The 60,948-nt window shown below is 48.3% G+C and overlaps 2 protein-coding genes, 1 long non-coding RNA gene and 4 pseudogenes across 4 annotated transcripts; 5 read left to right on the top strand and 2 right to left on the bottom strand.

Moving 5' to 3' along the window:
• The first annotated feature begins 1,441 nt into the window (after window positions 1-1,441).
• LOC117190668 lies at window positions 1,442-7,383 on the top strand. Its single transcript, XR_004473784.1, has 2 exons — window positions 1,442-1,631; window positions 7,072-7,383. It is a non-coding gene; the product is annotated as an uncharacterized LOC117190668 (long non-coding RNA).
• Window positions 1,791-3,407, top strand: LOC117190667. Its single transcript, XM_033395731.1, has 2 exons — window positions 1,791-3,104; window positions 3,175-3,407. Exons 1-2 carry the CDS (start codon window positions 2,022-2,024, stop codon window positions 3,202-3,204), a joined length of 1,113 nt encoding a protein of 370 aa, XP_033251622.1. The 5' UTR covers window positions 1,791-2,021; the 3' UTR covers window positions 3,205-3,407.
• A 4,104-nt stretch (window positions 7,384-11,487) lies between the features above and the next one.
• Window positions 11,488-12,781, top strand: LOC117191556 (annotated as a pseudogene).
• A 5,047-nt stretch (window positions 12,782-17,828) lies between these two features.
• LOC117190215 lies at window positions 17,829-19,688 on the top strand (annotated as a pseudogene).
• A 499-nt stretch (window positions 19,689-20,187) lies between these two features.
• Window positions 20,188-23,906, bottom strand: LOC117190213 (annotated as a pseudogene).
• Window positions 23,907-25,673: 1,767 nt separating this feature from the next.
• Window positions 25,674-27,533, top strand: LOC117190214 (annotated as a pseudogene).
• Window positions 27,534-27,557: 24 nt separating this feature from the next.
• LOC117190212 (mucin-5AC-like) lies at window positions 27,558-31,977 on the bottom strand. 2 transcript variants are annotated; one of them, XM_033395266.1, is made up of 4 exons: window positions 29,623-31,977; window positions 29,385-29,558; window positions 29,033-29,331; window positions 27,558-28,976 (listed from the first exon to the last, which is right to left on the bottom strand). In XM_033395266.1, the coding sequence occupies exons 1-4, from the start codon at window positions 31,888-31,890 to the stop codon at window positions 28,112-28,114; spliced, it is 3,606 nt and encodes a 1,201-aa protein (XP_033251157.1). In that variant the 5' UTR covers window positions 31,891-31,977; the 3' UTR covers window positions 27,558-28,111. The 2 variants fall into 2 exon arrangements, with proteins under 2 accessions (XP_033251157.1, XP_033251158.1); XM_033395267.1 differs by having other exon boundaries at window positions 29,033-29,328.
• Between the last annotated feature and the right edge of the window lie 28,971 nt (window positions 31,978-60,948).

Genomic DNA, 60,948 nt, shown 5'->3' with positions numbered 1-60,948 from the left:
TATATTCTTGATCAGCATCAATAGCCGTGTCGATTGAGCCCAGTCTGTCTGTCCGTCTGTCCGTCTGTCCGTCCCGTTCAGCGCCTAGTGCTCAAAGACTATAGGAGCTAGAGCAACGATGTTTTGGATCCAGACTTCTGTGATATGTCACTGCTACAAAAATATTTCAAAACTTTTCCCGGCCCACTTCCGCCCACACAAAGGACGAAAATCTGTGGCATCCCCATTTTTAAAGATACGATAAAACCAAAAACGCAGAATCGTAGATGATGACTATATGTTCTAGAGTGTAAAATCTCAACCAGATCGTATAATTATTATAGCCAGAATCAAGAAAACAATTTCATTCTTTCTCGCTCTGTCTCTCTCTAACACACAGGTTTCATGGTCTGTTTTGCCAATTGCAAAATATGAGTTCAAGGATCTCAGAACCTATAAGAGCCATAGCAAACAAATTTGGTATCCACACTCCTGTGATATCGGACCTTGACCGTTTCGTGTCCAAATTTCGCCACACCCCCTTCCGCACCCGCAAAGGACGAAAATCTGGGGCATCCACAAATCTCAGAGACTATTAAGGCTAGAGTAACCAAATTTGGTATCCGCACTTCTGTTAGATCTCACTATAAAACGTATATCTCAGAATTTCGCCCCACCCCCTTCCGCCCCCACAAAGAACGAAAATCTGTTGCATCCACAATATTGCACATTCGAGAAAACTCAAAACGCAGAATCATAGATAGTGACTATATCTATCAGATTGCTGAATCTGGATCAGATCGGATCATTTTTGTAGCCAAAAGCAAGATATAAATTTGCAGTGGCTACGCAGCGCCCGACGTCACGCTCAGACTGATTTTCTGTCTCTCTCGCACGCACTCTTTGTCGTGTCGTTTAATATTAGCGGCGTCTGCCGGAGAAGAGCCATACTGACTAAGTATCGGGTATAAATGTAGAGTTGCGGTGTCCGCAGCAACTCACAACGTTCCCCCTCGTTTGTTAGTATTTTTGTGTTAGTTCTTTTATATAAACCTAGATTATTAATTAATAATGTTCAAGAAGATAAATAAGAAAATATAATGGATATCAAATGGAAAATTTGAAAAGAGTCATGGGTGAATAGAAAACGGTAGTTGGGTGGGACGAGAGCGAAAAGAAGAGCGGGAATATGAATATGAAAAGGGAGCGAATTCAAAAGGTGGCGCTCATGGAAGGGTGGGACCCTGCTAGGGATAACGAAACCAACTATCCCCGCTGACGAAAGTGCCAACGAGGACAAGTCTGTCTAATAAATTAGATTTGTTTTTTTTGTATGTTTTTTTTTTGTTTTTTTGTTTTGTTCAATCCGTCCCCTGGCTTATCGGGTCGGAAACACGCCTGACTTCCCCGTGAGCTAGCTGGGAACGATAGGCCAGGGTGGCAAAGAGGCGGATAACATAACAAATGGCGCCCAAAGGTAATAGAAGGGATCGATTTTAAACGCGAGTCTTAAAGACCCGGTGTAAAATGGAACCCTGGTAGAACGAAACTCAGCCGGTCCGCGAGCCGGGAATAAATTCTAGCCGTCGTAGCCGCTGAGAGGAGTAGAAGAGAGGAAAATGGACATGGTAGTTATGTATCGGAGGTAGAAGGTGTAGCAAGGTAATAATTAGTGAGGCATTCAACTAGTATTTAAAATAGCATACAGCGCGCATTGGTATTTACCGCACCATCGATACACTCGGTGGGAAATACCAATAGTGAGTTATCGGATAAGAAACATGGAGAAGAGAGTGAGAGCACTTTGTAAATGGCGATTGTGAGAGACGGACGCGCAGCTAATAAAAAAGAGTTACATTAAATCACCGGGTTTGTGTTTTTATACCTATACAGTTCACTCACGCACCGATATTGGTCACTACAATTCCCGGATTAGACGGCCTACAATTTCAGAAGTGGGATACGATCAATCGCCGCCAGTGAAAAATAGCGAAAATTTTTATCATCTCGTCCGTCGAAGACGCCATCGCTGAAAAAAAAACATGTCGGACTTGGTCGGCGCGGAGGAGTTCTCGGCCGCCCGGCTGCGCGAATGGCTGGAGTCCCTCAATCTACCAAAAGGTGGAAGCAAAGCTGCCATGGCAGCGAGACTTAACGAAATACCAGTAGAGCTGCGGGGACAGGGACCACCGGCAGCCGAAACATGCGAGAACGAGAGGGAAGATGAGGCGGCCGCAGATCAAGACTCGACGAAGAGCGAACGCAAAGAGAAGAACGAAAAAGCACCGCAAGCGCCTGGGCACAACAACAACCATGGCGAATATCGAGCAGAGGTTGAAATGTTAAAACTGCAAATCGTGCTGCTGAAGCTGCAGAGCGAGAGGGAGAAGGAAGGGAGAGGAGAGAACACAACACCAGCCGCCAGCAATGACGCTGGCGTCATGTTGCTAAATGCCGCCAAAGACATGTTGCCAACATATCATGGCAACATTTCTGGAAACAACGATGACGTCACAACTTGGATCGCGCAGTTTAAGGCCGTCGCAAAAGTGAACAAACTGAAGGATGAGAAGCTACTAATGCTGCTAATGTCGAAGCTTAAGGACAAAGCATTGGTGTGGCTGCATTCGAGTCCGGAGCACATGTCGCTGCCAATCGATCAATTGTTGAACGTCATGGAAGACACTTTCCATCCCAAGGAAAGCAAACTGTTGCTCCGTCGCAAGTTCGAGTCCCGTTCATGGGCACGTGGCGAGGAGTTCTCGATGTACTTCAACGCCAAAGTGTCGCTGGCATCCCGCATAGTCATTGACGACGAGGAGTTTATTGACGGAGTCATCGAAGGTATCCCAGATGTAGGCCTGCGTAGGCAAGCCCACATGCAGTGCTTTGGCGCTCCATATCAACTACTCAAGGCGTTCGAGAAGATCATGCTGCCAAAGAAGTACGGTTCAACTGTAGGGGCAAACACTGGAGCCTCGCCAACACCCATTCGCTGCTACAACTGCAACTCTTTGGGCCACGTGGCAGGGGAGTGCCGCAAGCCCAAGCGCGAAAGAGGAGCGTGCTACGGATGCGGCAGCATGAGTCACCAGGTGTCACACTGTGACGAAAAGAAGTACAAGGTACATAACGATTATATATACAAATTTAATATATACATTAGCAATTACAATAACAAATGCTTGTCCTTAAATTGCCTCATCGACTCAGGGAGCCCAATAAGTTTTATGAAGTTATCGTGTCTAGAGCACCAGTCGGAAAATAACCTAAATAAAGTGGAAGAGCGCTCACGATTAAGTTCGAACGAAATCAAAGAAGATGATTTAAGTTTATATAAGTTTAACAAAGACAAGAAAAACAGAGAAATTGAATTTATTTTGAATAAAAATGCGGATTACGCTTATGTTGGACTAAATAATAGCAAACTTAACATCTTTGGTAAAATACCCAGTTTTGTAATTATTAACAAAAATCGAATCAACTTTGAATTACTAGTAGTGGCAGACGAGTCGATGGGCTATGAGGCTGTGTTAGGTAGGGATTTTATGAATTTATGCAAATTTAAAATTGTAAGTGACATTTGCAAGGAGAAGGAGAGTGAGACAAAAAACGAGTGTGAAATAAAAAATGAGTGTTTAGAAAAAAATGAGTGTTTAGAAGAAAATGAGTGTTTAGGAGAAAATGAGTGTTTAGAAGAAAATGAGTGTTTAGGAGAAAATGAGTGTTTAGAAGAAAATGAGTGTTTAGGAGAAAATGAGTGTTTAGAAAAAAATGAGTGGAAAATAGAGAATGAGTGTTTAGGAGAATATGAATGTGAAGTTAAAGATGAGGGTGATAAAGAGAATAAGCATGAAGTAGAAAGTGGAGGCAAGGTAGAAAATGAGTGTTCTGCAATGGTTGAGTGTCTGGAAGACAGCGATACCTGCGAGAGCGTAAAAACCAATTTCAACGAACTACCAAGCCAGTATCCAGACAAAGAAAACGACTGGGAGTTGAAAGTAGGGACAGATTGTAGCCAAGAACTCGCAGGACGACTTAAATACATGTTTAGGACAGCGTATGTAAACGCAGAAAGACCAAACTTACCACAAACCAAGTGGGAAATGAAGTTGAATTTCGAACACGAAAAACCGTTTCATTGCCCACCTAGAAGACTGTCGTATAGCGAAAAAGCCCAAGTACAGAAAATGATAGACGAATACACAGAAAAAGGTTACATCAGAACCAGTGAGTCAGAATACGTTTCGCCTATAGTACTGGTAAAAAAGAATTCGGGAGAGTTGAGACTGTGCGTCGATTATCGCACACTTAATAAAGGTATGATAAAGGACAATTACCCAACACCTCTGATAGACGACCTACTAGATAAACTGTCAGGGAAAAGACTTTTCACCAAGTTAGACCTGAAGAATGGATACTTCCACGTATTTATGCATAAAGATTCAGTTAAATACACATCGTTCACGACCCCCATGGGACAATACGAATGGTTGAGGATGCCGTTCGGGTTACGAAATGCATCGGCGGTGTTTCAAAGATTCACAAACAACATTTTTGCAGATATGGTAAAGGAAGACAAAGTTATAATATACATGGACGATATTATGGTAGCAACAAAAGATAGTGATAGTCACATGGAAATTTTACAAGAAGTGATGAGACGATTGGTAGAGAATAAACTTGAATTAAGGATTGATAAATGCGAATTCTTACAGTCAGAAGTTAAGTACCTGGGCTATTCCATATCGGGTAACGGAATTAAACCAGATACGAAGGGATTACAGGCAGTAAAAGGGTTCCCAGTCCCCACGAAAACGAACGAAGTGCAGAGTTTCTTAGGGTTATGTTCTTACTTTAGACGGTTCGTAAAAGATTTTTCTACGAAAGCTAAGCCCCTTTATGATTTGGTCAAAAAAGACAGGAAGTTTGAATTCGGTATCGTAGAACTAGAATGTTTCGAACAACTCAAAAGTAATTTGTTGGAAGCACCGATCTTGGCACTTTACAATCCCAGAGATCCGACAGAAGTACATTGCGATGCAAGTTCGTTAGGTTTCGGGTCAATTCTAATGCAGAAGAAGGGTGATGGCAGAATGCACCCGGTGTTTTATTTCTCCAAGCGGACAACAATTACCGAAGCAAAATACCACAGCTTTGAACTGGAGACACTAGCGATAATTTATGCACTACAACGGTTTAGAGTATACGTGCAAGGCATACCCTTCAAAATAGTGACAGACTGCAACGCGCTAACTATGACTCTAAACAAGAAAGAACTCAATCCACGCATTGCCCGCTGGGCGTTAGAGTTACAAAATTATGACTACAAGTTAGAACACAGGTCAGGAAGTAGAATGCAACACGTAGATGCGCTAAGCAGAGCCGTTCAGATACTCACGGTAGACACAAACACCTTTGAAGAAAATTTAATTATATGCCAAAACAGAGATAACAAACTGATGGAGCTGAGAGAAACGTTACAGAAATCAGAACACAAACATTATGAGATGAGAAACGGAATAATATACAGGAAAAAAGATAACAATACTATCCTATTCTGCGTACCCGAGGAAATGGAAGGCCACGTACTCTATAAGTACCACGATGAACTAGGGCACGTCGGTATAGACAAGATGACCGACGCTATATCGAAAAGCTACTGGATCTCAAACGTAAGGTATAAAGCCAAGCGACACATTGAAAACTGTATAAAATGCATAGCGTACTCAGCAAAACACGGAAAAGAGGAAGGGTTTTTACACAACATACCAAAAGGGTCAGGACCATTCGAGGTAGTACATATCGACCATTTCGGGCCAGTCGACAAAGGCAGGGCCAACAAACATGTTTTAGTAGTAATAGACGCGTTCACCAAATTCGTAAGACTTTATACGACCAAAACCACTAGCACAAAGGAAGCAGTAATTGCAATGAAAGATTATTTCCGAGCTTACAGTAGACCCAGATGCATTGTGTCAGACAGAGGAAGCTGTTTCACGTCAAAAGAGTTTGAAGAATTCTTAGAACAGAGCAATGTTAAACACGTAAAGATAGCAACAGGGTCGCCACAGGCCAACGGGCAGGTAGAAAGGGTGAACAGAAGTTTGGGACCCATGATTGCAAAGCTTGTTGACCCGGAAAAAGGATTACATTGGGATATGGTAGTGGAAACAGTAGAACACGCGATGAACAACACAATTCAAAGAACAATTAATGAACACCCGAGCAGAATGTTGTTTGGGGTCGTACAAAAAGGAAAGGTTTCAGATTTACTAAAAGATCATCTAGACGAACTAACCGAACAGCGGGCAACAAGGGATATAGAAAAGATTAGAGCAGTAGCAGGCACTCATCAGGAAAAAATACAGTCTTATAACAAACAAGCAACAAATTCAAAGCGAAGGGAGCCACACGTGTACGTAGATAATGATCTAGTTATGGTGAGAAATTTCGACACTCATACAGGGGTGGCTAAAAAGCTTATCCCGAAGTTCAAAGGACCTTATAAGATATCAAAGGTGTTAAAAAATGATAGGTATTTGCTAGAAGATGTAGAGGGGTTTCAACAATCAAGGATCCCGTATAAAGGAGTTTGGGCGGTGGCAAATATGAAGCGGTGGATTGAAAATGGTAATAATGCAAATGTCACAGGGAATCAAAATGAAGAAAATGATTGTAACACGTAAACTTAGAATATTAAGAGTAAACCACACCCAACTGTAATAAATCAACCTATCTAGAAACTAAATTAAATGTAAGGAGTTCAGGAGCACTCCGGTCAGGATGGCCGAATTGTAGCAAGGTAATAATTAGTGAGGCATTCAACTAGTATTTAAAATAGCATACAGCGCGCATTGGTATTTACCGCACCATCGATACACTCGGTGGGAAATACCAATAGTGAGTTATCGGATAAGAAACATGGAGAAGAGAGTGAGAGCACTTTGTAAATGGCGATTGTGAGAGACGGACGCGCAGCTAATAAAAAAGAGTTACATTAAATCACCGGGTTTGTGTTTTTATACCTATACAGTTCACTCACGCACCGATATTGGTCACTACAATTCCCGGATTAGACGGCCTACAAAGGGAAGGAAGTGTGTGTCCCGAGTTGTGGTCCAGGTATTACCAGGTGGTAGTAGCCTCGTTGTCCGACTCGTGGAGCTCGCTGTCTGGATCTGAAAAGAGGAAGAGGTGCCGGAGGATCTGTCGAGTCGTGGTCCGGGCTATGTCCAGAGGCATTAACGTCGTTGTCCGATTCTGGGGGATCCCCGGTGATCCGAGGGAGGAAACAGGGAAAGGGAGTTGGCACTCAGAAAAAGTAAGCGAAGGTAAATAGCAAGGGGAAAAGAAGGGGGTCCGCTCACCTGCAAAACAATTAATGCAGTTGTCTCTCGTCCCACCAAACAAATTAAAGGTGAATTTTTGTCTGAAGCAGTTTGGGAATTATATGTTTTTTTGTTAGTGATTTAGCAGACTATTGGAAAGCCGAAGCAAGAAAACCCAAAGGGAAATCATTTTTTTTGAGGACTGACGATCCTCGCTAGCATTGTTTGGAAACAATTTTAGATGTAGGCATTAGGCAAGTCATCGGAAAAAGAGTTTTTGTTTGGGAGAGGAAGTATTTAGTTACTTAGTGTTGCATTTAATTAGGCGATTAATTGTAGATGTAGGTGTTTATTTATTTGATTGAATCAGTTTGGATATTTAGATTTATCAATTTATTGATTTAAATTAACCGATTTATGTATTTAAATTTATTTATTTGGTTATCTAAACATGGAATTAATTATTCGCTTATTTATTTATTGCACTATTTATTTATTTGTTTTCTCGTTACGATTGATGGTATTGAGGATTTATTAGCCAGGAACTAGGTGTTTAGTTGAGTAGGGTAGTCAGATAATAAACAATCCAATTTATTTATCACCAATATAGTTAAGTAAATAGGGATTAGACGAAGGAAAGAAGTACGTTAGGAAAATTGGTTGATTAGTGACTCGGAGATTTTTAAAGGGTCGGGAAAGACAAGGCGTAGCCCAGAGGCACAGCGCAGGTACCAGCCGTACAACATGCCGACGACTCGGTCCCAGGACGGTAAAGCCGGCAGTAGGCCGGAAGGGCCGTCGCAAGTGGCGGAAAACGTACATGCTGGGTTGTACCAGGAGGACCCAGAGGCCGGAGCGGTAGGAGGTCAACAGCGAACCCGTAAGGACCTGGTGTTACCGTCCGAGTTAAGCTCAGCCGTGAACGCAGCGTTAGCCCAAGCACAGGAGACCTACCGAGTGTCGCTCGGGCAGCAAATGGAAGCGCTGAGATCGTCAATGCAAGCGGACATGCTAGAGTTCATGCGAGAGATCAACGCTGTGGTGGGTTCGTTAAAAGCGGAGCGAACGGCGAGTGATGCGAATGGAAGGAATCGGGGATCAAATGCAACCAGTCTGGGAGGAGGTCAACAGGAAGCCCCCGCGAACCAGCAAGCACATCCAACGCACTTGTTCGTGGACAACCGAACATTGGAGGCCGATCAGAGGACCCAAGCCGATCAGAGACCCGTGGAGGAGTGGCTGTTCAACGGGATGGGCGCAGGAGCAAACCCTAACAGGAATCGACCGAGTTTCGGAGAGGCTAGGCAGGAGCAAGTGCAGATACGAAGATGGGGACTTAGCTTCAACGGCGATCCAAAGGGGATGCCCGTGGCGGAATTCATATTCCGGGTGGAGCATCTACAGACGTCGTACCAGGTACCGTGGGCGGAGGTGTTGAAAGCCTTTCACACATTGGTCAGTGGCCACGCAAGGGATTGGTACTGGATGCATGTTCGGACGGTAGGAATGCCGGACTGGCCGAATCTGAGATATGGTCTCCGGCAGCAGTTTCAAGTTCGTCGGACAGAGTATGAGCTGGAGACGTTGCAAGGCTCACGTATTGGGTTGTTTCACGCAAAGGATCTGAAGCAGTAGCCCAGGCATCTCAGTCGATGGAGCCAGAGTCTCTCAATCTCAGGGTGTGGGCGATGGCCTACGTTTGGGGCCCCTTAATTAAAAAAGCCCGCCTGCTTGGCACTCCCGTTTCGGCGGAGTAATCCTGGAAACGGTAGTGTGGTGCTATGGGCGGTTTTGGAGAGAGCCGATAGGTATCAGGGCTGGAGAAGAAAGAGACAGCGGCATCTATAGTGGATCCTGGAAAGCAGTGGCAGAGTTGCGTGGGAGAAAAGGAAACGGGGCGAGGAAGAAGAAAAAAAAAGTTTCCAGTGGAGAATAGCGGAGGCCGCACGTGACCTGAAAGAAAAATTGGAGATCGTGGAGATAACGATCCCACCAAGACATCAGCGGCAGGCATCAACATCAGCAGAAGCGGCGGACATCGGCAGCAGCATCCCGGGACTGGCCAGGCCGGAAAACTGGTGCGAGAACCGTCAGCGGAGCACCGGCACCAAGGAACCGTCAGCGGAGCACCGACTGGAGACACGTTTCTGTCCCCAAACACCAACCACCCCCGGGGAAAGGATCCGGACTTCAAAGCAGAAATACACACACACGATTCACACACACCCACCTTCATCCACACACCTCCACACACAACCCACGCATCTATACCCTCATTCATAACACATCACATAACATCACCACATTTCACACATCTACACCCGTCCGACCCACAATTATACAAAATATCACGATCATAAAAAAAAAACGAGGGGGAACGTTGTGAGTTGCTGCGGACACCGCAACTCTACGGTTATACCCGATACTAAGTCAGTATGGCTCTCCTCCGGCAGACGCCGCTAATATTAAACGACACGACAAAGAGTGCGTGCGAGAGAGACAGAAAATCAGTCTGAGCGTGACGTCGTGCGCTGCGTAGCCACTGCAAATTGATTTGTTCCTATTGGCTATAAAAATTATCTGATCTAAACCAGATTCAGCAGTCTGATAGATATGGTCATTATCTATGATTCTGCGTTTTTAGTTTTCTCGAATGTGCAATATTGTGGATGCAACAGATTTTCGTCCTTTGTGTGGGCGGAAGGGGGTGGGGCGAAATTTTGAGATACACGTTTTATAGTAAGATACCAAATTTGGTTACTCTAGCCTTAATAGTCTCTGAGATTTTTGAATATCCCCAGATTTTCGTCCTTTGCGGGGGCGGAAGGGGGTGTGGCGAAATTTTGAAACATACTCGTCTCGGTCCGATATCTTAGGTGTGTGGATACCAAATTTGGTTGCTCTAGCTTTTGTAGTCTCTGAGATCTAGGCGCTAATGTTTTACTCTAAGCAAAGCCGCCTATGCTACGTGTGTGTTAGAGAGAGACAGGGCGAGAAAAAATGAAATTGTTTTCTTGATGCTGGCTATAATAATAATACGATCCAATTCAAATTCCGCAGTCTTAAAGATATGGTCATTCTCTACAATTCTACGTTTTTGGTTTTCTCATATCTTTAAAATTGGATCCAAAACATCGTTGCTCTAGCTCTTATAGTCTTTGAGCACTAGGCGCTGAAGGGGACGGACAGACGGACGGACGGACGGACGGACGGACGGACAGACAGACAGGGCTAAATCGACTCGGCTATTGATGCTGATCAAGAACATATATACTTTATGGGGTCGGAAACGATTCCTTCTGGACGTTACACACATCCACTTTTACCACAAATCTAATATACCCCAATACTCATTTTGAGTATCGGGTATAAAAACACCACGATTAAACGTAAACATCAGCAAGCATCAGGAAGCAACAATCTATATCAAAGGGGTCTGCCAGTTCGGCCGAAATAGGGTTTATTTTTTTTGCAAGTATTTTTGTGTTAGTTCTTTAATATAAACCTAGATTATTAATTAATAATGTTCAAGAAGATAAATAAGAAAATATAATGGATATAAAATGAAAATTTGAAAAGAGTCATGAGTGAATAGAAAACGGTAGTTGGGTGGGACGAGAGCGAGAAAAAGAGCGGGACCCTGAATATGAAAAGGGAGCGAATTCAAAAGGTGGCGCTCATGGAAGGGTGGGACCCTGCTAGGGATAACGAAACCAACTATCCCCGCTGACGAAATTGCCAACGAGGACAAGTCTGTCCTATAAATTAGATTTGTTTTTTTTGTATGTTTTTTTTTGTTTTTTTGTTTTGTTCAATCCGTCCCCTGGCTTATCGGGTCGGAAACACCCCTGACTTCCCCGTGAGCTAGCTGGGAACGATAGGCCAGGGTGGCAAAGAGGCGGATCATAACAAGATATCGTTGGTTTTTGTATGCAAAGATGAAGGATAGGATGAACATAAAAGTTATTACTATTATAATTATTATTTGTATAATTTTTCGCGGTTGTTATCCAAATTTAAATAAAGGGGGCTTAAGGGGGCCAAGTATATTTATCAGTGGTTATCAGCAGTTTTATTTACATATTAGACGCTCTTGTGGGCGTCTTCACTTTTCCTCCCTCCATCACTAGCATAGCATCTATTAACTTGGGTACGTGGATAGAATTGGACCCGCAATATGGTACTCGGCTTCTCCCCTTGCTGCAGTCGGACTGGCTACCAGCAAATAGGGAACACAGGCAAGTGTTTGCCGTCCCCTTTGTTTGAATCTGTTTTCTCTTACGTTGCACATATTTTCAGGGCCGCGATTCGGAGTGCGACATCTGCAATGCATTCTGGTCTTCTTTGGCCTGGCCGTGGCCTATTCCTCGTTAACCTCTCCGTGGCGATTGTGGCCATGACGGATCGCAATGCCAGCAACCCGGACATTCCAGTAGGCATAGCCATGCATTAGATGCTCATTCGATATTATACATAATCCATTATTTTGATTTGCAGGAGTTCGAGTGGAACGAGAGCGTCAAGTCCTACCTGCTGAGCAGCTTCTTTTGGGGTTACGTCGTCACCCAGGTACCAGGTGGCTATCTCTCGGCCATCTATGGTGCCAAGTATATGCTCTTTTTTGGAGTGCTTGTATGTTCCTGCCTCGCCCTGCTGACGCCCTTTTGCGCCATTGCGGGTGGCTGGAAGACCGTAGTCGTTCTGCGTGCTATTCAGGGTCTCTGCCAGGGCGTCATTTTCCCCTCAACGCACACGTTCCTCTCGAAATGGGCGCCAACCAAAGAGCGCGGCCGACTGGTAGGCTATTGTTACTCGGGCTCACAGTTCGGTACGGTGGTAATGCTCTCGGGGAGCGGTTATATTGCGTCTTCTTCGCTGGGCTGGCCCAGCATCTTCTATGTTCCTGGCTGTGTGGGCATTTTGTGGTCGGGTGTGTGGTACTTCTACTGCTCAAGCACTCCGGCATCCATCGATAACGCCGGCTGAGCGTCGCTACATCGAATCGTCTAACCAGGCACGCCGTCCATCGGATGTAGGACGCGAGATGACGCCACGTCCGCACACGCCCTGGCGACGCATTCTTACCTCAAGACCGTTTCTGGTGCTCGTGCTGGCTCATTGTGCCAACAACTGGGGCTTCTGGACGCTGCTCACAAAGATTCCCACATTTATGAAGAGCGTCCTGGGCATGGACATCAAGAGCAACGGCCCGCTGTCGGCTCTACCCTACTTCGCCATGAAGTAGGCTGCTCACGTGCATGTTCATTTGGCTGTCGGATGCAATGAAGCAACGTGGCACAGTCATTCCAGTGGGTTTCTCCCGGAAGTTCTTCAATACGCTGGGCATGTGGCTGCCCATGCTTGCTCTGATCGGTCTGGGCTACATCACCGAGGGCGAGTCCAATGTCCGTCTGGCCATTAGCTTGCTCACCACGGCAGTCGCTACCAATTCGCAGAATCGTAGAGGATGACTATATGTTCTAGAGTGTAAAATCTCAACCAGATCGTATAATTATTATAGCCAGAATCAAGAAAACAATTTCATTCTTTCTCGCTCTGTCTCTCTCTAACACACAGGTTTCATGGTCTGTTTTGCCAATTGCAAAATAAGAGTTCAAGGATCTCAGAACCTATAAGAGCCATAGCAAACAAATTTGGTATCCACACTCCTGTGATATCGGACCTTGACCGTTTCGTGTTCAAATTTCGCCACACCCCCTTCCGCCCCCGCAAAGGACGAAAATTTGGGGCATCCACAAATCTCAGAGACTATTAAGGATAGAGTAACCAAATTTGGTATCCGCACTTCTGTTAGATCTCACGCCTGACTTCCCCGTGGGCTAGCTGGGAACGATAGGCCAGGGTGGCAAAGAGGCGGATAACATAACAAATGGCGCCCAAAGGTAATAGAAGGGATCGATTTTAAACGCGAGTCTTAAAGACCCGGTGTAAAATGGAACCCTGGTAGAACGAAACTCAGCCGGTCCGCGAGCCAGGAATAAATCCTAGCCGTCGTAGCCGCTGAGAGGAGTAGAAGAGAGGAAAATGGACATGGTAGTTATGTATCGGAGGTAGAAGGGAAGGAAGTGTGTGTCCCGAGTTGTGGTCCAGGTATTACCAGGTGGTAGTAGCCTCGTTGTCCGACTCGTGGAGCGCGCTGTCTGGATCTGAAAAGAGGAAGAGGTGCCGGAGGATCTGTCGAGTCGTCGTCCGGGCTATGTCCAGAGGCATTAACGTCGTTGTCCGATTCTGGGGGATCCCCGGTGATCCGAGGGAGGAAACAGGGAAAGGGAGTTGGCACTCAGAAAAAGTAAGCGAAGGTAAATAGCAAGGGGAAAAGAAGGGGGTCCGCTCACCTGCAAAACAATTAATGCAGTTGTCTCTCGTCCCACCAAACAAATTAAAGGTGAATTTTTGTCTGAAGCAGTTTGGGAATTATATGTTTTTTTTGTTAGTGATTTAGCAGACTATTGGAAAGCCGAAGCAAGAAAACCCAATGGGAAATCATTTTTTTTGAGGACTGACGATCCTCGCTAGCATTGTTTGGAAACAATTTTAGATGTAGGCATTAGGCAAGTCATCGGAAAAAGAGTTTTTGTTTGGGAGAGGAAGTATTTAGTTACTTAGTGTTGCATTTAATTAGGCGATTAATTGTAGATGTAGGTGTTTATTTATTTGATTGAATCAGTTTGGATATTTAGATTTATCAATTTATTGATTTAAATTAACCGATTTATGTATTTAAATTTATTTATTTGGTTATCTAAACATGGAATTAATTATTCGCTTATTTATTTATTACACTATTTATTTATTTGTTTTCTCGTTACGATTGATGGTATTGAGGATTTATTAGCCAGGAACTAGGTGTTTAGTTGAGTAGGTTAGTCAGATAATAAACAACCCAATTTATTTATCACCAAGATAGTTAAGTAAATAGGGAATAGACGAAGGAAAGGAGTACGTTAGGAAAATTGGTTGATTAGTGACTCGGAGATTTTTAAAGGGTCGGGAAAGACAAGGCGTAGCCCAGAGGCACAGCGCAGGTACCAGCCGTACAACATGCGGACGACTCGGTCCCAGGACGGTAAAGCCGGCAGTAGGCCGGAAGGGCCGTCGCAAGTGGCGGAAAACGTACATGCTGGGTTGTACCAGGAGGACCCAGAGGCCGGAGCGGTAGGAGGTCAACAGCGAACCCGTAAGGACCTGGTGTTACCGTCCGAGTTAAGCTCAGCCGTGAACGCAGCGTTAGCCCAAGCACAGGAGACCTACCGAGTGTCGCTCGGGCAGCAAATGGAAGCGCTGAGATCGTCAATGCAAGCGGACATGCTAGAGTTCATGCGAGAGATCAACGCTGTGGTGGGTTCGTTAAAAGCGGAGCGAACGGCGAGTGATGCGAATGGAAGGAATCGGGGATCAAATGCAACCAGTCTGGGAGGAGGTCAACAGGAAGCCCCCGCGAACCAGCAAGCACATCCAACGCACTTGTTCGTGGACAACCGAACATTGGAGGCCGATCAGAGGACCCAAGCCGATCAGAGACCCGTGGAGGAGTGGCTGTTCAACGGGATGGGCGCAGGAGCAAACCCTAACAGGAATCGACCGAGTTTCGGAGAGGCTAGGCAGGAGCAAGTGCAGATACGAAGATGGGGACTTAGCTTCGACGGCGATCCAAAGGGGATGCCCGTGGCGGAATTCATATTCCGGGTGGAGCATCTACAGACGTCGTACCAGGTACCGTGGGCGGAGGTGTTGAAAGCCTTTCACACATTGGTCAGTGGCCACGCAAGGGATTGGTACTGGATGCATGTTCGGACGGTAGGAATGCCGGACTGGCCGAATCTGAGATATGGTCTCCGGCAGCAGTTTCAAGTTCGTCGGACAGAGTATGAGCTGGAGACGTTGCAAGGCTCACGTATTGGGTTGTTTCACGCAAAGGATCTGAAGCAGTAGCCCAGGCATCTCAGTCGATGGAGCCAGAGTCTCTCAATCTCAGGGTGTGGGCGATGGCCTACGTTTGGGGCCCCTTAATTAAAAAAGCCCGCCTGCTTGGCACTCCCGTTTCGGCGGAGTAATCCTGGAAACGGTAGTGTGGTGTTATGGGCGGTTTTGGAGAGAGCCGATAGGTATCAGGGCTGGAGAAGAAAGAGACAGCGGCATCTATAGTGGATCCTGGAAAGCAGTGGCAGAGTTGCGTGGGAGAAAAGGAAACGGGGCGAGGAAGAAGAAAAAAAAAGTTTCCAGTGGAGAATAGCGGAGGCCGCACGTGGCCTGAAAGAAAAATTGGAGATCGTGGAGATAACGATCCCACCAAGACATCAGCGGCAGGCATCAACATCAGCAGAAGCGGCGGACATCGGCAGCAGCATCCCGGTACTGGCCAGGCCGGAAAACTGGTGCGAGAACCGTCAGCGGAGCACCGGCACCAAGGAACCGTCAGCGGAGCACCGGCACCAAGGAACCGTCAGCGGAGCACCGACTGGAGACACGTTTCTGTCCCCAAACACCAACCACCCCGGGGAAAGGATCCGGACTTCAAAGCAGAAATACACACACACGATTCACACACACCCACCTTCATCCACACACCTCCACACACAACCCACGCATCTATACCCTCATTCATAACACATCACATAACATCACCACATTTCACACATCTACACCCGTCCGACCCACAATTATACAAAATATCACGATCATAAAAAAAAAACGAGGGGGAACGTTGTGAGTTGCTGCGGACACCGCAACTCTACGGTTATACCCGATACTAAGTCAGTATGGCTCTCCTCCGGCAGACGCCGCTAATATTAAACGACACGACAAAGAGTGCGTGCGAGAGAGACAGAAAATCAGTCTGAGCGTGACGTCGGGCGCTGCGTAGCCACTGCAAATTGATTTGTTCCTATTGGCTATAAAAATTATCTGATCTAAACCAGATTCAGCAGTCTGATAGATATGGTCATTATCTATGATTCTGCGTTTTTAGTTTTCTCGAATGTGCAATATTGTGGATGCAACAGATTTTCGTCCTTTGTGTGGGCGGAAGGGGGTGGGGCGAAATTTTGAGATACACGTTTTATAGTAAGATACCAAATTTGGTTACTCTAGCCTTAATAGTCTCTGAGATTTTTGAATATCCCCAGATTTTCGTCCTTTGCGGGGGCGGAAGGGGGTGTGGCGAAATTTTGAAACATACTCGTCTCGGTCCGATATCTTAGGTGTGTGGATACCAAATTTGGTTGCTCTAGCTTTTGTAGCCTCTGAGATCTAGGCGCTAATGTTTTACTCTAAGCAAAGCCGCCTATGCTACGTGTGTGTTAGAGAGAGACAGGGCGAGAAAAAATGAAATTGTTTTCTTGATGCTGGCTATAATAATAATACAATCCAATTCAAATTCCGCAGTCTTAAAGATATGGTCATTCTCTACAATTCTACGTTTTTGGTTTTCTCATATCTTTAAAATTGGATCCAAAACATCGTTGCTCTAGCTCTTATAGTCTTTGAGCACTAAGCGCTGAAGGGGACGGACAGACGGACGGACGGACGGACGGACGGACAGACAGACAGGGCTCAATCGACTCGGCTATTGATGCTGATCAAGAATATATATACTTTATGGGGTCGGAAACGATTCCTTCTGGACGTTACTCACATCCACTTTTACCACAAATCTAATATACCCCAATACTCATTTTGAGTATCGGGTATAAAAACACCACGATTAAACGTAAACATCAGCAAGCATCAGGAAGCAACAATCTCTATCAAAGGGGTCTGCCAGTTCGGCCGAAATAGGGTTTATTTTTTTTGCAAGTATTTTTGTGTTAGTTCTTTTATATAAACCTAGATTATTAATTAATAATGTTCAAGAAGATAAATAAGAAAATATAATGGATATAAAATGAAAATTTGAAAAGAGTCATGAGTGAATAGAAAACGGTAGTTGGGTGGGACGAGAGCGAGAAGAAGAGCGGGACCCTGAATATGAAAAGGGAGCGAATTCAAAAGGTGGCGCTCATGGAAGGGTGGGACCCTGCTAGGGATAACGAAACCAACTATCCCCGCTGACGAAATTGCCAACGAGGACAAGTCTGTCCTATAAATTAGATTTGTTTTTTTTGTATGTTTTTTTTTGTTTTTTTGTTTTGTTCAATCCGTCCCCTGGCTTATCGGGTCGGAAACACCCCTGACTTCCCCGTGAGCTAGCTGGGAACGATAGGCCAGGGTGGCAAAGAGGCGGATCATAACAAGATATCGTTGGTTCTTGTATGCAAAGATGAAGGATAGGATGAACATAAAAGTTATTACTATTATAATTATTATTTGTATAATTTTTCGCGGTTGTTATCCAAATTTAAATAAAGGGGGCTTAAGGGGGCCAAGTATATTTATCAGTGGTTATCAGCAGTTTTATTTACATATTAGACGCTCTTGTGGGCGTCTTCACTTTTCCTCCCTCCATCACTAGCATAGCATCTATTAACTTGGGTACGTGGATAGAATTGGACCCGCAATATGGTACTCGGCTTCTCCCCTTGCTGCAGTCGGACTGGCTACCAGCAAATAGGGAACACAGGCAAGTGTTTGCCGTCCCCTTTGTTTGAATCTGTTTTCTCTTACGTTGCACATATTTTCAGGGCCGCGATTCGGAGTGCGACATCTGCAATGCATTCTGGTCTTCTTTGGCCTGGCCGTGGCCTATTCCTTGCGCGTTAACCTCTCCGTGGCGATTGTGGCCATGACGGATCGCAATGCCAGCAACCCGGACATTCCTGTAGGCATAGCCATGCATTAGATGCTCATTCGATATTATACATAATCCATTATTTTGATTTGCAGGAGTTCGAGTGGAACGAGAGCGTCAAGTCCTACCTGCTGAGCAGCTTCTTTTGGGGTTACGTCGTCACCCAGGTACCAGGTGGCTACTTCTCGGCCATCTATGGTGCCAAGTATATGCTCTTTTTTGGAGTGCTTGTATGTTCCTGCCTCGCCCTGCTGACGCCCTTTTGCGCCATTGCGGGTGGCTGGAAGACCGTAGTCGCTCTGCGTGCTATTCAGGGTCTCTGCCAGGGCGTCATTTTCCCCTCAACGCACACGTTCCTCTCGAAATGGGCGCCAACCGAAGAGCGCGGCCGACTGGTAGGCTATTGTTACTCGGGCTCACAGTTCGGTACGGTGGTAATGCTCTCGGGGAGCGGTTATATTGCGTCTTCTTCGCTGGGCTGGCCCAGCATCTTCTATGTTCCTGGCTGTGTGGGCATTTTGTGGTCGGGTGTGTGGTACTTCTACTGCTCAAGCACTCCGGCATCCATCGATAACGCCGGCTGAGCGTCGCTACATCGAATCGTCTAACCAGGCACGCCGTCCATCGGATGTAGGATGCGAGATGACGCCACGTCCTCACACGCCCTGGCGACGCATTCTTACCTCAAGACCGTTTCTGGTGCTCGTGCTGGCTCATTGTGCCAACAACTGGGGCTTCTGGACGCTGCTCACAGAGATTCCCACATTTATGAAGAGCGTCCTGGGCATGGACATCAAGAGCAACGGCCCGCTGTCGGCTCTACCCTACTTCGCCATGAAGTAGGCTGCTCACGTGCATGTTCATTTGGCTGTCGGATGCAATGAAGCAACGTGGCACAGTCATTCCAGTGGGTTTCTCCCGGAAGTTCTTCAATACGCTGGGCATGTGGCTGCCCATGCTTGCTCTGATCGGTCTGGGCTACATCACCGAGGGCGAGTCCAATGTCCGTCTGGCCATTAGCTTGCTCACCACGGCAGTCGCTACCAATTCGGCTACATATTTAGGCTTCCACGTCAATCACATCGATCTATCGCCCAACTTTGCTGGTACTCTGATGGGCATCACGAACTGTGCAGCCAACTTTATGAGCATTCTGGCGCCGCTGAATGTGGGATTGATTGTCTGGGATGAGCTGAGTGGCTGGTACTTTTGCATTTATTAGATTTCACATGTGCAAATGTCATATCTCTCTTTCAGACGAATCCCGCGCAATGTCGAATCGTTTTCTTCTTCACCGCTTTCGTTTACTTTATGGGTAATCTGCTCTTCATGGTCTTCGGTCGGACCGGTGTCCAAGAATGGAACACTCCAACAACTAGAACGCCAACGGCCACGTCTACTGAAGAGGGAGAAGCCTTTGATGGGGATCGGGCGCCGCTTATCGAGGCTTAAAAGCGAAGATGGGTCGAGCACGGAGTTGGGGATTGGTTGTAAATTGTGAAACTTTTGTACCTTAAAGGGGAAGTGCATTCCATGGAATTGATTGATCGCAATTAGCATCGTACTACTAGCTATACACATGACTATATTATATACACAAGGATATACTCTATTTATGTACAGAACATATACAAGTCCTAACAAATATCTCGCTTAGATTTTCGTTGTTTTATTTTATTGGTATCTGTATTTGTATTTGTTAGTACACAATATTGTATGGTACAAGACTTCGCTAGCTCTAAGATCTATGTACTAAATTCTCTAAACGGGAATACGATATATCCGGGAAACATTCCTTTGACAACACTCGCAATGATGAGCAGAATAAGCTTATAGAAATTCTTTGATAGGAATATATAATATCATTCCAAAGCGTCTTCAGCTAAATATTTATCTTATCCAAGAACTTCTACAGCCTTCGAACCAGTCCTAGTCACTGCGAATGGGCATAGGGTGAATCCATCCATCAAACCCTCGATCTGCTTGTCCTTATGAACATATTTGTATTTAAAGCTAGTTAATTACATCTGGATACGGCTTGTGCGTTTCTGCGGGCTGAGGATGAGGAGCTGTGCTGACTAGCGCCGCCCCTTAAGGTGGCGGCCGCCTGTACACCCTCACTCGCCCCGGCCCCAGGCTTTACCTGTGCGTATTCCGTTTGCCCTTATGTACATGCACTCCTCCATGCTCTGCCGGAGGAATGCTCAGCTCAGTGCAGTTTGTGGTTGGCGGGCAGATCCTCGGACCTTATGCAGCGTCCGCGATAGCAGATCTCTGTCTCAGAGGGGACTTTGCCATGAGGTCCTTGTGGAAGTTATCTTTGCTACCCTCCGAAGCACCTTCTGTTGCTGTGGTGGTGGTGGCTGTCAGCTCATCGTCCGCTGGTGAGAGAGTGGTTTTGTCCGTGGACGTGGCTGGAGTAGTGCTGCGCTTGATGCTCGTGTACTCCTGGCGACGCTTACCCACGGCAGCCAGGGCAGCGCTCACCGTCTTGTCCTCGCTCTCTTCGATGGCAAACATAACGTGCAGCTGCTTCTTCACCTCTGTGAAGATGCTGGGCTTCGTCTCCAGGTCGCCATCCCCATCCACATCCACATCCGCCGCGGTATCCTTGCGTCGCGTGGCACTCTCCAGCGTCTCCATCGGCAGCGTCGATGCCATTGTTGCCTCCTCCAAGGCTCTGGCGGTGGTCACCTCATACTCCTCTGGTGTCGTGGGCGAGGCAGCCGTGGTGGGGACTATCGTTTCTGCTGTCTCAGCCTCGGTGTCTGCTGGTGTCAGCGGGGTGGTGGTCTTCGGCTTCTGCTCCTCCTTCTCGCTGGCCGCCTGCAGGGCATTGTAGAGCTGAGGTCCCAGATTCTGGGACTCGGCCGTCTCGAAGTTTTCGCCATTTTCCGATCCACTAGTCACGCGGCTCTTCTTCCACTTGCCACGCCTATTGAGCCTGCCAATGGTGCTGCTGGTGTTGGGTGACTCTGTGGCCAGTTCCTCGGGCACCTTGCCCATCACTTCCTCGAGCAGTTCAGCAAAGGATTTCTCTGGTCTGTAAGGAAATGGAATAAGTAACTGTATGGCATCCATATGACATTGAAATCTCACTTCAGGTTCGGAGTCTTTAGAGTGGTGGTGCGTTGCACCGCTGATCCACCTAGATCCGCAGCTACGTTGAACTCGTACTTCTCGGGCTGCGCTGTGGGTCCCACAGTCACGATCTCTGGCTCGTTCTCGAAGTTGTGCGCCTCTGTCTTGTACTTGGGATTCAGTGGCTTAAAACTGTTGGTGTTGGCATTGGCATTGTTGTTGCTGTTGGAAGTCTCCGAGGATGGCGACCACAGGGACTCTTGGCCCTCCAGCTGGAATGGCTGCTTGTAGCGACGCCGCTGGGTGATGGTTGTCTGCTAGAGATTCAATCTTAGATTTGACGCTAAAATGGAAAGCATATCTCACTCACCTCCTTTTCTTTGGGCTCTTGATTGTAGCGGCTCAGCTTCCGGAGATTTGTCCTCTGGGTTGCTGCTTCCTGGACTTCCTCTTCGGGGGCCGCAGTGGAGGAGGCAGGGTGTCCTGGACGACGCTGACGTTGTCGCACCTTGACCACACGACGAGGCGGCAGGCGAGTTCGAATCTGAAAATAGCAGCACAGACATAGAGAGAATTCTTCTGGAGAAATCTTGTTACGAATTTCTTACGGAAGGACGCTCCTCCGAGGGCGTGGTGCTGGTCATTGGCGGCTCTGTTGTGGTGGTAGTCCTCACCCTGGGATAGTTCCGGCGCACGAACGGCGAGCGACGTGTTGTGGTCGTGGCCGCTGACTCAGTGGTTGTCGTGGTGCTGGTCGTAGTTGTCGAGGGCGTTGTGGTAGCCAGCGTGGTGATAATGGGACTCACCTCATTGCGAACAATGGCCTCGGTGGGTGTGAGATCCTCCTGATTGGGGAAGTAGCCGGGCCCGTAGTTGTCCTTGGAGAACTCCTGGTAATGCTGGGCAATCTGCATGGGCTCCAGCAGGCTGGACGGGAATCCCGAACCCTGAACGCTGGCGCTGTCGATGCTGTTGCTCGGCGTCACCGTGTACACCTGCTGTGACTCCGATGCCGGGCCCTCGGTGGTGGCTTGAAAGTCATATGAACTGGGAATGGCGGTGGGGCTTGTGGGTCGGCGCGAGGGGGCTGAGGAGGAGCCCTTGAACACCGGATAGTTCTGCTTGAGCACGTCACGTTGGTAGTCGAGATCCTGGTCTTCGCGTTGGCCGTTCTTTGATCCCTTTCTGGTCTTCACCTTCAGCGACTGGCGCTCCTCGGTGGTGGGCCTGTAGCGGATGCGATTTGGATTCCGTATGAGGGGATTCCGGGCGCTGGTTGGACGCCGGGTGGGGATTTGTGCAGAGTCGTCTCCCTGGTATCCGCCGCCCGTGGTGGAGGCGGTTCCGGCTGCAGTGCCTCGGTTTCCGTATGGTTGACGGATGCGATGCGGCACCTTTCCGCTTGACTCGGACTCGGAGTAGGACACGGAGGAGGTGGTCACTACCTTGGAAACGGCTGGCTTGCGAGTGCGCAGCAGGGGACGGCGGGTGGGTCGCGTTTCCGCCTCGGGTTCGCTCTGTGGCGTGATGGTTGTTCCTGGCTGGAGCTTGTCTTTCTCCTGGAGATTATTGACCAATCCGGGAATGTCGGGCGTCAAGGCCGGCAGCTCCGACGGTACATGGTAGGGGTTCGGCTCGTAATCCACGTTGCTGTTATCCAGAATCTCGTTCTGCACTTGGTTAAAGCTGGGCCTGTGATTCAGCGGCGCCTGCGCCTGCTCTTGGTTTACTTGGTAGCCCACATCCGAGGTGGTCACCGGCACTGCTGCGGGCGTATAGATGTTCACGCGATGCTTGCTCTTGACCCTCTGCGTCGTAGGCACCTCGTAGTCGGGTGCGCTGGGCGTGTACTGAACCTGTTCGAAGGCGGGCGGAATCGTAGTGAGCGGACGCTGGCGGAAGTCATCTTGCTGCCGGAAGTACTGCTTCATGCGATGCTCTTCTTCCACTGTGGTGGCCGTCGGCGGTCGCGTGGTCAGACGGGGCTGCTGTTCCTGGACGACGGGCTGCAGGTGCTCGGGATACAGGTGGCCACTGGAGCCAGGGAATTCCACCTGCGGCCGGGTGCTGTACGTAAAGAGGGGCTGGGTGGGCGCCGCCTCTGTGGAAGTCGTTGAGGTTGTGGTCGAGGTTGTGCTGGTGGATGTGGAGCTGGTAGTGGTGGGCTTGCTGCTTAGCGACTTAAAGAAGTCATCGCCTCCGATCTGATTGAGCGTGTCGAAGGGGTTCTGCGTCTTGGTGGGTGGACGGTAGATGGGCTGCTGCTGCTGCTGATGATGCTGATGCTCCACCTGAACGTTCTGGGGTCGCTTCTTCTTGTGGCGCTCCTGCTTGGCGGGAATCTTCGGAGAACTCACCTCCTGGATGCCGTCCTGCACGTAATAGTAGCTGAACTTGTTTCCGCGTACAGGTGCACCCGATGCACCCTGTGACTGCGACTGCAACGAGGCCTGTGCCTGTGCCTCTGTTGTGGTATCGAAGGGATTCCGCGTGCTGCTCACGGTTGCATAGGGACGCTGCTGACGCTGTGGCGGTGCCTGAGTCTGCACCGAAACAGAGCCCTTGGCGCGATTGACCACAATGGAACCCACATGCGGCTCGGGCAGGAGGATCTTGTTGAATCCATTCGGTGTACGATAGCTGAGCGGTGCCACAAAGAAGGAGATATCGCTTACGTCGCGGGTCTGCGCCAGCTGCGACAAATACGGAAGATCAAACTTCACATAGCCATCGGGAATGGGCATTCCTGCGGGTCCCACAAAGATCTCCGATCGGTTATACCCGATACTAAGTCAGTATGGCTCTCCTCCGGCAGACGCCGCTAATATTAAACGACACGACAAAGAGTGCGTGCGAGAGAGACAGAAAATCAGTCTGAGCGTGACGTCGGGCGCTGCGTAGCCACTGCAAATTGATTTGTTCCTATTGGCTATAAAAATTATCTGATCTAAACCAGATTCAGCAGTCTTATAGATATGGTCATTATCTATGATTCTGCGTTTTTAGTTTTCTCGAATGTGCAATATTGTGAATGCAACAGATTTTCGTCCTTTGTGTGGGCGGAAGGGGGTGGGGCGAAATTTTGAGATACACGTTTTATAGTAAGATACCAAATTTGGTTACTCTAGCCTTAATAGTCTCTGAGATTTTTGAATATCCCCAGATTTTCGTCCTTTGCGGGGGCGGAAGGGGGTGTGGCGAAATTTTGAAACATACTCGTCTCGGTCCGATATCTTAGGTGTGTGGATACCAAATTTGGTTGCTCTAGCTTTTGTAGTCTCTGAGATCTAGGCGCTAATGTTTTACTCTAAGCAAAGCCGCCTATGCTACGTGTGTGTTAGAGAGAGACAGGGCGAGAAAAAATGAAATTGTTTTCTTGATGCTGGCTATAATAATAATACAATCCAATTCAAATTCCGCAGTCTTAAAGATATGGTCATTCTCTACAATTCTACGTTTTTGGTTTTCTCATATCTTTAAAATTGGATCCAAAACATCGTTGCTCTAGCTCTTATAGTCTTTGAGCACTAAGCGCTGAAGGGGACGGACAGACGGACGGACGGACGGACGGACGGACAGACAGACAGGGCTCAATCGACTCGGCTATTGATGCTGATCAAGAATATATATACTTTATGGGGTCGGAAACGATTCCTTCTGGACGTTACTCACATCCACTTTTACCACAAATCTAATATACCCCAATACTCATTTTGAGTATCGGGTATAAAAACACCACGATTAAACGTAAACATCAGCAAGCATCAGGAAGCAACAATCTCTATCAAAGGGGTCTGCCAGTTCGGCCGAAATAGGGTTTATTTTTTTTGCAAGTATTTTTGTGTTAGTTCTTTTATATAAACCTAGATTATTAATTAATAATGTTCAAGAAGATAAATAAGAAAATATAATGGATATAAAATGAAAATTTGAAAAGAGTCATGAGTGAATAGAAAACGGTAGTTGGGTGGGACGAGAGCGAGAAGAAGAGCGGGACCCTGAATATGAAAAGGGAGCGAATTCAAAAGGTGGCGCTCATGGAAGGGTGGGACGCTGCTAGGGATAACGAAACCAACTATCCCCGCTGACGAAATTGCCAACGAGGACAAGTCTGTCCTATAAATTAGATTTGTTTTTTTTGTACGTTTTTTTTTGTTTTTTTGTTTTGTTCAATCCGTCCCCTGGCTTATCGGGTCGGAAACACCCCTGACTTCCCCGTGAGCTAGCTGGGAACGATAGGCCAGGGTGGCAAAGAGGCGGATCATAACAAGATATCGTTGGTTTTTGTATGCAAAGATGAAGGATAGGATGAACATAAAAGTTATTACTATTATAATTATTATTTGTATAATTTTTCGCGGTTGTTATCCAAATTTAAATAAAGGGGGCTTAAGGGGGCCAAGTATATTTATCAGTGGTTATCAGCAGCTTTATTTACATATTAGACGCTCTTGTGGGCGTCTTCACTTTTCCTCCCTCCATCACTAGCATAGCATCTATTAACTTGGGTACGTGGATAGAATTGGACCCGCAATATGGTACTCGGCTTCTCCCCTTGCTGCAGTCGGACTGGCTACCAGCAAATAGGGAACACAGGCAAGTGTTTGCCGTCCCCTTTGTTTGAATCTGTTTTCTCTTACGTTGCACATATTTTCAGGGCCGCGATTCGGAGTGCGACATCTGCAATGCATTCTGGTCTTCTTTGGCCTGGCCGTGGCCTATTCCTTGCGCGTTAACCTCTCCGTGGCGATTGTGGCCATGACGGATCGCAATGCCAGCAACCCGGACATTCCTGTAGGCATAGCCATGCATTAGATGCTCATTCGATATTATACATAATCCATTATTTTGATTTGCAGGAGTTCGAGTGGAACGAGAGCGTCAAGTCCTACCTGCTGAGCAGCTTCTTTTGGGGTTACGTCGTCACCCAGGTACCAGGTGGCTATCTCTCGGCCATCTATGGTGCCAAGTATATGCTCTTTTTTGGAGTGCTTGTATGTTCCTGCCTCGCCCTGCTGACGCCCTTTTGCGCCATTGCGGGTGGCTGGAAGACCGTAGTCGCTCTGCGTGCTATTCAGGGTCTCTGCCAGGGCGTCATTTTCCCCTCAACGCACACGTTCCTCTCGAAATGGGCGCCAACCGAAGAGCGCGGCCGACTGGTAGGCTATTGTTACTCGGGCTCACAGTTCGGTACGGTGGTAATGCTCTCGGGGAGCGGTTATATTGCGTCTTCTTCGCTGGGCTGGCCCAGCATCTTCTATGTTCCTGGCTGTGTGGGCATTTTGTGGTCGGGTGTGTGGTACTTCTACTGCTCAAGCACTCCGGCATCCATCGATAACGCCGGCTGAGCGTCGCTACATCGAATCGTCTAACCAGGCACGCCGTCCATCGGATGTAGGACGCGAGATGACGCCACGTCCTCACACGCCCTGGCGACGCATTCTTACCTCAAGACCGTTTCTGGTGCTCGTGCTGGCTCATTGTGCCAACAACTGGGGCTTCTGGACGCTGCTCACAGAGATTCCCACATTTATGAAGAGCGTCCTGGGCATGGACATCAAGAGCAACGGCCCGCTGTCGGCTCTACCCTACTTCGCCATGAAGTAGGCTGCTCACGTGCATGTTCATTTGGCTGTCGGATGCAATGAAGAAACGTGGCACAGTCATTCCAGTGGGTTTCTCCCGGAAGTTCTTCAATACGCTGGGCATGTGGCTGCCCATGCTTGCTCTGATCGGTCTGGGCTACATCACCGAGGGCGAGTCCAATGTCCGTCTAGCCATTAGCTTGCTCACCACGGCAGTCGCTACCAATTCGGCTACATATTTAGGCTTCCACGTCAATCACATCGATCTATCGCCCAACTTTGCTGGTACTCTGATGGGCATCACGAACTGTGCAGCCAACTTTATGAGCATTCTGGCGCCGCTGAATGTGGGATTGATTGTCTGGGATGAGCTGAGTGGCTGGGACTTTTGCATTTATTAGATTTCACATGTGCAAATGTCATATCTCTCTTTCAGACGAATCCCGCGCAATGTCGAATCGTTTTCTTCTTCACCGCTTTCGTTTACTTTATGGGTAATCTGCTCTTCATGGTCTTCGGTCGGACCGGTGTCCAAGAATGGAACACTCCAACAACTAGAACGCCAACGGCCACGTCTACTGAAGAGGGAGAAGCCTTTGATGGGGATCGGGCGCCGCTTATCGAGGCTTAAAAGCGAAGATGGGTCGAGCACGGAGTTGGGGATTGGTTGTAAATTGTGAAACTTTTGTACCTTAAAGGGGAAGTGCATTCCATGGAATTGATTGATCGCAATTAGCATCGTACTACTAGCTATACACATGACTATATTATATACACAAGGATATACTCTATTTATGTACAGAACATATACAAGTCCTAATAAATATCTCGCTTAGATTTTCGTTGTTTTATTTTATTGGTATCTGTATTTGTATTTGTTAGTACACAATATTGTATGGTACAAGACTTCGCTAACTCTAAGATCTATGTACTAAATTCTCTAAACGGGAATACGATATATCCGGGAAACATTCCTTTGACAACACTCGCAAGGATGAGCAGAATAAGCTTATAGAAATTCTTTGATAGGAATATATAATATCATTCCAAAGCGTCTTCAGCTAAATATTTATCTTATCCAAGAACTTCTACAGCCTTCGAACCAGTCCTAGTCACTGCGAATGGGCATAGGGTGAATCCATCCATCAAACCCTCGATCTGCTTGTCCTTATGAACATATTTGTATTTAAAGCTAGTTAATTACATCTGGATACGGCTTGTGCGTTTCTGCGGGCTGAGGATGAGGAGCTGTGCTGACTAGCGCCGCCCCTTAAGGTGGCGGCCGCCTGTCCACCCTCACTCGCCCCGGCCCCAGGCTTTACCTGTGCGTATTCCGTTTGCCCTTATGTACATGTACTCCTCCATGCTCTGCCGGAGGAATGCTCAGCTCAGTGCAGTTTGTGGTTGGCGGGCAGATCCTCGGACCTTATGCAGCGTCCGCGATAGCAGATCTCTGTCTCAGAGGGGACTTTGCTCGATGTGGATGTGGCATAAACCACATGCTCCATGAGGTCCTTGTGGAAGTTATCTTTGCTACCCTCCGAAGCACCTTCTGCTGCTGTGGTGGTGGTGGCTGTCAGCTCATCGTCCGCTGGTGAGAGAGTGGTTTTGTCCGTGGACGTGGCTGGAGTAGTGCTGCGCTTGATGCTCGTGTACTCCTGGCGACGCTTACCCACGGCAGCCAGGGCAGCGCTCACCGTCTTGTCCTCGCTCTCTTCGATGGCAAACATAACGTGCAGCTGCTTCTTCACCTCTGTGAAGATGCTGGGCTTCGTCTCCAGGTCGCCATCCCCATCCACATCCACATCCGCCGCGGTATCCTTGCGTCGCGTGGCACTCTCCAGCGTCTCCATCGGCAGCGTCGATGCCATTGTTGCCTCCTCCAAGGCTCTGGCGGTGGTCACCTCATACTCCTCTGGTGTCGTGGGCGAGGCAGCCGTGGTGGGGACTATCGTTTCTGCTGTCTCAGCCTCGGTGGCTGCTGGTGTCAGCGGGGTGGTGGTCTTCGGCTTCTGCTCCTCCTTCTCGCTGGCCGCCTGCAGGGCATTGTAGAGCTGAGGTCCCAGATTCTGGGACTCGGCCGTCTCGAAGTTTTCGCCATTTTCCGATCCACTAGTCACGCGGCTCTTCTTCCACTTGCCACGCCTATTGAGCCTGCCAATGGTGCTGCTGGTGTTGGGTGACTCTGTGGCCAGTTCCTCGGGCACCTTGCCCATCACTTCCTCGAGCAGTTCAGCAAAGGATTTCTCTGGTCTGTAAGGAAATGGAATAAGTAACTGTATGGCATCCATATGACATTGAAATCTCACTTCAGGTTCGGAGTCTTTAGAGTGGTGGTGCGTTGCACCGCTGATCCACCTAGATCCGCAGCTACGTTGAACTCGTACTTCTCGGGCTGCGCTGTGGGTCCCACAGTCACGATCTCTGGCTCGTTCTCGAAGTTGTGCGCCTCTGTCTTGTACTTGGGATTCAGTGGCTTAAAACTGTTGGTGTTGGCATTGGCATTGTTGTTGCTGTTGGAAGTCTCCGAGGATGGCGACCACAGGGACTCTTGGCCCTCCAGCTGGAATGGCTGCTTGTAGCGACGCCGCTGGGTGATGGTTGTCTGCTAGAGATTCAATCTTAGATTTGACGCTAAAATGGAAAGCATATCTCACTCACCTCCTTTTCTTTGGGCTCTTGATTGTAGCGGCTCAGCTTCCGGAGATTTGTCCTCTGGGTTGCTGCTTCCTGGACTTCCTCTTCGGGGGCCGCAGTGGAGGAGGCAGGGTGTCCTGGACGACGCTGACGTTGTCGCACCTTGACCACACGACGAGGCGGCAGGCGAGTGCGAATCTGAAAATAGCAGCACAGACATAGAGAGAATTCTTCTGGAGAAATCTTGTTACGAATTTCTTACGGAAGGACGCTCCTCCGAGGGCGTGGTGCTGGTCATTGGCGGCTCTGTTGTGGTGGTAGTCCTCACCCTGGGATAGTTCCGGCGCACGAACGGCGAGCGACGTGTTGTGGTCGTGGCCGCTGACTCAGTGGTTGTCGTGGTGCTGGTCGTAGTTGTCGAGGGCGTTGTGGTAGCCAGCGTGGTGATAATGGGACTCACCTCATTGCGAACAATGGCCTCGGTGGGTGTGAGATCCTCCTGATTGGGGAAGTAGCCGGGCCCGTAGTTGTCCTTGGAGAACTCCTGGTAATGCTGGGCAATCTGCATGGGCTCCAGCAGGCTGGACGGGAATCCCGAACCCTGAACGCTGGCGCTGTCGATGCTGTTGCTCGGCGTCACCGTGTACACCTGCTGTGACTCCGATGCCGGGCCCTCGGTGGTGGCTTGAAAGTCATATGAACTGGGAATGGCGGTGGGGCTTGTGGGTCGGCGCGAGGGGGCTGAGGAGGAGCCCTTGAACACCGGATAGTTCTGCTTGAGCACGTCACGTTGGTAGTCGAGATCCTGGTCTTCGCGTTGGCCGTTCTTTGATCCCTTTCTGGTCTTCACCTTCAGCGACTGGCGCTCCTCGGTGGTGGGCCTGTAGCGGATGCGATTTGGATTCCGTATGAGGGGATTCCGGGCGCTGGTTGGACGCCGGGTGGGGATTTGTGCAGAGTCGTCTCCCTGGTATCCGCCGCCCGTGGTGGAGGCGGTTCCGGCTGCAGTGCCTCGGTTTCCGTATGGTTGACGGATGCGATGCGGCACCTTTCCGCTTGACTCGGACTCGGAGTAGGACACGGAGGAGGTGGTCACTACCTTGGAAACGGCTGGCTTGCGAGTGCGCAGCAGGGGACGGCGGATGGGTCGCGTTTCCGCCTCGGGTTCGCTCTGTGGCGTGATGGTTGTTCCTGGCTGGAGCTTGTCTTTCTCCTGGAGATTATTGACCAATCCGGGAATGTCGGGCGTCAAGGCCGGCAGCTCCGACGGTACATGGTAGGGGTTCGGCTCGTAATCCACGTTGCTGTTATCCAGAATCTCGTTCTGCACTTGGTTAAAGCTGGGCCTGTGATTCAGCGGCGCCTGCGCCTGCTCTTGGTTTACTTGGTAGCCCACATCCGAGGTGGTCACCGGCACTGCTGCGGGCGTATAGATGTTCACGCGATGCTTGCTCTTGACCCTCTGCGTCGTAGGCACCTCGTAGTCGGGTGCGCTGGGCGTGTACTGAACCTGTTCGAAGGCGGGCGGAATCGTAGTGAGCGGACGCTGGCGGAAGTCATCTTGCTGCCGGAAGTACTGCTTCATGCGATGCTCTTCTTCCACTGTGGTGGCCGTCGGCGGTCGCGTGGTCAGACGGGGCTGCTGTTCCTGGACGACGGGCTGCAGGTGCTCGGGATACAGGTGGCCACTGGAGCCAGGGAATTCCACCTGCGGCCGGGTGCTGTACGTAAAGAGGGGCTGGGTGGGCGCCGCCTCTGTGGAAGTCGTTGAGGTTGTGGTCGAGGTTGTGCTGGTGGATGTGGAGCTGGTAGTGGTGGGCTTGCTGCTTAGCGACTTAAAGAAGTCATCGCCTCCGATCTGATTGAGCGTGTCGAAGGGGTTCTGCGTCTTGGTGGGTGGACGGTAGATGGGCTGCTGCTGCTGCTGATGATGCTGATGCTCCACCTGAACGTTCTGGGGTCGCTTCTTCTTGTGGCGCTCCTGCTTGGCGGGAATCTTCGGAGAACTCACCTCCTGGATGCCGTCCTGCACGTAATAGTAGCTGAACTTGTTTCCGCGTACAGGTGCACCCGATGCACCCTGTGACTGCGACTGCAACGAGGCCTGTGCCTGTGCCTCTGTTGTGGTATCGAAGGGATTCCGCGTGCTGCTCACGGTTGCATAGGGACGCTGCTGACGCTGTGGCGGTGCCTGAGTCTGCACCGAAACAGAGCCCTTGGCGCGATTGACCACAATGGAACCCACATGCGGCTCGGGCAGGAGGATCTTGTTGAATCCATTCGGTGTACGATAGCTGAGCGGTGCCACAAAGAAGGAGATATCGCTGAGGTCGCGGGTCTGCGCCAGCTGCGACAAATACGGAAGATCAAACTTCACATAGTCATCGGGAATGGGCATTCCTGCGGGTCCCACAAAGATCTCCGGCGTCTGTTTCGTTGGGGAATCGATCACGGAAATGCTGTGGGCACTGCGCAGGGCAGCCACCAAATCCGACTGCGATGGCCGGGAGCTGGAGCGCAGCAGGAACATCGCCAGCGGGGCTGGTGAGCCTTCGGCTTGGGCTTGGCGGTGGAGAACTGCGTCTGTGCTTGCGGTTGTGGCTGTGGCTGGGACTGGCCAAAGCTCTGGAAGATGCTATGCGGCTGGGTGGTGGTGGTGCTCGGTCGAGAGGTGGTTCCTGCGCTGAAGAAGTCGATGCCCACGTTGGGGTCCTGGGTGTAGAACTGGTTGATCTGGTAGGGATTCACGGCAGGAAGTCCTGGATTCACATTTAACTTGTTAACCTCAAAGTTGGAGTTGGAAGATCCTGGCCTGGAGCCCGACTGCTGTCGCTGCTGGTTGTACAGAGTGTCGTAGGGCACGTACAGCAGCTGGACCTCCTGCTGCCGACCTCCACTCGAGGCTGGAGCGGACGAGGGCGCCGGCTTGTTCAACCCAAAGATCGACTCTGGCTCGGGATCGAGGGGAAAGACCTGGGGGGTCACGCTCTGCAGCGATGGCTGCGTCGGCTTCGCATGGGACTTTGCCGGCAGGATGTCCTGGATGTAGTTTTGCTGCCGGAGGGGCTTGTTCAGGGTCTGTGCCAGTGGCTTCTGCGGCAGGGTATGGAACTCGGAGCCGAAGGGCTGCGCCTGCTGCTGGCCAAACAGTGAGGGAGGACTGAACAGCGAAGATGGGACCTGAAGACCGCCTCCAAAGGTGTGCTGGATCTGATAGCCCGTCTGCAGAGTCGGCGGCGACTGGGCCTGTCCCCCCTCGTTACTGTGGAAGGGCATCTCAAACTTGAAGAACGACTGCGATGTGGGCTCCTGGCCGGAGTTCGTCTTCAGCGATGACGGTGGTCCCTGTCCATTCGAGTGCCTTGGAAACTGGTACGAAAAATCAAACTGCGATCCGGGGGATACTCCTGGCTTGTTCAGGTCCCCGAAACGGGCCCTGGGTGGAAACGTCTGCGAGTAGGTCAGCACACGACCGTTGCCGGAACGATCCTTTCCGCCGCTTCCGTCCAGAGGCTGGGCCAGTGGTATCCAATCCAGGGAATCCGTGTCGGAGGTGGGAGCATCCTCGAGCTGCCGCGACCACTTGTCCGATGATTCCTGGGCCCGGACAACGGTGGCAGCTGTGGCCAGTAGGCACAGCCAAGTGGCGGTAAGTTGCATGCCTCGCTTTATAGCTTATATGCCTAATCGGAGAGAGATAATTGTGAATCAGACGAGATGAGATGGTATCAAACTATGTTAGATCCAAGACTCCAATTCCAGCTGCTTAAATCCATCTAATCCGAAAGTATGAAACCCTACCAAAAGGTCAGTTATGGGTTCTTTTATCACTACAAATCTGGAACGCCCAATTAACAAAAAAAACTCGCATTAAGAACAGGTTACAAATCGCGGATTGTATTTTAGCCAAGAAAAGGTCACCAATTGCAGGTTGCAGCTGTGCCGATTCCAAAAGCAAAATCTCGATTCATTTTTAATGAGATCTTTTCTCATGGCTGGGACCCAGCAGAGAGAGCAGGGACCAGTCGAGCAAGGTCAGTGGGCGTTGGGAGCAGCGCAGCTGCAGTGGCACCCTTAATTCTGATCAATTTGCATACTTAACAATCGCCATAAGGCCGGCTCAGGCTCTGGCCAAGTGAAAGGTTTCTTTTCTAGTCGTTTTAGTTGTCTGGCTCTGGGATCAGTAAATCAACAGATAATTGCTGGCTGTGGAGCGGGCATGGTCTTGGTCTTGGACTATTGCTGTGTCTGTGTCTATGTCTGTGTCGCTGCAGCGGTGTGGCAAGTGTAACTGTAAGTGCAACTGGTCGGCAAGCGGTCGGCCATAACTGCCGGTCTGCCATCCAGCCAGCCAGCCATAATTGTGCACTTGTCTTCATTTGGCCAACGCGAGAAATTGCAATACTTAAAATGAAACGAGCCAGAGAGGGGACACTCCTCCAAATGCAATGCCTCATTGAATACCCATGATCCATGAACAATGGAGATTTCCTTATTTCGAAATCATTTTGCATACGGAATATCGAATAAGGCAGACGGCATATGTCTGGGCCGGTACTAATTGCATCATCACCTTCCCCACCGCCATTATCTTCTATCTTCAATCTCCTATCCTCTATCCTCGGCGTATTATTGTCAAGGAGTGGACGAAGATTCGCTCATGTACGAGTATGTACATATATGAAAACGAAAGTGAGTCGCCACCGAGTGACCAAACCTGACCAACGATCCGCTGCCACTGCCACTACCATTGGCAGTTGCTTAAGTGAGTAACTGCGGCTCCACTCTGATCACCGATCACCGATCCCCGAGCACTCTCGTTTTCACTTTTCCAATGAATTAATCGCACATACTCCGAGTGCTAGCCCCTGGTTTCTTGCTGCTCTCTTAACGGATGCCAGGCTCAAACTGTGCGCGTTCCAGCAACATAAAATGAGTTAAACGAAAGCAAAAACAACTGCAAAAAGTGATGCGAAATATCGTAACAGCAACAAAAACGGAACTTGCAACTCTCCCGCTCCTGATGCTGCAAGTCTGTTGAGGGGGCACAGGTCTATACAGGTGGCACAGTGAAAGAAGAAAGTTCATTGCATCGGAGTCCCTCGTCGTTCCGGGGTGGGGAGATGACAGCAAAAATAATAGAAATAGACACACTTGCGGTCAATATTTCGGACTGCGCTCCAAAAACCAGTTATCAACAAAAAAATACACAAAGAAAGATACAACGAGGGGGAACGTTGTGAGTTGCTGCGGACACCGCAACTCTACGGTTATACCAGATACTAAGTCAGTATGGCTCTCCTCCGGCAGACGCCGCTAATATTAAACGACACGACAAAGAGTGCGTGCGAGAGAGACAGAAAATCAGTCTGAGCGTGACGTCAGGCGCTGCGTAGCCACTGCAAATTGATTTGTTCCTATTGGCTATAAAAATGATCTGATCTGATCCAGATTCAGCAATCTGATAGATATGGTCATTATCTATGATTCTGCGTTTTTAGTTTTCTCGAATGTGCAATATTGTGGATGCAACAGATTTTCGTCTTTTGTGTGGGCGGAAGGGGGCGGGGCGAAGTTTTGAAATATTTTTGTAGCAGTGACATATCACAGAAGTCTGGATGCAAAACATCGTTGCTGTAGCTCTTATAGTCTTTGAGCACTAGGCGCTGAAGGGGACGGACAGACGGACAGTCGGACGGACGGACGGACGGACAGACAGACAGGACTCAATCGACTCGGCTATTGATGCTGATCAAGAATATATATACTTTATGGGGTCGGAAACGATTCCTTCTGGACGTTACACACATCCACTTTTACCACAAATCTAATATACCCCAATACTCATTTTGAGTATCGGGTATAAAAACTCATGGTCACACCTCAGTGAGTCGCAAAAGAGCGAAAGAGAGAGATAGAGAGCACGCTAGTCGGGGCGGAGAAAGAGACAGGGGCAGTGCACTTGAAAACTATTGCTGCTGCCGCTGCTGGCTGCTCTTTTCATTGAGAGTGAAATGTGACAATGCCCTCTGGTAGGAGATACATACAGACGTAGACACATAAAGGGGTACGAGTCCGATCTGGAGCTGGTAATTTCCCTTTCATTTTACAGCAGACATCTGGCAGTACATCGAAGCGGACTTTCGTTCAGATTCGGGAGGCAGGGAACCCACAGATTAATGGTATTTCGGGCTGGTTTTATCACTGACCAGAGACCACAGACCAAAGCCGGATGCTAGCACCGAAAAAAGGCCTGGGTCTAAGCGGATTACAAGTGCCGCCGGTCCGCTCGTTAAGATCGTTAGTATCTGGTCCGGGTTCAATCAGTTCCTAGGGATTAGCTTGGAATCCGACTCCCTCTCTGTAACTGTCTCTGGCATTGACATTGTTTCATCGCTTTGCTGATCATTTGGGTGTGATTTAATTGGATTACCCGACCCGCTGTCTGGCTGTCTGTCTAACAGCGGGGCCGCACCCACTGAACACTGAACAGTTCACAGTGAACACCCACTGAGCCGGAAGGTCATTCCATTGTATACTTACCATAAACAGCAGCAACAACAGTATTGAGAGGTAGCTGCAAAATATGGAAAAAAATAATATGGAATTAGTTTGATAGTGGGATAGTTAAGAGAGTAGTTGCTAGGGCAATAGATCTTCCGTGATGGGGTCAAGAGCCCGAGGAGGGCTACCAGGTGGGAAGTTGTAAAGGGTTACATTGCTTTGTTTGTTACAATGCCATCTACAGATACATTTGTATCTGCGAGTGGGACTTGGTCTGTTGTTGTTTCTAGGGCTGCTTTTAATTGCAGTTTGGGGCTGGAACGGCCACGCTCCGATGACGCAGAAAACACCACACACACAAGTACACACCCCTCGTACTCAGGACACAGAAGTGTGAAGTGAGAAAGTGCGGTCGCGTTTTCCTGGTGCTCCCGCGCGGAAGGCTATTTAGCCAAGTGTCTGCAGGAAAAAAAGCGAAACCGGTGAATAGACAGACCCACACGTGTGGCCGGTACATACCGAGGAGATTTGCAAGGCAGGCGAGGCCGCATGTCCAATTCCAGACGGCAGGAAGGCGAAATGCGTCCCCCCTTGGTCCACCTGGCGGTGAGTTTGCCCTCCTTTCTTGTTCTCCCTGCTCTTTCAGCACTCGATATTCTTTGTTGTTATAATTGTAACTTTTCACTCTTTGGCCTGGCCGTCTTGCTCTTGTTCTTCACTGCAAGTGTTACTCGTCAGGCCAGCTGATCGATATATCAGCTGCCGACCAGTGCACTGCAGCGGAACCAATGAGCCACCGGCAGAGGGCGTGCTCATGCTGATCTAGGATTATCTACTCCTACATCTGCTACACCTACATGTAGCATAGATTATGTTCCCCCACCAGAGGCCGCCACTGTATTAAGGTGGGCTACACAGTGCCAAAATTAAGTTTTTGGACACTGTACTATTGGTAATATGGGACGTACTAGGAGGCAGTCGTACTAAAGGTAGTGGAACCTAATAATAGTAACCACCACGGCGAGCCGCTGCCTGTCGCAGGAGGCGACAAAACACGGCATCAAGGCCGAGACCAGTACAGCCTTGATTATAAAACTGGAAACACCGGCACGGAAAGACGTTTTTGGGCTGACGGCGTCAGTATTCTAGAACTTCAGTAAGCGGAGTGAAATCCTGCTGAAATAGCTTCTAGGCTAATGCTGAGGCCGCCCCCGTCCCGTTAAACACTGGCAGTTCTCCTAGGTACGCTTCCTGATTCGTCGCCATTAAGTTGGTGGTGCAGGCTCGGTTGAGCAACGCTCCCGACTAGCGCGGATCCGGCTCTGAACTCTTGACCCCGTGAAGGCAAGAGTCAACCCTAGCATGGCCTGACTGCTTGCATAGACAACCATGGGATTAATAACGCGACTGCGCAAGCGAAGAGGAACAACGACCCGGGAGTTGGGACCCATTAGAATGGAAACACCACAATCACAACCAAAAACGAGGGGGAACGTTGTGAGTTGCTGCGGACACCGCAACTCTACGGTTATACCCGATACTAAGTCAGTATGGCTCTCCTCCGGCAGACGCCGCTAATATTAAACGACACGACAAAGAGTGCGTGCGAGAGAGACAGAAAATCAGTCTGAGCGTGACGTCGGGCCCACTGCAAATTGATTTGTTCCTATTGGCTATAAAAATGATCTGATCTGATCCAGATTCAGCAATCAGATAGATATGGTCGTTATCTATGATTCTGCGTTTTTAGTTTTCTCGAATCTGCAATATTGTGCATGCAACAGATTTTCGTCCTTTGTGTAGGCAGAAGGGGGTGGGGCGAAATTTTGAGATACACGTTTTATAGTGAGATCTAACAGGAGTGCGGATACTCAATTTGGTTACTCTAGCGTTAATAGTCTTTGAGATTTGTGAATATCCCCAGATTTTCGTCCTTTGCGGGGGCGGAAGGGGGTGTGGCGAAATTTTGAAACAAACTTGTCTCGGTCCGATATATTAGGAGTGTGGATACCAAATTTGGTTGCTCTAGCTTTTGTCGTCTCTGAGATCTAGGCGCTAATGTTTTACACTAAGCAAAGCCGCCTATGCTACGTGTGTGTTAGAGAGAGACAGGGCAAGAAAAAATGAAATTGTTTTCTTGATGCTGGCTATAATAATAAAACGATCCAATTCAGATTCCGCAGTCTTAAAGATATGGTCATTCTCTACGATTCTGCGTTTTTGGTTTTCTCATATCTTTAAAATTGTGGATGCCACAGATTTTCGTCCTTTGTGGGGGCGGAAGTGGGCGGTGCGAAGTTTTGAAATATTTTTGTAGCAGTGACATATCACAGAAGTCTGGATCCAAAACATCGTTGCTCTAGCTCTTATAGTCTTTGAGCACTAGGCGCTGAAGGGGACGGACAGACGGACAGACGGACGGACGGACGGACGGACAGACAGACAGACAGGACTCAATCGACTCGGCTATTGATGCTGATCAAGAATATATATACTTTATGGGGTCGGAAACGATTCCTTCTGGACGTTACACACATCCACTTTTACCACAAATCTAATATACCCCAATACTCATTTTGAGTATCGGGTATAAAAACTCATGGTCACACCTCAGTGAGTCGCAAAAGAGCGAAAGAGAGAGATAGAGAGCACGCTAGTCGGGGCGGAGAAAGAGACAGGGGCAGTGCACTTGAAAACTATTGCTGCTGCCGCTGCTGGCTGCTCTTTTCATTGAGAGTGAAATGTGACAATGCCCTCTGGTAGGAGATACATACAGACGTAGACACATAAAGGGGTACGAGTCCGATCTGGAGCTGGTAATTTCCCTTTCATTTTACAGCAGACATCTGGCAGTACATCGAAGCGGACTTTCGTTCAGATTCGGGAGGCAGGGAACCCACAGATTAATGGTATTTCGGGCTGGTTTTATCACTGACCAGAGACCACAGACCAAAGCCGGATGCTAGCACCGAAAAAAGGCCTGGGTCTAAGCGGATCACAAGTGCCTCCGGTCCGCTCGTTAAGATCGTTAGTATCTGGTCCGGGTTCAATCAGTTCCTAGGGATTAGCTTGGAATCCGACTCCCTCTCTGTAACTGTCTCTGGCATTGACATTGTTTCATCGCTTTGCTGATCATTTGGGTGTGATTTAATTGGATTACCCGACTCGCTGTCTGGCTGTCTGTCTAACAGCGGGGCCGCACCCACTGAACACTGAACAGTGCACAGTGAACACCCACTGAGCCGGAAGGTCATTCCATTGTATACTTACCATAAACAGCAGCAACAACAGTATTGAGAGGTAGCTGCAAAATATGGAAAAAAATAATATGGAATTAGTTTGATAGTGGGATAGTTAAAAGAGTAGTTGCTAGGGCAATAGATCTTCCGTGATGGGGTCAAGAGCCCGAGGACGGCTACCAGGTGGGAAGTTGTAAAGGGTTACATCGCTTCGTTTGTTACAATGCCATCTACAGATACATTTGTATCTGCGAGTGGGACTTGGTCTGTTGTTGTTTCTAGAGCTGCTTTTAATTGCAGTTGGAGGCTGCAACGGCCACGCTCCGATGACGCAGAAAACACCACACACACAAGTACACACCCCTCGTACTCAGGACACAGAAGTGTGAAGTGAGAAAGTGCGGTCGCGTTTTCCTGGTGCTCCCGCGCGGAAGGCTATTTAGCCAAGTGTCTGCAGGAAAAAAAGCGAAACCGGTGAATAGACAGACCCACACGTGTGGCCGGTACATACCGAGGAGATTTGCAAGGCAGGCGAGGCCGCATGTCCAATTCCAGACGGCAGGAAGGCGAAATGCGTCCCCCTTGGTCCACCTGGCGGTGAGTTTGCCCTCCTTTCTTGTTCTCCCTGCTCTTTCAGCACTCGATATTCTTTGTTGTTTTAATTGTAACTTTTCACTCTTTGGCCGGCCGTCTTGCTCTTGTTCTTCACTGCAAGTGTTACACGTCAGGCCAGCTGATCGATATATCAGCTGCCGACCAGTGCACTGCAGCGGAACCAATGAGCCACCGGCAGAGGGCGTGCTCATGCTGATCTAGGATTATCTACTCCTACATCTGCTACACCTACATGTAGCATAGATTATGTTCCCCCACCAGAGGCCGCCACTGTATTAAGGTGGCTACACAGTGCCAAAATTAAGTTTTTGGACACTGTACTATTGGTGATATGGGACGTACTAGGAGGCAGTCGTACTAAAGGTAGTGGAACCTAATAATAGTAACCACCACGGGGAGCCGCTGCCTGTCGCAGGAGGCGACAAAAGACGGCATCAAGGCCGAGACCAGTACAGCCTTGATTATAAAACTGGAAACACCGGCACGGAAAGACGTTTTTGGGCTGACGGCGTCAGTATTCTAGAACTTCAGTAAGCGGAGTGAAATCCTGCTGAAATAGCTTCTAGGCTAATGCTGAGGCCGCCCCCGTCCCGTTAAACACTGGCAGTTCTCCTAGGTACGCTTCCTGATTCGTCGCCATTAAGTTGGTGGTGCAGGCTCGGTTGAGCAACGCTCCCGACTAGCGCGGATCCGGCTCTGAACTCTTGACCCGTGAAGGCAAGAGTCAACCCTAGCATGGCCTCACTGCTTGCATAGACAACCATGGGATTAATAACGCGACTGCGCAAGCGAAGAGGAACAACGACCCGGGAGTTGGGACCCATTAGAATGGAAACACCACAATCACAACCACAAACGAGGGGGAACGTTGTGAGTTGCTGCGGACACCGCAACTCTACGGTTATACCCGATACTAAGTCAGTATGGCTCTCCTCCGGCAGACGCCGCTAATATTAAACGACACGACAAAGAGTGCGTGCGAGAGAGACAGAAAATCAGTCTGAGCGTGACGTCGGGCCCACTGCAAATTGATTTGTTCCTATTGGCTATAAAAATGATCTGATCTGATCCAGATTCAGCAATCAGATAGATATGGTCGTTATCTATGATTCTGCGTTTTTAGTTTTCTCGAATCTGCAATATTGTGCATGCAACAGATTTTCGTCCTTTGTGTAGGCAGAAGGGGGTGGGGCGAAATTTTGAGATACACGTTTTATAGTGAGATCTAACAGGAGTGCGGATACTAAATTTGGTTACTCTAGCGTTAATAGTCTTTGAGATTTGTGAATATCCCCAGATTTTCGTCCTTTGCGGGGGCGGAAGGGGGTGTGGCGAAATTTTGAAACAAACTTGTCTCGGTCCGATATATTAGGAGTATGGATACCAAATTTGGTTGCTCCAGCTTTTGTAGTCTCTGAGATCTAGGCGCTAATGTTTTACACTAAGCAAAGCCGCCTATGCTACGTGTGTGTTAGAGAGAGACAGGGCGAGAAAAAATGAAATTGTTTTCTTGATGCTGGCTATAATAATAATACGATCCAATTCAGATTCCGCTGTCTTAAAGATATGGTCATTCTCTACAATACTACGTTTTTGGTTTTCTCATATCTTTAAAATTGTGGATGCCACAGATTTTCGTCCTTTGTGGGGGCGGAAGAGGGCGGTGCGAAGTTTTGAAATATTTTTGTAGCAGTGACATATCACAGATGTCTGGATCCAAAACATCGTTGCTCTAGCTCTTATAGTCTTTGAGCACTAGGCGCTGAAGGGGACGGAAAGACGGACAGACGGACGGACGGACAGACAGACAGGGCTCAATCGACTCGGCTATTGATGCTGATCAAGCATATATATACTTTATGAGGTCGGAAACGATTCCTTCTGGACGTTCCACACATCCACTTTTACCACAAATCTAATATACCCCAATACTCATTTTGAGTCGGGTATAATTACAGAGGACGAAAACGCATTCACGAGGAGTGCAAGGATGGCAAGATCACCGGTGGAGGTGAGACCTGCGGGAGAAGCAGCAGTAGCAGTCCAGGAGCGGACTCAAAAAGATCGGAACAAAAAGGAGCTACAACAGAAGGAGCAGACCCAGATGGAGCAGACCCAGATAGGGCAGACCCAAACGGAGCAGACCCAGAAGGGGCAGAGCAGCACGGCGCTACGCGATCTCGGGCAGGAAATTGCAAAGCTGGTGGAGATGCTGGAAGACGGGAAGAGGCGCTCCATCCACCAGCCGATGAGGGACTCCATTGAAAGCATCCGAGCGCTCTACGAGCTGGTGGCCATCCAGCTTCATGACGATAGGGCAAAGGCGGTAGGCAAAAAGGAAGCAGGAAAATGGGAAAGCACCGAAAAACAAGAGGAGCAAAGGGGTGGACACCCAGACGAAAACCTGCGCGGTTGGAGTGGATGCGAAAACTCCAACTCCAGGAGATAACGACACAGGGGAGACACCGACGGCGCCTCCGAACAGGGAGAGGAGGAAAGTTGAAAGAAGGCCGAGAGTAAGGAAGCCCAAGCCTTCTAGGGTGATGACGGAGAAGGCACGCCCGGATGCCATCATCATAGCGGCGAAAGACCCGAGCAGCTACGCAGAGATTCTGCGAAAGGTAAAAGGAGACGAGAAGCTACAAGGGCTAGGAGAGGCGGTGGCAAGAATCCGCGGCACCCAAAAGGGGGAACTCCTGCTCCAGCTCAGCAAATCAGGAGAGGAAACCTCGTCCTTCCAGAGTCTGGTCGGCGAGTCGCTAGGGGACGCAGCAGAGGTCCGCGCCCTCCAACAGCGAGTCATCGTTGAATGCAGCGACTTGGACGAGGTGACCACCAAGGAGGAGATAAGGGACGCCCTCATGTCCCAGGTCCAGTTGGCAAACGTGGCACTGGACGACATATCAATAAGGAGAGGGTACGGACAGACGCAGATTGCAACTGTCCGACTTCCGACAGAGGACGCCCGCAGGGCACTCAAAATAGGAGGACTGAAGGTCGGCTGGGTAAGAGGCAGACTTAGGGAAAGGGTCAGAGTCACCAAATGCTTCCGCTGCATGGAGTTCGGCCACATGGCCAGACAGTGTAGGAGCGATGTAGATCGTTCTAAGCTGTGCCGGAGATGCGGGAAGGAGGACCACCTTGCAAAAGACTGCGACAAGGACCCCCAGTGCATGTTCTGCAAGGAAAAGAAGGAAGATTGGAGGCATATCGCAGGAAGCGGCAGGTGCCCCTCTTTAGACAGGCACTTGCAAAGAGGATAGGATGAGGTGCATGCAGCTGAACCTTAACCACTGCGAGGCGGCACAGGCACTACTGAGCCAAGACGCCAGGGAGAGGAAACCGGACGTGGTCATCGTATGCGAACCATACAAACCGGTGCCAGGCAGCGGTTGGGCACAAAGTAAGTGCAGGAAGGCCGCGATCTGGGGCGTCGAGACCCCGCCGCTCGATGTGGATTCGTCAAAGGAGGGCTTTGTAAGAGCTAGACTCAAGGGAGTAACTTTCTACAGTTGTTACGCACCGCCGAGTTGGGACCTGTCGCGTTTCCATACTATGTTGGAACACATTGCGGAAGACACTCGTGGGAGGACACCCTTCGTCATCGCAGGGGACTTTAATGCGTGGGCCGTCGAATGGGGCAGCAAAGAGACCAACGCAAGAGGGTACTGCCTACTGGAGCAGTTCTCGTCTCTCGACGTCAGACTGGCAAACGACGGGAAAAAGATGACCTTCTGCAGGGCGGGAAGATCCTCAATAATAGATCTGACCTTTCTGAGCAGTTCGCTATGTAGACATTCCACCTGGAGAGTGGGTGACGAATTCACATTTAGCGACCACCAGGCGATACACTTTGAGCTCGGACAGCGCAACAGAGTCCCCAGGAAGCCAAAAACAACGTGGCCAAAGTGGAAGGATAGTCTACTGGACGTCGCAGCCTTCTCGGACTCCTTCAGGCAACGCGAGTGGAACCTAGCTGGTATCCCAGCGGAGGAAGCGGCACGGGAACTGACGCAGAGGATAGCCGACGCATGCGACCAGTCCATGCCAAGGAGGAAGCCGTCTCTACGAGGAAGACCTTGCTACTTGTGGACCAGGAAATAGGCGAGCTTAGAAGGGCTTGTCTCCGAGCGCGACGGCGTGCCCAAAGAGCGAGAGGCCGCTACGCCTTCGAAACCAGGCAAGAGGAATTTCGCACGGCAAAACACGGGCTGAAGGTGGCCATCAAGAAGAGTAAGAGCGACTGCTTCCGCCACATAGGCGACGAAGCGGAGGTAGACCCTTGGGGTACTGCTTATAAAGTAGTCACCAAAAGGATCAGAGGAATAAGCACTCCTACCCCGACGTGCCCGCAACTGCTGCATAGGATTGTGACAGCGCTGTTCCCCAGGCACCCGCAGAAGGAAGAAACTAACATGGACCAGGAGGAGCCACCATACGAGCCAGTATCTACACTGGAGGTCATAGAAGCAACCAGGAGAGTTGGCGACCGGAAGGCACCAGGGCCGGATGGAATACCCAACAAGGCCCTTGTTTGAGATGCCAAGCTTTTTTGGCACCTATGTGTTTCAAAAATGAAAAGAGATTTCGGGTTAAACTTTATAATTCGTATTTAATCTTGGTGGCTTAGCGGAAGCCGATTGCTTGCTTTGGCCAGATAAAATTTATGCGAGATCGATATGCAACCAATGCGCAGAGGGGTTAGCATAGAACTAAACTATAGACGACGGCGTTAGATCAAAGTGATTGCCGAAGTGGCGGCAGCAGATCAAAGTAGTTGCCGAAGTGGCGGCGGCAGAGAGCCCCTTTAGCGGGAGAGCGCAGCAGCTCTGCAGAACGTCAACGTTTTACAACATAGGCGGCTCTCTCTGCTCATACAATAATAATGTTAAAGTTATGGTTATTCTTCAGCGGCTGGCCCGAACAGCCCTAAAGCTCGCGGTGGCCAACCGACCGGAACCCTTTGCGGAGACTTTCAACAGTTGCCTCAGGGAGGGAACATTCCCAAAACGATTCGGGGCCACCAACCCCTGACTGTTTTGGAGTCAAAATTGGTAGTGTCCTTCTGGCACGAAGCCTGACCGGAGGCTTTATTCTGGTACCACGGGAGCCAGGGCCCGCGGAACTCGTTTCCGTCCTGGCTATTGGTTGCGGCCCCCTTGGGGAGCTTCGTGGTGGTTGTGGTTAACACTCAAGCGAGTAGAGCTTGGGCTCGACGTGGAGTTGCGCTATACAACCTGGTGCTGTGACCCACAGATCAGCAGAGGTTTAGATAGCCTCGCTCCACACCAGGGAGGAAGACATGACCAAAACAGATTGTCTTCAACTGGTACCGGATGAACCGGGGCGCTGATTGACGCTTAAATTAATCCTGTGCTTGGCACCGTGAGATAAAGCCAATACGGCAGGTGTTCACGTAAAACACATTGACTTTAATTCCCAAAACGATGGAAGAGGCAGCGTTTAATTCTGCTGCCCAAAGGCAACAAGCCAGCAGACGATCCATCGGCGTACAGACCAATCTGCCTGTTGGACACGGTGGGAAAGCTGCTTGAAAGAGTGCTGTACAACAGGCTTCTAGAGTTCGTGGAGGAAACAGAAGCACTCTCAGAGGCGCAATATGGATTCCGGAAATCCCGCTCGACCGTGGACGCCATCATGGCGGTAGTTAGCATCGCAGCGAAGGCCATAGAAGGAACAAGATGGAGGTGGGGCACCAAGGAGTACTGTGCCATCGTGACGCTGGACATCCGAAACGCTTTCAACTCGGCCAACTGGTCAAGGATCGAGACGGCGTTGTACCGAATCGGGGTACCGGTATACCTTCTGAGGATGATCTCCAGTTACTTCTCGGACAGGGTGCTGGGCTACGAGACGGACCAAGGAGAGATAGCGTACGAGGTTACGGCAGGAGTCCCGCAAGGATCAGTCTTGGGGCCGCTCCTGTGGAACCTGTGGAACCTGTTAGCTGCTCCATATAGGCTAGCCGCGCTGAGGGTCATCTCGGCTTACAGGACTGTGTCCGAGGACGCAGCACTAGTCCTAGCGGGTATGATACCCGTGGACATACTGGCCAGGGAGATGAAAATAGTGTACGAAAAGAGTACGGCGCAGGGAACCATAGGCGGCACGGCGGCCATCCGCAATACAGCGCGACAGGCCTCCATCGAAACATGGCAGGAACGGTGGAATCAGAGCGTCAAAGGGAGGTGGACGCATAAATTGATCAGTAGCGCGAAGGAGTGGATCGGAAGGAGCAGAGGCAACGCGGACTACCACATAACGCAATTCCTAACCGCGCATGGGGGCTATCGTAGCTACCTATATAAGTATAAACACGATACCAGCCCATACTGCCCTACGTGCCCAACCGCAATCGAAGACCCGGAGCATGCCCTCTACGGCTGTAAGAGATACGCAGCATGGACGGAGAATATCCCCCCAGCAGAGTTGCTGGTTAGCTTTATGACAGCATCGGAGGATAACTATATATACGTGTACCGTCTCATCAAGCGCATCCAGGTTGACCTGAGACGATGCGAGAAAGAGCGGCATGTAGCGGCCTAGAATAGGCCCCCCTCCCCGCGATGCAATACCTAACGGTGATCCCGCGGGGGAAGAGGTGTGTATGTGTGTGGGGTGGTTTTAGTACGTATGACTTGACTAGAGCAAGGAATCGTGCATGCCAATGATATCTCATGAAGATTTCCACTCCTCATGGCGCATCCATGAAAAAAAAAAAACCCCTCGTACTCTCCACTCACTTTTTGGCAACGCCTGCGGATCTGCGGATCTGTGAAACTCTGAGATACTAAGACCCGAGGCTGCAGCTGAGTTATTAGAGCACAGCACAGCGCGGCTAAAAGAAACCCAAACCCAAACCCAGAGCTAGACCCAGAGCCAAGAGGAATGTGCGTGTTTGTAGGAGGGCGGATCACCGGAGCGGCTTTCCAGCGACGAGTGGGAAAATATCCAAAAGAAGAAGTCAGAGTGGTTCCAATAAATATGTTCCATGTATTTATGTATATATGTAGATTGTAGGTGCGCGTATGTGCACGACGGCAGCTTGTAGCGGGGTGGGAAACGTGACTCCCTGTAGCTTACATGCTAAGACTACCGTGAGCGACGTGCGGATCGTGGGAGCGTACCGAACCGAGAGCCCGAGAGCGAGGCAGAGGGCTATGTAACTGGCTATTAACTGAGCGCGGCACCCAGCAGCGATAACAGGCTGTTAGCCTGGGGTGCTAACAGCTCGGTTGCCCTGTTACAGCTTCTGCTCTGAACATTCTCCCCCCCCCTTGCAAGGCTGCAAAAGGATTTAGCCATTGCGGCAGTGGCGGCGGATTGAGCCATTGTGCGGGAGTGTCGAGAGCCGCTTGGGCTGCTTTGCGTACGCGCTGGCACCTTAAGTGTGACCGGTGACGGGAACAGGACCGATTTGGTCTTCGAACCAGCGGAGCTTGTGGTGGGCCCCGGAGTACCTGGGGACTTCACTTTGCGAGGTGGGCGTTTCTGGGTCGGAAGAGCTGCGTGGCCTTTTGACACTTGGAGAGGTCACCGGCAGAATTTGTTTGCTCTCCTCGCGACCTGTTGGCATATTCGGCGCTCACATGCAGAAAAGAGAAAAAATCCAAATCGGATGCGGAAGTGTGGAGCGGATGGCTACAACCTTGGCTGGATTCGGAGAGTAGATACGGACATCACAAGAGCAGAAAGAAATATTTATTTTCCAAAGCCACTATGGTCGTAGTAGACGGAAAGGTCTCGAGCTTTTGCTGGAATGCAATTGTTGGATCAACTCGGATTGTTTAGGTTTACTCTTGGTAGAGGCTCCCAAACTATGAGTGATCCCAATTGGAGAAGAGCTGAGGAGAGGAACGGTCACATTGGCTGGCAATATTCGAAAATATTGTCAGTATGGTGTTCCTCCGTTTACCTTTGCAACGAATTAGGTAGTGGGATGTTGACTGCGGATGGAATGCAGAAGGAATTTTATTTCTTTCTAGTCATCAAGCTGACTGCTGTATGTGTGGTGGAAGTCCGATAGGCAAATAACATAAGAAAGTACACTTGGTATTTGGCACTCGGGCGCATTCAATGGACGTTGAACCGAAAAACCAGTGGAAACAGTTATAAACTGTGGGTTTTGGATTTACTTGTTGTCAAAGCTTTTGGCATTTGTTTCACGATTTAATACAGCTGAGGAAGCCGTATTTATTCGGACGCGGCTCAAACTCGATACTATCGGTATTAATGGTGATCGATCGTTCGCCCAGCCCTGGTCCCACGGGTGATGTACAGAATCAACAATTGCAAATTGAAATGCAATTAATCGCCAAACCACGTACCGTGCCTGGATTGGCGACAATTTATCTTTGATTCGGAGGTGCTTATGCGTACGGAGGATACCGTGCAGCGCAGCAGGACTGGATATACTGGATGTATGTGCTAGATGTCGATAATGGTGTAATTTGTACGTATGTATGTATGGAATCAGCTGGTAGCTGGGAGAGGTAGGAATATTACTTACAGACCACTATATATGACTGGATCGCAGGCGGAACGCAGGAGTTAGCTCGGATAAAGTTAAACCTTTGAAAATAATCGGAGACCACAACCGTTGGCGGAACGAAATATGGTTTAATTTGGAGCTAGAGCGATAACTACATACATATGTATGTATATACATATGTATGTATGCGGGGCCGGCGTATTAGCCGGCGGCTTGGATTGAGCTTGCTGCCGGTGAATTATTGTAAATTCACTGTGGCGCGACTGGATGCACAGACCACGGAACTGGGAAACCAACCGTTTAACTTGGGATGGGGATGTGGGTACATAGTAGCATTCGAAGAAACGGAGAACCAACAGGTGGAGCCACTGTAGATGGGCAAGTGACGAATTTGTACTTATCTTGGATTGGAATGATCCGCCGATGCTGGCTGGGGTGCACTTCTCCTTTTGGTTAGGAGAAGATCCGGCTCGAAGGACCAATGTCTGATTGAGGCCCGAGACCTGTGCCTGGATGAGTTGGAACGGCAACTTGATTCTATTGAAGAGACGTTCCGTGATAAACGTTGTCTGCAAGTACTGCAGTTATGGACACTTTGGCATCCCCGGATCTGATGGCCTCGCGCGAAGCAGTTCAGACAAAGCTGTCTTTGTTTGATGCAGCTGGAACGAGCATCAGCATTCATCTGGAGGAAGTGAGGGCATAGCCGTATTGGGTGATTCTCTTTCGAGCAGAGATCACACGTGCTCCTCTTTGGATTCACTGCGGTCTTGAACAAGTGAACCCTCCTAGGATAAGGAGTTCCTTGGGACCGGAACGGATTGCTTCGGGAAGGTGACGGATGCGAATCGCTTTTCGAACTGTGTAAAGCGGACGGGTTACCCTCGATGGCTTCGAGCGTCAGATATCTCTGGCTGAGGAAGGATTCCATCTCCTTCCATGAAGGAATCTCTTTCTTTGTGGTGACGGAATCTTCCCACAAAGCCCGTGTCAACCTCGGTAATTTGGAGGCGCAAATGGTCACCAGCAAGCTGTCCCAATTTTCAGTTGAGACCTTGGAGTGGGCCAGTGCGGTTAAGACCCCTTGGATCGTGCTGAGAAGCTCCTTTAGAGCACGACTTGACTCGGAACTGATGGAAGCCAACGAAAGGAGGATGTTTATCTGGTTGGTCACAAGGAGCCTGTGGTTCTCGTACCGGTTGTAGGAGGGCGGATCACCGGAGCGGCTTTCCAGCGACGAGTGGGAAAATATCCAAAAGAAGAAGTCAGAGTGGTTCCAATAAATATGTTCCATGTATTTATGTATATATGTAGATTGTAGGTGCGCGTATGTGCACGACGGCAGCTTGTAGCGAGGTGGGACACGTAACTCCCTTAGTGTAGCTTACATGCTAAGACTACCGTGAGCGACGTGCGGATCGTGGGAGCGCACCGAACCGAGAGCCCGAGAGCGAGGCAGAGGGCTATGTAACTGGCTGTTAACTGAGCGCGGCACCCAGCAGCGATAACAGGCTGTTAGCCTGGGGTGCTAACAGTTTGGTTGCCCTGTTAAAGCTTCTGCTCTGAACAGTGCGTGACCTGAACAGTTCAATTGTAATTGTGTGACTCAGTGTGGTGTGCCGCCAGTGCCACGGACTGCCAATATTTCACAGAAATCTTTGCGCAACTGCAACGCACTGCCACAAATTGATGTTAAGCCAACACACGACTCAGGTTGAGTCGAGTCGAGTCGAGTCTATCCTACTTGAAAGCAACAATACCAAATGAATTTCACAAGCCGCACATTAAATATTGAGTGATTGTATCTCTGCCAAATCTCAGACAAATCAGCCGCCATCACTCAGATACAGTTTTCAGACTCCGGTCCAGATACTGACTGATTGTATCGCTGCGCTGCCAAATCTCAGATGCAGATACAGCTTTAGAGACCCCGAGAGTCAATTAGTTTTTCGAGCAGCAGCTAACGATGAGCCGCCATCAAATTTGATGTCGACGCATAAATTATGCCACAGCAAATGCAGAGCCAATGAACTTCGAATCGCGGGGCAGAAAGAAATGAAACGAAAGCGACAATGAAATGCAGTTTTTGTCGACTGGCATTCAAAATTGGCTCTCGTGGGGCGTGTCACCTATTACGGCGCGATTGTTAGGCCTGCCGGAAAGAGTCAGAGCACCAGAAAACGACATAGGAAAATGCCAATTTGTGGCTCTGCTAATTCCTAAAATTTTATGCCGCAGCGACCCCGAAGAAGACATGTTTGAAATTATTAAACGAAATGTAAATTTCACGCAGCCAACGGCGACGAAAGAAATGAAAATGGAAATAAAACTAAAAACAACAAACTTTCATTTCTCGCGCTCACTGCTTTCCAAATGAGGGGTATGAGGTATGAGAGCCCATACCCGATACCGATACCGATGTCGATGTCGGTGTGGAGGTGGAATTGGAATTGGAAATAGAGTTGGAGGGCAGCACCAGCACCAGCACCAGCACCTGTTCGGCAAGCCAAGACATACCTCGCAGCGAAAGAATTTCTTCGTCAAATTCAATTTGGCATGCAAGGGGGTGGCGGATTGCGAGGCACAAACCGGATGTATTGTTGTGGTGGGAGGGGGGCTTTTAATGGGGCTACACGTTAAACAGTTTAAATTGTTTTAAATTTTTATCACTCAACGGAATCGAATGACAACAATAACGACATTGCGGATGGCGCAAAAGATGCGCCCAGCTAATTACAAAACTTTTGTTTCCAAATGCTCCGCAGTGAATCTAGCGAAGCCATTGAGACAGTGAGCCAATGAGCCAGAGATAACTGGGGCCCCAAACAATGTGTCAATTTCGAAAGAGCTACTTACTCTATATAGGCATACATATATATATATAGGCATACATAGGCATAACACATCGGACTCGTGCAGTCAATTTGTTATTGTTTTTTGCCCAGTCTGCTTTTCGTTATCGCTTCTTCGGTGTGCACTGTTCTCGCGCATCAGCGTTTGCATCGCCCACACTCTCTCGTGAGCATAAGCGGGCTGCTCGCATTGTTGCTCTCACTCTCTCTGGATTGCCTATACTCTCCCTCGCTGTGGACTTTTCTTTTGTGTCTCTGCCTTGGTGAGTTTACTGCTCGTTTTCTGCACTTCGTTGGATCATCTGCTTTGAATTATTGCCGCTGCAGCTGATTGTCTGGCTCGCTCTGCTGTCTGCTCTCCTACTTTACCTGCGATCTCACTCCGTTCTTTTTTTTATTCGTGCACAGTGATTCTACTACTGTCCATAATGGCAATTGTTTGCAGTGCAAAGAAATGTGAATTCGGTGGTGTTATCATTGGTGATTCATTTCTTAGCTGCTGGCTGTGCGACAATTTTGCCCACATAAAATGTGCTGGTGGTGGAAATTTTGGCCGGCTGAATGATCTGATCTCGAAACGCATGGGCCTGTCTTGGTCATGTCTGGCTTGTCGGGAGATTGAGGCCGAAATGCGCACATTTATGAGACAGACTCGAACTGGGTTTCTGGATGTCCGGAAACAATTTGTGGCTCTCAACGAGAAATTTCTTGCCCTTGAATCACAGTTTCAAACAGGCTCAAACTCTTGAGCGAATCGCCTAGACGGAAAATTCCGCATAATGATACCAATCTCTTGCAACCTAATCCGATTGGTACGCCTGCCTCCCGCCTTCATCCATCGGAAGCATTTCCGTGTAGTCATGCCACGCCGTTGTCTGTAAATCCGCCAACGGTGGCTCCGGAGTTCTTTACACCGAGCAATGTGCTTCCTTCGAGCACCCAACTTCCCAACAGCATCAATCCCATCCCTGCAGTTTCTGTGGCCGTCACTTCTGACGCGGTGAGTGCTCCTAGTGCGGGTGTGCTGTTTGCTGACGACGTCTTGCCAATTCCTGCTCCAATTCCTGCTCCAATTCCTGCTCCAATTCCTGCTCCAATTCCTACTCCAATTCCTGCTACAGCCATTGCTGCCAATTCCTCTGCCCTTGTACCGAGATCTCTTTTAGGAGTGGCTCCACCATCTCGTTCTCGCTCGGGACTTCAACTTAGAGCAGTGGTCCCTCGGAAAGCAATATTTGTTTCTCGTCTTATTCCTGAGGCTACAACGGAGGATGTTAAACAACATCTTGCCGCTAAACTTAACACTTCGCCTGTTGATATAGTTGTGACTAAATTTACATTTAAACATAAGCGCAACATATCATCCTTTAAAATTATTCTCCCTGATTCTTTACTATCCTGTTCTCTAGAACCGTCAATATGGCCTGAGCATACAATTGTGCATGAGTTCCTTCTCCAAGATTCGAGCTCGAATCCAAGAATTACCGAACATGCTCCAAGAAACTGATGTACTATTTTTCCATGCACTATCAGAACGTCCGCAGTTTGCTGGGAAAATTGCGTCAAATTCATACTAATAGCGCGTCCTTTGATTTCGATGCCATCGCGTTTACCGAAACCTGGCTTAACTCCTCTGTCAATGATCATGAAATTTTCATTGATAGTTACACTATTTATAGAATGGACCGCCCATCTTTTGCAGGTGGGGTTCTGATTGCAGTTAAATCTGTTTTCTCATCTGAGTTATTCCCATTCAATAACATTCATGGAATTGAATTTATTGCAGTCAAAGTTCGTGTTGGCTCCGCATTTTTCTATTTAACCTGCTCTTACATTCCTCCCAGGTCTGATGCTGAGCTTTACTTACATCACCTCTCAGCAATTAATAATGTTGTTTCTGCATTAGGGTGCAATGATCGAATTATTGTCATGGGGGACTTTAACCTCCCATTTCTTTCTTGGCTGTCTTGTAATGACGCTAACCTGTTGTTTCCCAATTGCCATAATGACTTTATCAATGGGCTAACGGATATTTCACTTGTCCAAATTAATGCCGTTAAAAACATTAGGGACAGACTTCTTGACCTCGTTTTTGTTAAAGATGGTTCTCTTGCTACGGTATCTAGAGCAAGCCCAATATCTCTCCCTGAAGATCCTTACCATCCAACTTTGTTGATATCACTGGAGTGTACACAATCTGGTGGTGCTGACAGTTCCATGGCTCCTTGTCACATAAAGTGTTTTCGCAAAACAAACTTTATCGATTTAGATCTACATCTCTCGCGTGTTGATTGGTCGTTTCTTTATTCATTACCGAACATAGATGCAACTGTTAACTCGTTTTATAGTTCTATTTACTCCGACCTTTATACGTTTGTTCCAGATATCACTGTACCTGTATCGTCCAAGCCTCCCTGGTTCTCCAAGTATTTGTCATACTTAAAAAATAATAAATCCCGGCTCTATAAAAAGTACCAGAAGTCGGGCTCCACGTTGGCCTTAGCTCTATACTCCTCCGCTCGCTCTCTGTTCCTTGCCGTCAATAGTCAGTGTTATAATCATTACCTTTCACAATGTAGTAGTAACTTTCGTAGTGATCCTAAAAAATTCTATTCGTTCGTTAACTCTAAGCGCAAGTCAAACGTTTTTCCTCCGTCCCTTCATTACCAGAACAAAACAGAAGCTTCTGCTGTTGGTATTGCAAATTTATTCGCTAACTTTTTCCAAACAACGTACTCGTCTCATATTTACAACGCATCCACTCCGTATCCGTACCAGCTACCTCAAGCTAACAGCATTTTTCTGCCCTTTTTCGAGGATAGCGTTGTTCTGGAAGGTTTGTCAGCTATGTACATATCGTTTTCTGCGGGTCCAGATAAGGTACCAAGTTGCATCTTAAAACACTGTGCCCAGTCCCTTTGCAAACCCTTGACCTTTCTCTTCAACCTCTCCTTGGAACAGTCTTGTCTCCCAGTAATTTGGAATGAGTCCTACATCATTCCGCTTCACAAAAAAGGTTCAAGATCAAACATTGAAAACTATCGTGGTATCGCAAAGCTTTCCGCCATCCCGAAGCTTCTTGGGTTCCTGGTCACTCGGCAACTGCAACATCTTTGTTGCAGCTTGATATCTCCGTCGCAACACGGTTTTTCAGACATCGTTCAACATCGACTAACCTTCTTGAGTTTTCTAACCTAATCCACCGTGGTTTTCAAATTGGTTTGCAGACGGATGTAGTTTTTACGGACTTTAGCAAGGCATTCGATTCTGTGAACCATGCTCTGCTTATTCAAAAGCTCTCTTTATTAGGGTTCCCAACGAATCTTCTTGATTGGATTTTGTCCTATCTCTCTAACCGTACTCAACGTGTTTTGTTTTCTAACGTGTTGTCAAATACTGTTAATGTTACTTCAGGTGTGCCACAGGGAAGTCATCTGGGCCCGCTTCTGTTTATTTTATTTGTGAACGACCTTCCTCAAGTTATAACATACTCTACTACACTAATGTATGCTGATGATGTCAAAATCTGTCTTTCTTACTCTGATTGGTATTTGCACACACGCCTTCAACTTGATCTAAGTGAACTACTATTGTGGTGTTCAACTAATCTTCTTTTTCTGAACCTTTCCAAATGCAAACTTATGACATTTTACCGTCGCGCTCCTCATTTTGTCTCATATGCTCTAGGAAATCATGTCCTTGAGCGAATTTCGAGTTCAAATGACCTCGGAGTCCTTTTTGATCATAAGATGTGTTTCAACACCCATATAGCTGCAACTGTAAAGAAAGCTAAGGGTGTTTTAGCGTTCATCAAGCGTTGGTCCAAGGAGTTTGACGACCCGTACGTTACGAAACAACTGTACATCTCGTTAGTACGTCCTATATTGGAGTATTGTTCTTGTGTGTGGAGCCCGCAGTATAAAGAGCAGCAGGCTGTTATTGAATCCGTGCAAAAGCAATTTTTAATTTTTGCCCTTCGGAACTTTAACTGGGACTAGGCTAAATCTTATTGACCTGCCATCGTTGCACCATCGCAGAATATGCAATGGTGTAATGTTCGTGCACAAGCTCCTTCTTGGGACTGTTGACTCCCAAACTCTCTTGGGTCAGATTGACTTGGCCGTTCCATCTAGACCTACCCGTACTTTTAGGCCTATCCGTCTACCCATATGTAGGTCTAATTATCATGAACCTTTTAGGGTTTTATGCCATAATTATAACTCCCTCTGTCAAACCCTATCCCCTGAACTGTCTCTTAAACTAATTGCATGCAATATTTATAATCATTTAAATTTAGCTAACTTTTAACTTATCTTTTTCCGCCTTTAGTAACTAAGCACCATTATTAACAGATAATTTGTTAATTTAATAAATAAATAAATAACGAGGTGGAACGTTGTGAGTTGCTGCGGACACCGCAACTCTACAGTTATACCCGATACTAAGTCAGTATGGCTCTCCTGCGGCAGACGCCGCTAATATTGAACCACACGACAAAGAGTGCGTGCGAGAGAGACAGAAAATCAGTCTGAGCGTGACGTCGGGCGCTGCGTAGCCACTGAAAATTGATTTCTTGCTTTTGGCTACAAAAATGATCCGATCTGATCCAGATTCAGCAATCTAATAGATATGGTCATTATCTATGATTCTGCGTTTTTAGTTTTCTCGAATGTGCAATATTGTGGATGCAACAGATTTTCGTCTTTTGTGGGGGCGGAAGGGGGTGTGGCGAAATTCTGAGATATACGTTTTATAGTGAGATCTAACAGAAGTACGGATACCAAATTTGGTTACTCTAGCCTTAATAGTCTCTGAGATTTGTGGATGCCCCAGATTTTCGTCCTTTGCGGGGGCGGAAGGGGGTGTGGCGAAATTTGGACACGAAACGGTCAAGGTCCGATATCACAGGAGTGTGGATACCAAATTTGGTTGCTCTGGCTCTTATAGGTTCTGAGATCCTTGAACTCATATTTTGCAATTGACAAAACCGACCATGAAACCTGTGTGTTAGAGAGAGACAGAGCGAGAAAGAATGAAATTGTTTTCTTGATTCTGGCTATAATCATTATACGATCTGGTTCAGATTTTGCACTGTAGAAGATATGGTCATCCTCACCGATTCTGCGTGTTTGGTTTTATCGTATCTTTAAAAATGTCGATGCCACAGATTTTCGTCCTTTGTGGGGGGGGAAGGGGGGGGGGGGAAGTTTTGAAATATTTTTGTAGCAGTGACATATCACAGAAGACTGGATCCAAAACATCGTTGCTCTAGCTCTTATAGTCTTTGAGCACTAGGCGCTGAAGGGGACGGACGAACGGACGGACGGACGGACGGACGGACGGACGGACGGACAGACGGACAGACAGACAGGGCTCAATCGACTCGGCTATTGATGCTGATCAAGAATATATATACTTTATGGGGTCGGAAACGATTCCTTCTGGACGTTACACACATCCACTTTTACCACAAATCTAATATACCCCAATACTCATTTTGAGTATCGGGTATAAAAATGTACACGAGTAGGTGCATATATGAAAAACCATAAAGCAAGCTCTGACAAAACAAAGGCGCAGAGCGGGAGCCAGCTGAAGAAAGCAAAAGTTGGCCCAAGACAGAAGCTGAAGAAATACCCCGTACTAGAGCAGGCAAATGCATGTGGCCTGGGTCGGATCAGGTCAGGGCTGTCGAGGAACACCATTCTGGGCCCCCAGACCTACTACTTACTACATGTGATGCAATCCAACGAGTGTCTGTACATATCCACATAAACCGCCGTCTAAACGCAGCCAAGAGATACATATGCACAGATGAACATTAGCAATCAATCCACATCCGTGACCAAGACAAGAGTGTGAGATAAAATTCAGTAGGCCAAGATACTTCAACTTGTCTGGTCTCTGGCGTCGGAGGCCTGGTCTAGAAAAGCGGCAAACAAAACGCGAAGGCCCCAGCAAATGGGGCTGACTAATCAACTGCTGCATCTCGGAGACCCACTGCGACTGCAACTGCAACTGCCACAGCTCACGACTTGGATGCAGCGGGCCAGGCCATAAAAACCTGGACTGAAATTGAATTTTATGTTGTTGCTTCTACATTGATCTGATATTGGCAGTAATTATTCACATTTGGTACACGGATCGTGTCAAAATCTACCATTATGTGTATTACTAAAATCCAAATGGGGATAATGGCCAACTAAAGTTATTATTAACTCTAAACATCAAACGAAATGTTGGTGTAAGAACATGTACTTCATTTTAGAATTCAGACATTTAGTGGATAAACTATAAACTGAAACTATAGCTGGGATTAAACTAGTCTTTATATGTATAATATAGTCTGAAAACTCAGTAAATTCAGTAAACCAGTTGGATAAGTGGTTTTTAAGTAACAAACATTAATTAAATGGAAAAACTAAGCTTTTATGTGTGTTTGAACCACTTAGTAAACAATTTTACCCTATCTTATGGTATACCATTTCCATATTGAATATATTACCCAATTTATGACCTTCCTAGGGCTCAATAACTCAATTCCAAACTCTTCATTAAGTTCTGCCACGCACTGCGGCAGACGAAAGAAAGCGAAAAGCGAACTAATGAAGCAAGTTTGCGTCCTAAGTCTTTTGTTTAGCCAGAGCGAGAAAGTCGTAATCCCAAGGCAGTCCGAGTGAACGAACAAATTGAACGTTTTGCGGTTGAGTAATTGAAAGACAAAAAAATACAGACAGGCGGGCGGATTGAGAGATGGACGGACGGGTAGGCCACACACACAGGCAGCCATGCAGGCAGGCTGGGGCCTGGCACGTGCTGAACCTTGGAAGCTTCTGCGGCTACGCAAAGACATTCGCACGTTTCACTTTCATTGGTTTCAAAAGTCTCCCGATGGGGGATGGGGATGGGTATGTGTATGGGGGATGAGGTGTAACAGAGGAGTGGAGGAGCAGTGGCAAACATACACATCAAGACACGACAATAAAGAAAAAGTGAGTCTGAGCGGTATTATATTTTCTTGACACTTTCGCGAGTTTTGTTTTCTCTCTCTCTCTCTCCCTCTCTCTGCTTCTTCATCTCTTTTATTGGCACTGGCATTGCTGCCAAAGGCTATGATGGCCATGTGGCTGGGGATGTCTCTGTGGAAGCGCGAGCAGCCAATTGGCCGGCCGGCGGGCATCGCCGCCTGCGTTTATTGTAATTAGAAAGTATTTAATTTCGAAAACGCCGCCAGTTCGCATATAAAAATGTGTATACACACATAAATATAATATATAAAAAAATAAAAAATAAACGTGATCCTGTGGGTATGTTTATTTTCCCCACTCTCTCGCTAACTGTGTGTTTGCGTTTTCGAGTACCTTCAAATGACAAACATCAGTTGAAGCATCCACAAATAAGTGAAGACATTAGTTCCGTTAAGATCGGATGGCATCAGAGATCGGGGAAAGAAATGCCTGCCTTGAGCATCGCGCATACATGCATGCATATGTAAATGGGTCCGATAAACAAGACTTTTCTTGTCGAAAATAAAAATTTCACCTGGTGAAAATTGGGTTAATGAAGTGGAAGATGGAAAAACATCAAACCCCGAACCCGAACCCAAGACATTTGTAAGTGGCCCCCAAAGAATAGACATGGACCGCAGTGGGACAGGGCAGGGGTCTGACACCTTATCTACTCGTAAATGAGGAAGTATGGCCATAAAACTTGACTCGACTTGTCTCATCTCGTCTCGTCTCTCTCTAGAGGATGTACAGACAGATAGCTGGATGGATGGTTGGATGGTTGGATCAGACCATAACTCTTTGGGCAAACAAATTGCATGCCAGTTAACGAGAGTAGTGAGCAAAAATAAAATGAAATTTACAAATAATTAGAGCATGAAAAAATAAACAGCAATATTGCCGACACATGTGTGCAGCTCTGTGTAGAGAGTAAAAAAAATAAATTTCTATTTGCCTTTTTTGGCAGTTAGACGTGCCCCCCCCCCCCCCCCCCCGTACTTGCCCACTTACCGCTCTCCTTCCTGCAGTCAGCGGGCAGCGCTTTTTGGTGTCTTCTCTATCACTTAGCCAAAAACTCAATTACTGCTTTAATTTTTGACTAATTTGCAGATTAGCAGCAGATCCCGACTCGCTGCAGCTTGAATTTCACTTTCAACAAACACTTTGATGGCAGCCGTGGGGCACGGAATGGTGTCCAGGCAGGAAGCGCACGCACTTTCAGTTAGCGGAGGAGCCGTGCAAATGTCGTTGGCACCACTGTGGCTCTACTGGACACTCGAGTTACAGTTAAAGTTAAAGTTAGAGTTCGGTTTCAGTTAGAGTTCGAGTTAAGTTTTTGCCGAATAGGAGCTGGAGCTGCGCCGCGTCTGCATCGTTCGCATGCCGTTAACAGACTGAAGAAATGAAAAGCGTCTCTGGCCAAAGTAAGTAAGAGTGGTTGGTTCGTTGCTGGTTTTATTTCGAGCAGCGGAGGCGACGCCGGCAGCGCAGCCAACTACTGCGTCAGCGTCAACCACAATACGCTTAAAGCCAAAGTGGCTTTTACGAACATTTTTATACCCGATACTCAAAATGAGTATTGGGGTATCTTAGATTTGTGGTAAAAGTGGATGTGTGTAACGTCCAGAAGGAATCGTTTCCGACCCCATAAAGTATATATATTCTTGATCAGCATCAATAGCCGAGTCGATTGAGCCCTGTCTGTCTGTCCGTCTGTCCGTCCGTCCGTCTGTCCGTCCCCTTCAGCGCCTAGTGCTCAAAGACTATAAGAGCTAGAGCAACGATGTTTTGGATCCAGACTTCTGTGATATGTCACTGCTACAAAAATATTTCAAAACTTCGCCCCGCCCACTTCCGCCCCCACAAAGGACGAAAATCTGTGGCATCCACATTTATAAAGACACGATAAAACCAAAAACGCCGAATCGTAGAGGATGACTATATGTTTTAGAATGTAAGATCTCAACCAGATCGTATAATTATTATAGCCAGAATCAAGAAAACAATTTCATTATTTCTCGCTCTGTCTCTCTCTAACACACAGGTTTCATGTTCGGTTTTGCCAATTGCAAAATATGAGTTCAAGGATCTCAGAACCTATAAGAGCCAGAGCAATCAAATTTGGTATCCACACTCCTGTGATATCGGACCTTGACCGTTTCGTGTCCAAATTTCGCCACACCGCCTTCCGCCCCCGCAAAGGACGAAAAACTGGGGCATCCACAAATCTCAGAGACTATTAAGGCTAGAGTAACCAAATTTGGTATCCGCACTTCTGTTAGATCTCACTATAAAACGTATATCTCAGAATTTCGCCCCACCCCCTTCCGCCCCCACAAAGGACGAAAATCTGTTGCATCCACAATATTGCACATTTGAAAAAACTAAAAACCCAGAATCATAGATAATGACCATATCTATCAGATTGCTGAATCTGGACCCGATCAGATAATTTTTATAGCCAAAAGGAACAAATCAATTTGCACTGGTTTCGCAGCGCCCGACGTCACGCTCAGACTGATTTTCTGTCTCTCTCGCACTCGCAATCTTTGTCGTGTCGTTTAATATTAGCTGCGTCTGCCGGAGGAGAGCCATACTGACTTAGTTTCGGGTATAACTGTAGAGTTGCGGTGTCCGCAGCAACTCACAACGTTCCCCCTCGTTGTATCTGTAGCTGTAGCTTTTGGTCTGGGCCAGGCCAAGCCAGGCCAGCAAACTGTAGCAAGCCAATATGTGGTCTGGCCTTGTCTGGTGCCGCTCTGGGGTCCAAGCAGCACCACTTGCCTGGCTCGCTGCCACCACCGATCTCTCAAAAGATCCACCCATGATTTGTGGATTTGTGGCGGATAATAACGGAGG

This window comes from Drosophila miranda, assembly GCF_003369915.1.
Source record: "Drosophila miranda strain MSH22 chromosome Y unlocalized genomic scaffold, D.miranda_PacBio2.1 Contig_Y1_pilon, whole genome shotgun sequence".
In the NCBI taxonomy this organism is placed as follows: domain Eukaryota; kingdom Metazoa; phylum Arthropoda; class Insecta; order Diptera; family Drosophilidae; genus Drosophila; species Drosophila miranda.
The sequence above is the reverse complement of the archived record's forward strand: the minus strand, read 5'-3'. Positions and strand labels throughout refer to the sequence as shown.

Coding starts and splice junctions, on each gene's coding strand:
- LOC117190667 (XM_033395731.1), top strand. CDS start 2,022: ATGTCGGACTTGGTCGGCGCGGAGGAGTTCTCGGCCGCCCGGCTGCGC. Junction 3,105..3,174: donor GTGACGAAAAGAAGTACAAG/GTACATAACGAT, acceptor GCTTGTCCTTAA/ATTGCCTCATCGACTCAGGG.
- LOC117190212 (XM_033395266.1), bottom strand. CDS start 31,890: ATGTTCCTGCTGCGCTCCAGCTCCCGGCCATCGCAGTCGGATTTGGTG. Junction 29,332..29,384: donor AAGAGCCCAAAGAAAAGGAG/GTGAGTGAGATA, acceptor TTGAATCTCTAG/CAGACAACCATCACCCAGCG. Junction 28,977..29,032: donor CTAAAGACTCCGAACCTGAA/GTGAGATTTCAA, acceptor ATTTCCTTACAG/ACCAGAGAAATCCTTTGCTG.